We start from the raw sequence: 65,212 nt of genomic DNA on the forward strand, positions 1-65,212 counted from the left end.
CAATAGCTAGAGGAACTAACATCATATGACTTTTTTTTTTTTTTTTTTTTTTGGCTTTTGGGCCACACCCGGTGGTGCTCAGGGGTTACTCCTGGCTGTCTGCTCAGAAATAGCTCCTGGTAGGCACGGGGGACCATATGGGACACCGGGATTTGAACCAACCACCTTTGGTCCTGGATCGGCTGCTTGCAAGGCAAACGCCACTGTGCTATCTCTCCGGGCCCCATCATATGACTTTTTAAGATAACATGTGCATGTGGGAATAAACCTGCAAAGAAGGAGAGATTTCTGGTATGTATTTTTGCTGTGGCTGGTAAAATATGATCTAGCATGTGATAAGACTGATAGGCATATGGAAAAACTGCCTCTTTCAGATAAGATAAAGGGCTCCAGACTTTATTTTCATGGAGATATCTATATTTAAGTTAAAAATTTTGTTTTCATTTTGCAATATTCAAGCACAGAGCCAGGAGTAAGCCTTAAGCATAGGTGAGTATGACCCAAAATGACCCAAAGACAAAATAAATAAATATAAGCGAATTCTCTCACAATATTTTAAATGATCATACAGGAATATTGAAAATTCTAACATAAATTTTTTTTTGTTTTTAATGTGGTAAAATACATGCTTACTCTGAATAATATTTCTTCATTCCATTTTGGATTCAAAGTCTGAAAGATAATAAATATAGTTTAAAGTTGGTACACTTTATAATAAAAAAACAAAGCATATAAATGTTTTTAAATATTGCTAAATCTAACCTTTTTAATGGTTTTCGTTTGCACACCTGTCAAAACTCCATTCATTGGATCATACAATGTCACTCTCACATAAGGATCACTGTTAAAATAAAATAAATTGAATAAATTTAATTGTTCCTTATCTTAAACTCAGACTACTCAAACTAAAAAAAAAAATCACAGAATTATTCTTAACAGTTTCTACAGCAATTTCCAATACTTAAAGTAAGAGTTCCTTTGGCAGAGTAAACACCTATAATAATTTGTGTGTCTTGTTTAAAATCTATACCATGTTAGTAAAATAAACAAGAATCAGAAATAAAGCCTTTTAATCATAATTTAATGATTTCTGATGAGTTCTTTGCTTTTCATTGTAATCTTTTTTCCCTTAGAATCAAGATGACCAACACAAGGATATTCAAGATTAGTTTTGTAATACTTCATAATGGTCCAAGTTATCTCATAGATATATAAATGCTTTTAAAATAAAAGCAAAGTCCTTTCAGTTCAAATTATGTGCCATGTAACCCTCTACAAAAAGTTAGGAAAGAGAAAAATCTTGTGATGTTTAGGACTACAAAGCAGAATAATTTTCCATGGCTTAGTTTACATCTTTTCCAAGAACAGTGAGTCTATGGAGCTGCCAGGTGAAGACATGGAAGCACCACGTTCTTATCCACTATCATTCACCACCTTTTTTTCTTTTTTTCAATTTCCACTTTTAAAGCCTTACAATCTCTTCCATATCTTCCCTTCACACACATTCTTTTTGAAAACTGTCTCTTTAAGACACCAATTTTACTAAAACTATCGATACTTCCTAGGCCCTTATTTTGTCAAACCTCTTTATATTGGGCATGATGAGTTTCTATCTGCCAGATGATAATATTCTGAAATGACCAGATCCTTTGATTCTCTCAACATTTCCCTTTACAATCTTATGCATGGCTAACTTTAACAAAATAACACGTTCTCTGAAATGAAGATATAAAATATGTATACCAAGCTTGATCTGACCACCAAGCTAGAAACTTCCATCTGGAGAGCAGACAATGTCTGTTCAAGTTTTTAACTGAACTTTTTTAAGCCACACCCAGTGGTGTTCAGACTACTCTCTCTACACTCAGATATTCTCCTGGTAGAGTCAGGGACCATGTAGAGTGCTGGAAATTGAACTGGGTCAGCTGTGGGCAAAGTAAGTACACTGCACACTGTACTATCTCTCTATCTCTCTTTTTTTCACACCCAACAGAGCTCTGCACTCAGGGATTTACTCTTGGCCATCGCATCATACAGGTGTTCCAGGGATGGAATATAGGTTATATGCAAGGCAAGACCCTACCTGCTGTACTATCTCTCGATCCCTAACGAACCTTCTTTTAAAACCATGCTATTATTATTGAGCTGTGGATTAAAGAACTTTGTCATATATTTTTAAAATATTGTCTCCTAATCTGACTTGCATTCCTCTTTGTTAACTGTGTTTCAAAGAACTCATTTGGGGCCAGTGAGGTGGCGCTAGAGGTAAGGTGTCTGCCTTGCAAGCGCTAGCCAAGGAAAGATCACGACCGCAGTTCAGTCCCCTGGCGTCCAATATGGTCCCCCCACGCCAGGGGTAATTTCTGAGTGCTTAGACAGGAGTAACCCCTGAGCATCAAACGAGTGTGGCCCGAAAAACCAAAAAAAAAAAAAAATCAAAGAACTCATTTGATAAAATATATTTCAATATACTTTTCGTTCTGTTTGTTTGTTTTAGGGGGGCACACCTGGTGACGCTCAGGGGTTACTCCTGGCTATGTGCTCAAAAATCGCTCCTGGCTTGGGGACCATCTGGGATGCTGGGCATTGAACCCAGGTCCATCCTGGGTCAGGCAAATGCCCTACCGCTGTCCTATCGCTCTGCCCCCCATCATTCTTTTATTTTTTTAACCATACCTGGCAGTGCACAGGGCTTACTTCTGTTTCTGTTCTCAGAAATCTCCTCTGGCAGGTCTCAGGGTACTTCATGGGGTATAGGGAATTGAACTTAGGTTGGCCACATGCAAAGCAAATGCCCTACATGCTCTGGCCTTTCTACATGTTTTTCTGTTATAATTCATACTTCTGAGTGCCATTCAAACTTTTGTGTAACCTAACAACCAAACTTTTCTCCACTGTATTTTTCTAACAGTTTTGTCATTTTCGCACCTTTCTTTTTTATGCGAATATAGCTTTTGTTCCATCTAGATAACCAATTATTCCATTACTATATACTGAAAAGACTATCTTACTTTAACATTTTTGTAGAAAGCAATTGATTGTGTGTATTTCTATATTTTTATTACATTGAATAATTTAATCTAGTTATCCCAATGTCACTGTCTAAGTTACAAGTTTCATAAAAATACTAAAATTAGTTAACATAAGTTCTAATTTTGTTCTTTTTGAATTGTTTAGGCTATTCAATGTACTCAATACTCAATAAGTATTGAGTAAAATACTCAATAAAAATTCTGCAATTAGTTTATCAATAGCTTAAAAACAGCTCCTGGGGTGGCCAGAGAGATAGCATGGAGGTAAGGCATTTGCCTTGCATGCAGAAGGTCAGTTTTTCAAATCCCGGCATCCTATCTAATCCCCTGAGCCTGCCAAGAGCGATTTCTGTGCATAGAGCCAGGAGTAACCCCTGAGTGCTGCCGGGTGTGACCCAAAAAACCAAAAAAAAAAAAAAAAAAAAAAACTAGCTCCTGAGATTCTCACTAGGATTTTAATAAATATAATCAAACCAAAGAGAAGTATCATGTTAACATATGAAATATTCTAATCTACCAACATGGCACATTTATTCACTGATTTAGAGTTTCTATTTCCCTCAGAAATGTTTTATATAGTTTTAGCAAATTGTTTCAAAATTTTATTTTAAACTTCCAATTTTGTTGTTACTGTTATTTACAATACTGTTATTGGTAGTTTCATGAATACATCATTCCAACATCACACCCCCACCAATCAGTGTTCACCTCAATGTCTTCATCAGACAATTTTTAAGTTTGTGTTCCATTGGTCTTTTCCCCCAAGATCTTTTCTTCCTTTTTTCAAAGGAAAGGTTTAAAGGAAGGAGGAAGTTGGGGAAAGTCTTTATTTTGGTTCTCCAAGATTTTATCCTACTTAGTCATTTTTGGGTACAGTCCACTCTTTCCTCAAAAGAGTGCTTAAAGCTGAAAAGATTTCTCTCCCCATCAATGAAGGATGAGCTCTTTAAAATAAAGAGTATGAGATGTCCAAGTGGCTACAATGGGCCTGTAGTAGAAGCTGTAAAGCAGATGGGAATAAAAATAAGAGTGGGTAGTGGTCAAAACCCCTGCCAAAGGTTGGTGGGAAACAGGTAGTAGCAGGAGTGAGCCACATGAAGTGGCAAGTGGTATGTAGGCATGAGTACCATAGGAAAAGTAGAAGCTGCCCTCAGCAGATACTTGAGCAGAGTGTTTTCTCTTGTGACCTGAATGTCTTAAAGGGATCTTGCAATTATGACACCTACCAGTTCTAGTAGTAGACAAAGAGGAACTCAGAAGTGACACCAGTCTATTCATAGGGAAATTACCTTTTTGCTACTCCATTACCTCATGTTTTCAACTTAACAAAGGAACTCTAATTACATGCCTGTTAGACAACTTAATATACTCTAACAATTCCCCAAGGTGCTCTTTTTTTATTTTTCAATTTTTGTCTCACCATCCAATTAGAAAATAATTTCTATTACACTATCTTTAAGTTCAATTTATTTTTTCTTTTTACATTTACTTTATTTTACATTTACATTTATTTATTCAAGCATTTACATCTCAGATATTGAGTATTTTTAGTTCAGGAATTTTCTTTTTTTTCCTTACAACTTCTGCTTGCTTTAACTATCATGTGATCTGTATCACATTGTGGTTAGAGAAGAACATGGGTGTGGTGGCTTTTTTTTTTTAATAATATCTTTATTTAAGCACCATGACTGTATTTAAGCACAAACATGATTGTAGTTGGGATTCAATCATAAAAGAACACCCTCCCTTTATGGTTTTTATTTGATTCCTAGATCTCCAGGGAAAGTTTTTGATTTATAGTGAGCAGATCTTCTTTGTTGAGACTTTGTTCCATTTTCATATCCTTAGTAGATCATATAATTTTTTACTATATTCTAGACATTATAAGTGTTAAGTAATGGAAACTAGTTTCCTATTCTTTCCAGGATAATACTTTAAATTTAATTTTGAGGAAATAACCGCATTTACTTATCTTATTAAGTATCTTTATTAATTTTAATTTTTATTACACAATTTTTTTACTTACTTTCTTTTTTTTTTTTACTTACTTTCATAATCAAAGCCACTCTTTTACTGCAGAGATACTATACCGATCCCTCCACAAGTTTCAAGATCACCATCACCCTATGATTCTGCCCCATTTCCACACTTTCCTAGCCTCCTAAATGACCAGTTATATTGGAAACTTGAATTTCTCAATGATGAGGATTTTGCTTACTAGATTGGTTAATGTATCTTATTATTTTGTTTTGACGAAGCCCACAAACTCTTTTCTTGAGCAGCAATAGAAATGACATGTTGACTGACCACTTTTGCTGTTAGCTGAATTGATACAAATCTGCTCTGTGTCTATGTTCTGCAGAGCAGGAAGAGGTGTCAGTTTTAGGAATCATCTCACTAGTACGTTCCCTCACCACCTTCCCACTATTGCTAGGCTTTCCTCGTTTCCCAGATAATAATTAAAATTTCCTCAGGTTTCTATCTAGCCTCAGACTAATTCATGAAATCAAAAACTGGAACAGTAACAGCACAGCAGGTAAGAAGTTTGCCTTGTATGCAGACGACCAGGGTTCGATCTCCAGCATCCCCTATGGTCTTCCAAGCATGTCAGGGGTAATTTCTGAGTGCAGAGCCAAGAGAAACTACTAAGCACTGCTGTGTGTAGTCCCAAAACAAAAAAACAACAACAAAAACAATTCATGGGAACAGCCAATATGGTGCTTGCCTTGTATCTAGTCTATAGATTTAATCATCAGTATCCCATTTGGTTACTCCTACCCACCAGGAGTGATTCCTGAGTACTGAATAATCCCTAAGCACTGCTGGTTGTAACTACAGAACAAAAGCAAAAAAAAATATTTTTTTATTTCAAACACTAACCCCCACTGCAGTTTTCTGCTCTGTTACTCCTCATGAATACTTTTAATTATGACTCTGAGGTGTGTCATTGTCTAATCTCACAAACTTAATTGGAACTATAATTAATTGTAAATGTTATTCTATGTTGTACAACTTGTTAATAACATTTCATTTGCCATCCAGTCAAAGTTCAAGGGGAAAAATATAAGTAAAAATCTTTAAAGGATAGCTCAATTAAATTCACTTACCTAGAACCCAAGATATCCTTCTTGGCAAGTCCTATGCCAGCTATAATTTTCACCCGTACAATTCGAGAATTCTCCTAAAATAAAAAAAAAATTACCTTTTATTTTCATATATTTTCTCTCTAAGACATAAACTTTAAAATATATTTGTATATCTCATAAAGTAATTTATAAAGATAGTCTTACTACTGAACAACTAGAGGGTAAGAGATGAAATCAAAGAGGAAATCAAAACATTCCTGGAAACAAATGCAGAAATCTATTTTCAAAAATTCCAAGGGCAAAAGCTATAGCACAGTGAGTACATTTGCCTTGCATGTGGCTGACCTGGGATCAATCTCTGGCATCCCATATGGTTACCCAAGTCTACCAGGAATAATTTCTGATTATAGAGCCAAGAGAAATCCCTGAACATAACCAGGTGTGGCTTTCAAACAAAATCAAACAAAAATCAATTCCACTAAAAGATATATGAGAGGGGCCAGAGCCAGAACATGTACATCAGGTACGGTTTTGCCTTGTATGTAGCCAACCAAGTTTGACGCCCCCACACTTGACATGGTCTCAAGGCCCACCAACAGTGATACCTAAGCATAAAGCCAGGTGTGGTCCAAAATAACATTTTTAAAGATATATGAGAAAATTAAAATATTATTTGTAGAAGACTTGATTATCTACAAAGAAAAAAATTAGCTTAAAATTATTCCAATGCTGGGGCCGGAGAGATAGCAAAGAGGTAGTGTGTTTGCCTTGTATGCAGAAGGATGGTGGCTCAAATCCCCGGCATCCCATATGGTCCCCCAAGTCTAGCAGGAGTGATTTCTGAGCATAGAGCCAGGAGTAACCCCTGAGCGCTGCGGGGTGCGACCCCCCAAAACAAACAAACAAACAAAAAATTTATTCCAATGCTCAAAAGGTTGGCTCATGAAAAGTCTGGTTAGCTTGGGAGGCTCGGGTTCAATCCAAGTTTGATTCCCCAAAAAGTATCACAACTCCTGAGCACCAAGCTTGGAGTAGGCCACAGTGAGCACTTACTGTATGCAGCTCAAAACCCTTTCCCCATCAATTACATTGAGTAAGAATTTATCATTACCACACCACATCTGTAAAAGGAAGATTAAAAACCACACGATCATATCAATTGATGCAGAGAAAGCATCTGACAAAATCCAACACCTTTCATGATGAAAATGCTCAGCAGGTGTGAAAGGAATCTTTCACAAATAGTAACAGTCATCTATAAAAATCCCACAGCCAACATTATTCTTAAGGGAAAAAAAAAAACAAAAAAAACAAACAAACAAAAAAAAAAACAACTGAGGCCAGGCACTAGGCAAGGATGTCCACTGTTTCCACTCTTATTCAACATAGTCCTAGCAATAGTAATCAGACAAGAGAAAGAAATCAAAGAAATTCAAATCTGGCTCACTCATAGTACCCTTTATTCCAGTGAAAGGTGACTCCCTCAACTCTCTCCCCATCTTTCTTACCATATGAGATTACTCCATATTTTTTTGTTCACATACTTTATTACTCCCATTTCTCTGTAGCATTTAAAAACAGTCATGTAAGACAATGGTTACTGTCCCTCTCTCACTTTGAGATACAAATTCAGGAAATGTGCTGCACATAATTTTAACCTCCTATCATACCTTACACATAGTAAGTGTTCAGCAAATACTGTGATATGACCGCTTAAGTATGAAAACACAGAGACTAGTGTACAGCAAGTATATACCAGTAATCAATGGTGACTAGGATTATATTTAGGTGGATTCTTTATCTCCAAAAAAACACATTTTTCCATAAAGCACCTTAATAGAGTCTGACAGCCTTGTTTGTTCAAGTTCTTCTCTTCAGTGCCCCAATACATCTCTTATGGGCAGGAGACAGGCAACTGGTTCAGACTGAGATAATGATGTTGTACTACAGGTCTATTAACTCCTCCAGACGTTTAGGAAAGTCTTATATAACCCTCTATTCATTTGTTTGTACTGTGTTTTTCCAGGTATTTATTTCTAGACCCCTTTCTCATTCATTTAAACTCTGACAGGATCAGCAAGTAGCCAAAAGCTACAAGAAGCAGAGGTCAGTTACATTGATGACACAGAATTCTTAGCAATTCAAATCAGTTACTTTAGAAGACTGTAGCAGCAAATACACCTGGCACAGGGAACTCCTGCTCTGACAGACATTAAGTAACCATGCCAGACAGCTAAGTAAGCACCATAAAACCACTTGAGTCAAATTCCATTTTTCTTATTTCTGTTCTTCCAGAGTGATTAATTCACAACAAACCTTTAGGTTCCAAGATTCTATTTCCATGTGATGAATGGATTAATAGGTTAATTGTATAAATAAATTAGACTCCTTTTGGGTGGCACTGGGTGATATGGAGCCACACCAATTAATGCACAGAGCTAATTCTTAGCTCTGCACTCAGGGATCACTCCTGACTCTACTCAGAAGACCATAAGGGATGCCAGGGATACAACCCTGGTCACAGCATGCAAGCCAACTCCTCTATCTGCTCTACTATCTCTCCAATCCAACAACCTCTAGTCTCTTGTCTCCTCTTCAGATCCTGGTACACAGGTGTTCATAGTAAGCTCATGAGGCAGAGGTTGGTGGGGGGGAAACAGGTAATTTCACTGGGGTGCCTGGCAAACAGGTTCAGCAGCACTAGGCAGTATGAAGATAGACGTGACTATAGAAATGCATCCAAAGCACGGTTACTGGCATGGAGACATAGAATGTTGCAAAGAGATTCAACATTAGCACTCCCATGGACACCTAAGGATACAGAGAGCTAGAAATGAGGTACAGAAGTTGAAGGCACAGATGCCCACATAACTGAGAAATGAGTGACCAAAAAACATAAATGTATATATATAAAAGCCAATATATATGTATATACATACATATATATAATGGGGCTAATAAAAGCCATAATATCTCTGTTAAAATGGTCTGTGTGCCACAAAGGATACTAAAATATTAAATTAGATTACAGAGATATGGGGCTGGAGAGATAGCATGGAGGTAAGGCATTTGCCTTTCATGCAGAAGGTCGGTGGTTCGAATCCTGGCATTCCCTGAGCCTGCCAATAGCGATTTCTGAGCATAGAGCCAGGAGTAACCCCTGAGCGCTACTGGGTGTGACCCCCCAAAAAAAAAAAACAAAAAAAAAACAAAAAAAGAAATTACAGAGATAGGTTATGAACTTTTTAAAAACAGGTGTTCAGTATGTGAATGGGATGGTAGTACTGAATGATGACTTCCTAGCTTCAAAGACATTATGGCTGTTGTATAGTGTTCTTGTAAGAAAATACTATAGTATTTGGAGGCAAAGGGAAATTACAGCTTGCCCTCAGATGATCCAGGAAAAGACTAGTGGTGATAGCAAGAAATAAAGAATTATGGAGCAATTGTGGTAAAACATGAACATGAGTCATCAGTTGGAAAGTCTACTTGAGGGGTAGAGTTCCTGTATTGTACTTCAAACCATTCTAATAGTCTAAAATAGTTCATTTAGAAATTATTTAAAATTGCTGAATGAGTAGGAATTAGAAAGCTTGAATAGGCTAATCATAAGTAAGAAAATCAAAAAGTAAACAACAATCTCCCCAAGAATAAGGGGACCAGAAATAAGGTACAGCAGATAGGGTTCAATCCTCAGCATCTCATACGCTCCACTGAGCACAGCCAGGATTAATTTCTGAGTGCAGAGCCAGGAGTAACCCTGATCATTGCTGGATGTGGTCCCAAAACAAAGTAAAAGAGTCTCCCCAAGAATGACAGTCCTCATCTGTATGGGTTCCCTGATGGGATCTATAAAACCTTCAGAGAACATTTACTGTCTTTGTTCCTAAAGCTCTTACCAAACACTGAAGACATAGGAATTCTTCAAAACACCTTCTATGAAGCTTACACTAATAACCAAAACAAACACACATTTTCAGAAAAGAAAATTTCAATCTAATCTACCTGAGAGACATCAATCCAAAAATCCTTAACAAAATCTTAGTACTGAATACAAAAGCATATCAAAAAAACATAAACCTCAATCAAATGGGCTTTATCCCAAGGATGCAAGGATTGTTCAACATACACAAATCAGTTAACAAAATACACATTAAGATCCAACATCCAGGAACAGGAGTGATAGCACAGAGGGTAGGGTGACCCAGGCTCAATCCTCAGCATCCCATATGGTCTCCAAGCTTGCCAGGAAGGAGTGATTTCTGAGCACTGCTGGGTGTGGGCCAAGAACAAAAACAAAAATCCAACATTTATTCATGATAAATTAAAAAACCTAATCAAAATAGAGATGGGTGAAACTTTTCTCAAGATAATGTTCATCTCTAACAACTCACAGTATCATTTTTTTTGAGGGGAGCACACCGTTGACATTCAGGGGTTACTCCTGGCTATGTGCTCAGAAATTGCTCCTGGATTGGGGGGAAGTAAATATCATTTTTGGGGGGGTCACACCTGGAAGCGCCCAGGGGTCACTCCTGGCTCTACACTCAGAAATCGCTCCTGGTAGGCTCTGGGGACCATATAGGATGGGATACCGGGATTCGAACCACTGTCCTGCATGCAAGGCAAACCCTTTACCTCCATGCTATCTCTCTAGTCCCATAAGTATCATTCTTAATGATGAAAAACTGAAACCATTTCCTCTGAGATAAGGCAAGGATGTTCACTGTTCCCACTTTTATTTCTCGCTATCGCAATCAGGCAAGAAAAAATCAAAAGGATCTAAACTGGAAAAGATGTAAAATTACCACTATTGCATGTGACATGATAATATACATAGGAGACACTAAGCACTCCACAAAATAGCCCATATTAGCTGCTGGCTTACTAAGAGAAGGAACTCTGCCTAAGCACCCAGGTGAGGCCATGTCCAGGCCATGGGTCCCAAGCAAGTAGGGAGCCAGCATAGCTCTGCAGCTGCTGGCTGAAAGAGGAATTCTACTTATACACAAAGGAGCAGGCAGCCACTTATGCAGATGCAAGATAATCTCTCACCCACATAAACTCCCTGATACCTGACCAGCAGTGGGAAAGAAGCACTTTGATACTACAAAAGGAAGCAAGGTAAAGCAGGGCAAAACCTCACCATACCTGGTGAAGATGGCAATTGTGCAAATCCAATCAGCACTATTCTGATATAACCTCTCAGAAATAGAGTTCAGGTGGAAATACTTATTCAACAAGCTCAAAGAAACAATGGAATGTACCGCCAATAACACAGAATACATGAGAGCAGAAATGATAAAGAAATGTCACAAGTGAAAAATTTGGTAAGCAAATTCATTGGAAGGCCTTACTGGCTGAGTAATAGTTACTAAGTGAGCTTGAAGATAAACTGCAGAAAACCTCCAAGCAAGCGCAGAAGATGGAAAAACAAACAAACAAACAAACAAACAAAAAACACTTCAAAAGAAATGAACAGACAACTTTGGGATAAATTCAACAGAAACAACATTACAATCATTAGGGTCTCAGAGAGCTAGAAAGAAGCAACAGTCAAAGACATGATTGCTGAGGTGTTACCAAAGGTAAAGAGCATGTACACACCCGTCCTGGATGTCCAAAGAATACAAGCTAAAAGAGACCCACAGAAAAATATCCCAAGGCACATCTTAGTCACAATGGTGAAAACCATAGAGATAGAATACTAAAAGCAGAAAGCTCAAAAAAGTAAATTATATAAGGAGCATCCTTACAATTTACAGCAGATTTATCACAAGCAACACTCAAGACCTGAAGGCAGTGGTGGGGTATAGTGAAAAAAAGTCAACAAAATGAATGCCTCACCAAAAATACTTCTCCCAGCCAGACACTCGCTTAAAAATCATATGACCGTATCAATAGATGCATAGAAAACATTTGACAAAGTCCAGCACCTATTCATGATAAAAACATTCAATGAGATAGGAACTGAAGGAATTTTCTTCAATCCAGTCAAAGCCATTTACCACAAGCCCATGGCAAATTATTCTCAAATGGGGAAACACTAAAAGCTTTTCCTCTAACAGGGGTCTCAAACTCAATTTACTTGGGGGCCACAGGAGGCAAAGTCGGGCTGATCCTTAAATGCAAAGTCAATAGTAAGCCTTGAACTTTGGGGGGTGTGACTCAAACAACTAAAACAAAACAAAACAAAAAAAGATTCCTCTAGGGCAGGGCCACAGAATGTTGTATGGAGGGCCGTTTATGGCCTGCGGGCCGCGAGTTTGAGACCCCTGCTTAAAAGATCTGGCACAATGCAAGGTTGCCCATTCTCACCACTTCTATTCCATATAGTTCTGAAGTACTTGCCATAGGAATTGGCAAGAAAAAGATATCAAGGGCATCCACAAGAAAAGGAAGAAATCAAACTCTCACAGTTTGTGGATGCTATGATACTATATTTAAAAAATCATAAAGATTCTAAACAAAAGCTTTTTTTTTGGGGGGGTGTCACACCCGGCAGCACTCAGGGGTTACTTCTGGCTCCATGCTCAGAAATCACTCCTGGCAGGCTTGGGGGACAATATGGGATGCTGGGATTCGAACCAATGACATTTTACATGAAAGGCAAACGCCTTACTTCCATGCTATCTCTCCGGCCCCAAAAGCTTCTACAAATAATACATTTTTATAGTAAAGTGGCAGGCTACAAAATCAATACACAAAAATCCATGGCTTTTCTAGATACATGTAATTAAAACAGATATTAACAAGCAATCTCATTCACAATTTTGCCTCTGAAAAATCAAGTACTTTAAAATCAACTAAAGAGGCAAAAGACCTAAACAAAGAAAATGACAAAACAATACTTCAAGAAATAAAAAAAAACAGATGACAGTCAGGAGGACCAGGTATTGATAGGAAGCTTGCCATAAATAATTCATTGCAGTTAGGGTAGAGAAGATGGCACTTATGACAACAACAATGAGAGTTGGAACTTACACTCTGGACAAGCAATGACTGGGTGCTGAAAGGAGATAAAATGATATGCACGGGGTTCCTTCATTAACAGTAGTGCAAACCACAATGTCTAAAAAGAAAAAAGAAAGAGAGAGAAAAGTAAAATGTCTGCCCCAATGGCAGGCATGGAGGAATGTGGGAGGAAAACTGGGAACATCGGTTGTGGGAAATGGGAATTGGTGAAGGGGTGTACATTGTGTGACAGAAACACAATCATCAACAACTTTGTAACCACTATGTTTAAATAAAGTATTTAGTTTATTTATTTATTTATTAGTATTTAATTTATTTTAAAAAGAAATAAAAGAAAACTTAAGGAAATGAAAACACATCCCCTGCTCATAGATTGGGAGGATTAATATAATTAAAATGGCAATACTCTCCAAAGCATTGTACAGATTCAATGCAATCCTTCTAAGGATACCCATGCTATATTTCAATGAAATAGGTCAAAAACTTCTGAAATTCATATGGAATAACAAAGTTCCATAAATATCTAAAGAGATCCTTGGAGGAAACACCACTGTCCAAGCAAATGGAAGAAGAAATAAACAAATGGGACTACATTAAAAAAGAGAAGCTTCTGCACTTCAACGGAAACATTGACTAGAATACAAAGGCTATCCACATAATGGGATAAACTATTTAATAAACTATTTACTCATCTGATAAAGGCTTAATGTCTAAGATATATAAGTTACTGGAAGAACTTAACAAGGAAAAAATATTTAACCCCATCCAAAAATAGGGAGAAGAAATGAACAGACATTTCTTCAAAGAAATACAGATGGCTAAAAGACATAAAAAATATTCCACATCACTAATCATCAGGAGGATGCAAATCAAAACAACAATGAGGTACCATCACAAACCACAGAGACTGGTACACATCACAAAGGACAAAAACAACTAGTGTTACATGCACAGATGCGAGAAAAAATAACCCTAATTCACTACTATGGGAATGCCAGCTAGTCCAGCCCTTCTGGAAAACAATATTTCTCAAAAATCTGGAAAGTAAACTTTCTTATGATCCAGCAATACCACTCCTAGGGATATACCCTAGAAACACAAAAACACAAACTAGTGGCCGGAGCTATAGCACAATGGTAAGGCATTTGAGTTGCACGCAGCTAACACAGGACAATCCCAGTTCAAATCCCTGCATCCCATTTGGTCCCCTGAGCCTGTCAAGAGGGATTTCTGAGTGCAAAGCCAAGAGTAACCCGAGTGCCGCCGGATGTGGCCCAAAAAACAAATAAACAAAGAAAGAAAAAAGTTTTCCACACCATTAATCATCAGGGATACACAAGTCTAAACAACAATGAGTTATTATCTCATTCCATGAAGACAGGCACATACCAAAAAGAATAAGAACAACAAGTGCTGGCACTGATGACGGGGGAAAAAGGAATTTTCATTCACTGTGGTAGGAATATTGACCGGCCCAGCCTTTTTGTAAACAGAAACTGAGTTCCCATGACACAGCAACAACACTTCTGAAAAAATGCAGGAAAAGTATCTGCATAAGAGGCAGGAGTGATAGCACAGTGGTAGGGCATTTGTCTTACATGCTGCTGACCCAGGACAGACCTGGGTTCGATCCCTGGAGTCCCACATGGTCCCCTGAGCCAGGAATGATTTCTGAGTGCACAGCCAGGAGTCATCCCTGAGTGTCACCAGGTGTGGCCCAAAAGTCAAAAAACAAACAAACAAACAAAAAATATCTGTATAACATGTTCATCACAACACTATTCACAACAGCCAGAATGTGAAAACAAAGCAAGCTCAAGAACAGATGAGTTGATAAATAAACAGTGGTATATCTACACAATGAAATGCTACCCAGCTTTTAGGATAATTTTAGAATAATTTGCTTATTTATTAAAGTTGTATATATGTGGATGGGTATGGAGAGTATTAGGCTGCATGAAATGAGTCAGAGGGAGAGGAATAGAAACAGAATGATTCCATTCATATATGGGATATAATAAAGAAGATAATATGGTAATAAAACCCAAAGATGAGGTACAGGAGAGTTAGTCCATTCTAAAAAGCTTGACTCAAAGAGCAGGGGAATGCAGTTAGGACAGAGAAGAGACCTCTGTGACAATGACAGCTGGAAATGATCTAGACAAGAATGGGTGTTGAAGGGAGATAATGTGATACTTCTTGAGTAACAATATTGCAAATGAAAGTCTAAAAGGAATGGGTGAAAGAAGAGAAAGAGAGAGAGATAGAAGAGAGAGAGAAGAAAGGCAAGCAGGGGAAATATGGGAGGGGGGGACACATTGGTGACAGAAAATGTGCACCAATGAAGGGTCACTATTGTATACTGTATGACTGAAACTCAGTCATAAACAACTTTGTCACTATATATCATGGTGATTCAGTTAAAAAACTTATTTTTTAAACAGAAAAAGCTCCTAAGAACAATTAACCAATACAGCAAAGTAGCTGGCTACAAAGTCAATATACAAAAAAAAATCACTTGCATTCTTATATACCAAAAAATAATCATAGTAATCAGAAGAAACAGATAAAGGAGTCTACATTTAAACTAGTATCCAGTGTGCGAGCAATAGCACTGTAGGTAGGACGTTTGCCTTGCATATGGGTTCTATCCCATATGGTCTTCCAGGAATCGCCAGGAATGACCCCTGAGTGCAGAGACAGGGGTAACCCCTTAGCACTCTCAAGGGTTGCCCCTTGAAAACAACAACAACAAAAATAGTATACCAAAATATCAAGACATCAAGACTTAACAAAAGATATGTGACAACTTTAAATCACTTAAGAAAGATTACTTATGAAGAAGACCTTAGGGGCCGGAGAGATAGTGTGGAGGTAGGACGTTTGCCTTGCATGCAGAAGGGTGATGGTTTGAATCCCGTTATCCCATATGGTCCCCCAAGCCTACCAGGAGCAATTTCTGAGCGTAGAGCCAGGAGTAACCCCTGAGCACTGCTGGGTGTAACAAAAAACAAAACAAAACAAATAAATAAATAAGAAGACCTTCGAAAATGGTAAAATAATCCATGCTCACTGACTGGAAGAATCAATATAGCTAAATTGACCACCCTATCTGAGCTATTATAGAAATTCAATTCAATCCCCATCTAAATTCAGATGACATTCTTCATAAACCAAAAAAATGTCAATAAAGTTAGTAGGGAATCACAAGAAACCACAAAGTCGTGCTGAAAATTAAGAAATATGGAGATATCTCATGAGATATTGGAACTGTATTACAAAATGATCAAAAGTGCCTGGTATTGGAATAAAACTAAAGTTTCTCTGATCAATTGTTTAGAATTGAATTCCCAAGTTAAAAAACCCATATATATGGACAGTCAGGGTTTTTTTTTTATAAAGGAGCTAAGAACATGAAATGGAGTAAAGATAGCTTCATCGACAAATTGTGTTGGGAAAATCAGATAGCTCCATGTAAGAAATTAAAACTTAATCTCCATCTCACATCTTACACATATTCAAAGTGATTCAAAGTGGACGTAGAGATCTGAACAAAAACTATAAAGTATACTGAAGAAAATATAGGAAGAACTCTACAAGATTTGGATCTCAAAGGTGTTGTTTTAAATTAATATGCATGGTCTAAAGTTCTAGTGTCTGGGGGAGAGGCCTTTCTCAGCGTGGCGCGTCTAGGCCCTTCGGCCATCGAGTTTGAAGATGCAGGATAATGGCGGAGAAATAATTTCACAGGTAGTCGGTTAAAGTTTCTTTGGAGTCAGCTTGCTTTATTCCAACAACCTATTTGTAAGGTACATTTCCTCACATAGCTTCTATGCTAAGCCTTTTCCAAGCAGCCACTTCTCTGCTTCTTCTCTAGCTCTCTCTGCCTGACTCCCTTTCAGCTGCTCTTACTGCTTCCTTGCAGCCTCTCTCTTTTCTCTAATTCCCTTTCTTAGCCCCTCTCGTTCCCCAGGCAGACTCATCTACCCACCCGTTCCAGATGTGGGTGGTTCTGATCATTCAGGTGGGATAAAAAAGAAGTTGGAAGAGGGGATACCCACATTCTCCACCTTTTTTGTATTATTACACCAAGCACTATTAATAAGTCTAGAACATCCAAGTTTCTTCTCATAAGCTTCTCTAAACAAAATCACATGAATATTTCTGCAGATAAACAGTTTGCTACATAAGATACACAATAAAACATCATAGCAATTGGGAAACATTCACTAGGATAGCTGAGAACTTTCAAAACTCTAACATGTGGGGCAGGAGCAGTAGCGCAGCGGTAGGGCATTTCCCTTGTGCACAGCTGACCTAGGATGGACCGTGGTTGGTTGGATTCCTTGGCGTCCCATATGGTACCCCAAGCCAGGAGCAATTTCTGAGCACAGAGCCAGGAGTAATCCCTGAGTGTCACTGCATGTAGCCCAAAAACAAAACAAAAACAAAAAACAAAACTCTAAAGTGAAAAAGTGTTCACATCACTTATCATTATGGAAATTCAAATCCGACAACAATGAGACACCTCTCTTACATCCATAAGAAAGGCACATATTAAAAATAGTAGGAACGGGCCCGGAGAGATAGCACAGCGGCGTTTGCCTTGCAAGCAGCTGATCCAGGACCAAAGGTGGTTGGTTCGAATCCCGGTGTCCCATATGGTCCCCCGTGCCTGCCAGGAGCTATTTCTGAGCAGACAGCCAGGAGTAACCCCTGAGCACTGCCGGGTGTGGCCCAAACAAAAAAACAAAACAAAAAAAAATAGTAGGAACAATCTGTGCTGGGAAGGCTGTGGTGAAAAAAAAACTCTCATCTACTAACTGATGGGAATGTTGTCTCATTCAATCCCTGTGGAAAATGGTATGAAGAGTTCTCAGTAAACAGAATTGAACTGCTCTATGACCCAGCAATTCCACTTTTGGGTATCTATCCTTAGCACTTAAAAACATTCATTCAAAAGAATGTATGCATAGCATTATTCACTCCTGCACTTAGTACAATAGCTAAGATGTAGAATCAATCTAAATGTCCAATGACAGATGAATAGATTTTGAAGAAGTGATACCTATACACAATGGAATACTAAGCTGCAAAGAACAATGAAATCATGCAATCTGCTGCAGCCTGAATGGAACTGGGAGATCATGTTGAGTGAAGTAAGATAGAAGAATGACAAGCACAGGATAATTTCATCTGTTTGTGGTATGTAGAATCACAGAATAAGGACATGTAATGTAGTAAAGGGATACCTAGATCACCCTTGACTCCAGAATCTAGGGAGGACAAAGAAGAAATGTAGTAAAGGGATACCTAGATCACCCTTGACTCCAGAATCTAGGGAGGACAAAGAAGAAAAGAAATCAAGGCAGGAAAGAAGAAGACGAGGAAGGGGAGTAATGGAGGAACAAGGGTTGAGATTTCAATTATACTGGAGATGCGAGAGAACGATACATCTATAAATCCAAAGCACACATTCATTAACACTAAAAACTTGAGATCTAAGCTGCAACCACCAAACTTTGATATGTGTCCACCCGGGTTGCAGGCAGGCAGGGAGTGAGGGAGTGGGGTTGGTAGTTGGTGGATGATGAATGAAGGATGGGAGCACTGCTAATAGGAGTTGACACTGGTGATGGTGTTGGTGTTAAAATATATGCTTAAAACTCAACTATCGGGGCCGGGCGGTGGCACTAGAGGTAAGGTGCCTGCCTTGCCTGCACTAGCCTTGGACGAACCACGGTTCGATCCCCCGGTGTCCCATATGGTCCCCCAAGCCAGGAGCAACTTCTGAGCACATAGCCAGGAGTAACCCCTGAGCATTACCGGGTGTGGCCCAAAACAAAAAAAACAAAAACAAAAACAAAAAAAACCCTCAACTATCAGTAACTTTGTAAACTATGGTTCTTTAGTAAATAAAACAAAATATTTTAAAGACTAGCTTGGGGACAGTGAGAGTAAAGTGGGTAGGGTGCTTGCCTTGCATGCAGATGACCCAAATTAAATCTTTGGCACTATGTAAGTTTATTCAAACTGCACCAAAGCAAGTCCCAAACACAGCCCAATTTCTGTAAGTGGGACTTATACTCCCAAACTGGCAATAAAATCACTCAAGGAATTTTAAGAAGATGTGAATACAGGGAATTAATTAGTGATTGCAAAGTCATCAGGAAAGCCTGTAGGTAGTACACAAAAGCACCCACAATTGGCCCACCCAACAGCTGCTAATCTGTTATAGACACATAAGCAAGTAACTGGGAAACGACTAAGTCTGTCCACTTCAGTACACAGAAACCTGTACTCCATGAAGCTGCCACCACTACGCCTGCAACTTCCCATCAATACCCACAAAATTAGTGAACATTTCAGAGAAAACTACATGATTACTCTCCTCATGACTACTGTCAACTGAATGATCGAACCAAAGAAAAATTTAATTTTTACTTTCACATCTCAAGTAAGTGCTACTCATACGGACACAACCTATTTTACAGCCAGCGTGCTCAGTACAAGTAGGTTTGAGGAACACGTTTTCTTTCTAGCCTCTGTACCATCGGAAGAATGGGAACCTAAGATTGGTGACGATGCTGAATGTATGTCACTGTATCTACCCCACTCTCATCAAAGATGAGTGGGACTTACCCTCAACTGTCAATTTTAAGGAACTACCAGGAAAAAAATTGGTATAAATTACATAATGTGGCTTCCTTGCTTCATCAGGTTTTTAATAGAACACTCCAGCACATGGACCCAAGATCATATGTGTAAAAGTTAAAACTCACTCAACAGAAAGAACCACTGAGATACAAAAATGTTTTTAAGAACAGGGACCATGGAGCCAGAGTGATAGCACAGCGGTAGGACGTTTGCCATGCATACGGTTAATCCAGGATGGATCAGGGTTAGATCCCGGTGTCCCAAATGGTCCCCAAAGCAAGGACTAACCCCTGATCATCACTGGGTGTAATACAAAAAATGAAGAACGGGACCAAAGCAGGATGTTCAGGGGACCATGCGGTGCAGCCCAGAGCTCCCTCATGCAAAGCACATGTTCCAGATGTAAGAACCACCTCCCAGGTCTATAATCCAAAACCTGAAAACACTCCTACAGTGTGACTGTGGCTTTTCATTATATGTAAGTTAAAGTTTGCTAATTATCTCCTATCTAACAGTTTCTTCACTTTTCTCCTTCTTTCTGTTTCAAATGTAAAACCAAAATCATCTCTTTTTACTGGGAAAAAAATAAATAAATAAGACCTTACCCTTAATCAACAGCAGAGGGCTGCCTATTCCCAAAGCAACCAAATGACATTGTGACAATGCTCTTGCTCTACCCCACAGGCAGGAATAAGAATGTAAGTCCCTTTCATGTATGTTAGGGACAAGAAAGAAAGGGCAGTCTAGTGATGGCAACCATACCAGACTGCTTCTCAGTAGACCTCACAGAATGGTCAAGCACTTTCTGCTCTCCATATCCAAAGTGTTAGCACACCACAGGGCAGAACCACGAATAATGGCATGCTGAATGACTACCCCAGTTACAAAGGAAGAAGTGGACTCTAAGTCTCCTATGCCCTATCTTTCGCACCTTTTTCAATGAGTCTAAAAGGAACACAGGAAGCAGGAAGAGATTTGGATCATGACCCAAAAAAGCAGATTGACCATCATCTTCAGAAAACTTCTCAGTACAAGCAGACAGTTCAGCATCCTCATCTAGGACCAGACCTCTCCTCACCTTGTCCAAGAGCCAGTATATTACCAGTGTCCAAAAGATAAAATAAAAATAGTCAAGTCTCAGGCCTCTGCCACAGATGCTCACTAACAACCACTATGGCCATTGGTTTTATTTTATTTTTTTTTATTTTATTTTTTTGGTGGTTTTTTGGGCCACACCCATTTGATGCTCAGGGGTTACTTCTGTCTAAGCGCTCAGAAATCACCTCTGGCTTCAGGAGACCATATGGGACACTGGGGGATCGAACCACGGTCCTTCCTTGGCTAGCGCTTGCAAGGCAGACACCTTACCTCTAGCGTCACCTCGCCGGCCCCCATTGATTTTATTTTAGCTCATAAGAGCTAACTGCAAATACAGATACAGGCCCAAGATACAATCTGGTGACATTTTCTCTATGATTTTCTGGCTCAGCGGGAAGAAGGGAGATGAGGAACCTGGACTAGCAAAACCTACCCCTAAGAAGTAGTAACAACAAGAGAGGAAGAAAGTTCAAAGCCAGCCTAGTTGGCGGCCAACTTGGATTTATCTTCATGGGACAGCAAGCAATTAATTGCCTGACTGAAGAGGTTATTCTCAGACAGGACAGATCATTCTATCCCTCAGATCTGTTCATTACAGAAAGCTACCTGAGCTCCTGAGGGCCAGGTCCCCAATGGTAATTCTCTATCAGTCAGGTCATAGGGTCAGCTCAAGGATGCGAAACTACTAAGCCTTGAAAGGATGGCAACTCCGCCCCAGCCAGTGCTGGGAGAGTCTTAATGTGAGAAAAATGCAACCTAGTCTAGGTCTTCTAAGCACTCCCAGTCTTGGGATACAATCTTTTAGCTGTAATATACTGGCTTGTTTCTGAGACACCACCAATCTGTCACCGTTTGTCCCCAACACTTTGCTTTCCTTTCATCATAAGAACTAAGCATTTAAATTCTTATTGCATCACACAACCATTCTCAACTGACACTCAGATAACCAATATCCCTGCATCAACAAACTGCCCATTGCTTATAAACACACACCCTTTCAGAGACACAGTACAGCAGTTAGGGTGCTTGCCTTACATGCAGTCAATCCAGGCTTGATCTCCCGCATCACAGATTGTCCCCAAAGTCCACCAGGAGTATGCTCTGAGCATCCACGGGTATGGCCCCCAAAAGTAAACTGAAGGAAGGGAAGGAAGGAAGGAAGTTTTGTAGACAACAAGTTACTGAAAAGACACATCACCGCAACACTAGAAAATACTAGCAGCCTAACCCTAGTTGACGGGTTTAAATTCGATTTACTAATGAAAACTGGTCCTAAAATAGCCTAATCTCAAGAATGCTTTGTTTTTTTATAGAGATATTATCTCCTTTCAACCACCCCCAACAAACCATCACATACTATTAGACTAAGTTTTTTCTGTCTCTTTGATTTTTTGGGGTTTTAGGTTGGTTTGGTTTTGATTTTGGTTTTAGTTTTTGGGTCACACCCAGTTCTGCTCAGGGCTTATTGCTATAGGTGGACTCTTGAGTGTTGAGCCTTGAGTGGCAGCAAGCAAAATAAGTGCCTTAACAACCTGTAGACTCATTTGCGGAGGCACACCTGGAGGTATTCAAGGAGCACTTATGCCAGGTGAAGCTAGGGGACATATACAGAGATATGTATACACACGTATATATCTGTATATATCTGTACAGATGTAAAATGTAGTGAATGGAACCTGGTGCAGCCAGCCTTGTGCAAGGCGAGCATCTCACCCCACTGCGCCCTCTCCAACCCTACACCACGCCTGCCTGTTCATCTCCCATCCAGCTCCCTTTTAAGCCAGTCCACAAAAAAAACTTCACACAGGATTTCTTCCCAAAAGGGCAGCGCTAGTCTCCTGCTAGATCTAACAGACACACACACAAGAACCTTCTCACACCACAGGAGAGGATTGAATTTTCAAAGGGAACTCTAGGAAGTAGTTGAGATCAGCGAGCAGCACGTCAGCCAGGATACGACTTTTTCAAAGTGAACAGCTCTGAGAAGTCCAAAAGTTCAAGCTTTTGTAAAAACAAAACAAACAAAAAACAACAACTACCAAGAGCTGCAATGAAACAGCAGGAACAGCCCCCCCAACTTCCCACTTGTGGTTGCTTTCCCTTTCCTGGGATGGAGGGACCCAGAAAAAGGAAAAGGAACTTGAGGGGCAGAACTTGAGCAACATCCAAGCGCTTCAGACAAGACACTTCAGGTGGAGGTTTCGGGTCCAGATTCAGGCGTGAAATCTTAGGGGGACAAACCTGTGAATGCAAACTTGGGGGGGACCCACCGCCGCACCCCATTAAGCTTGCACACATGGAAGTGGACAGGAAGAGGCCGAATGCGCGAGGGCCCCGCGGACTGGGCCACCACCAGCCACTTCCTGAGGTTCAGTAAGGCTCAGAGCACCCCCTGGGGGGTCCCCTAAAGTTGCACCCCCAGACCCTCCCCGCCCTGCATTCCCCCCCTCCCACTTCATGCGTCTCTGGGGAACCACCTCAGGGGGCTGACACTGAGCTGAGCTAGGGGAGGCCCGCGCCCCGCAGTCCCCACCCCAGTCCCCGCGCGCACCTCGTCCTCCGGGAGCCCGAAGACCTCCAGGGCGCTCGCGGCCATGGCGACCCCGCACGGTCTCCCCGCAGGCCGGACGCGCTCGCCCCCGCCCCGAGTGTGGGAACTGCAGCGCCCGGGCAGGAGGCAGGAGGCAGGACCAGGACCCAGGACCCAGCCCGGGCGGGAGTGGGCGGGCGGGCGGGAGGGAGGAAGGAGGAGGCGGCGCTCCCCAGCGGACCGCGCCGCAGTGCCAGTTCCGACCGCTAGGGGCGCCCGCCACGAAGCGCTAAGGGAAAAGCGCCCAGGCAGGCGCTCGTGCCCGGGGCGGGAGCGCGCTCTCGGACGCGAGCGGCGGGAGCGCGGGGCGCGCGCGCGCCGGAGGGCTTGGTTGACAGCGGGGTGTAGGGCGCATGCGTGGTGCGTCTCCAGGAGGAGGGATTTTTTTTTTTTTTTTTGGGTGGGGGGTAGCTTTGGAGCTTTGAGCCCAGATGGTTAGAGAGGGTCGGGCTCTTACCTAAAAAAGTCTGGGTATAGAGGCTGGAGAGATAGCATGGAGGTAAGGTGTTTGCCTTGCATGCAGAAGGACGGTGGTTCGAATCCCAGCATCCCATATGGTCCCCCGTGCCTGCCAGGGGTGATTTCTGAGCACAGAGCCAGGAGTAACCCCTGAGTGCTGCCGGGTGTGACCCCAAAACAAAAAACAAACAAACAAAAAAGTCTGGGTATAGTATTTAGCGCAGCTGCTATTTCCAAAGCTTCTTTTATTCCCTACTCCAGGCCTAGGGTGAGGGATCCTGATTGTAGGAGAGCATGATTGTCTGATTAAGAAGTTGGGGGCCACGGAGAGATAGCACAACGGTAGGGCGTTTACCTAGCATGCAGTTGATCCAGGATGGACGGTGGTTCGAATCCCAGCATCCCCATATAGTCCCCCTTGCCTGCCAGGAGGGATTGCTGAGCACAGAGCCAGGAGTAACCCCTGAGTGGCACCAGGTGTGACGACCCCCCCCCCCTAAAAAAAAAAAAAAAGAGATACCAGGTATAGGGTGACAGCAAATGGGAATATTTGCAGCTTTGGCATCAGCTGATACCTAGAATATGAACTACCCCCCCTCCCCGTAATTTGGAAGCACTGTACATCATAAACTATTTCCTGGCATTTTAAAACATGTCATCTTTCAAGCCTACCAGGAACCATCAGTTCAATAAAAGTCAATACGTTTGTCACCTGATATGCTGTACCACCTGGAAATAGGAAGGAGAGGAAATAGAGAGTGGAGATAATTTGGTCCACAATGTGCCTCCTTAGCGTGCTCAGAACCAAGATGCCTTGTGCTCCTGGATACCCAGTGTCTCTTGGCAGCTCTGGGATTAAAATAAAAACACCAGAATAGGTAGAGCTTTTGAAGCTGCATAGCAGCCAGTTGTGTAGAAGCAACACAACTGAAAAGATAATGCAAGCACTAGACCATGGAGAGTGCGATTATACTCAGCACCAACTCTGATATTGCATGTAGCTACCAAAGCATCAGTAGAGGGAAGGGAAAGAAACAGGGATGAACAAAGATCTCCTGTTTATAGAATTGTAATGATTATTTTATAATCATGTCTGATGGGTTTTATAGTTCCATGATCACAAGAGCCACACTCAAGAAAAATTTTCCCATAAAATAAAAAAATGGGGAAAGATTTTAGTGCTTATAAGCACTAATATTCAGAGCTAATTATTTTCCTACAGTAGCAGAAATTTGTTGAAGTCCAGACTCAAAATCTAATTGAATTTTTTTAACTTAAAATTGTTTTATTTCATGGTCTGGACAGAATCTATCAAGGGACCAGTGAGGAAGTTCCTAGCCTAAGCTTGAGCCTAGAATTGGTACAAAAACAAAGATCCCTAATTCCAGATGTCTAACTTTGACAACTGTGACTGAGCAGAAATTCTGGAACCATGCTGAAAGACTATACCTTAGGCTCTGTCCTAGGATCTGAACAAAAACCAAGATCACTAATTACAGAAGATTGATCACAACAGTTATGAAACAGAACTTTTAGAACCATAAAGAAAAACCTCTCCTAGCCTTCACCCTATGACCTACGCAAATAACAAAAGCTCCAGCTACAGAGGTGGGATGTCATCACCCACATCTGAGTGGAAAGTTTCCCAGAATGATAAAAAGACCTTGGGGTGTTGTAAATGAGTGAGTATGGAGCCTGAAGTTGTTCCCATGGCAGTATGCTTCAAGGGCGGAAAACCCTGTATCTCTTAGGCCAAGGGAATTCCTGTTCTAATTTCCCCAATATTTACTGTGCCTACGAAGAGGAGAAGGAGGAGAAGGAGGAGCAGGAGGAGGAGAACAACAATAACAACAACTCATTTAAGAAGTTGCTGGTTTGGGGCCCGGAGAGATAGCAGAGCGGCGTTTGCCTTGCAAGCAGCCGATCCAGGACCAAAGGTGGTTGGTTCGAATCCCGGTGTCCCATATGGTCCCCCGTGCCTGCCAGGAGCTGTTTCTGAGCAGAGAGCCAGGAGTAACCCCTGAGCACTGCCGGGTGTGGCCCAAAAAAAAAAAAAAAAAAAAGAAGAAGTTGCTGGTTTGGGACCAGAGTGGTGGTGCCAGCAGTAGGGTGTCTGCCTTGCAAGCGCTAACCTAGGAGGGACCGCGGTTCGATCCCCTTGTGTCCCATGTAGTCTCCAAGCCAGGAGTGATTTCTGAGTGCATAGCCAGGAGTGACCCCTGAGCATCACCAGGTGTGGCCCAAAAACAAACAAACAAACAAATATATTAGTACATAGATATTATTACGGGACCGGAGAGATAGCATGGAGGTAAGGTGTTTGCCTTTCATGCAGAAGGTCATTGGTTTGAATCCCGGCATCCCATATGGTCCCCCCCCTGCCCCCCCCCCCAGCCTGCCAGGTGCGATTTCTGAGCAAAATCGTGGAGCCAGGAGTAACTACTGAGCGCTGCTGGGTGTGACCCAAAAACCAAAAAAAAAAAAAAAAAAAAAGTTGCTGGTCTATTTTTGTTTTCTTTTGTCTGTTTTTGTTTGTGTTTGTTTTGTTTTGCCATAGCTGATGGTTTTGGTTTTTGGTTTATTCTTTTTTTATTTTTTTTTGTATTTTTGTTACTCCCTTATTGTTTTTTGTTATTGTTTTATTTTGTTACCTTTTTCGTCTTTTTCCCTTCCTTCTTCTAAATGGTATCTATAACACCTAGACGAACTCCTCCTAGTTTTTCTCTTTTTTGATTGCCTTCCCCCTCCCACCATGATTCCAAGACCAGAAAGTCATATGTTCATTTGGTGGAAATAAAAAATGATCAGACTTGAATACCAAATTCAAAGTCAATGACAACAGAATCGACACCCAATCTACAACAAGCTGTACAAGTGGGGAACAGTTCCACTAGCATTACAGGGGGTAAAGGAGGGAGATGTGGGATGCATGCTGGGAACAGAAATGGAGGGAGGACAACACTGGTGGTGGGAATACCTCTCATTCATTGTCACTATGTGCCTTAAATATTACTGTGAAAGATTTGTAATTCACTCTTACCACAATAAAAATCTAAAAAAAATAACAAAGATGAAATGATCTATAACATGTACCATTATAGTGTTTCCAATATAAGTAAAGGAAAATGTAGTATGCTTCCTTCATTTTTGTTTTATTTTAACTTGCTCTTATTGATTAAAATACTGTGATTTAAAAAAATGGTTTTATTTGGAAATTCTGGGAAAGAGAAGGAAAAGAGCCTCCAGTAACATCCTAGAGTTAAAATATGAAAGTATGCATCTCAAAAAAAGAGATTTAGACAGCATGTGCTCGGGCACCATGTAACCAGGCAACACTTGGGGACACATGGGCCCAGAGAGCATATGGGCCTCAAAATCTAGCAATTTTCTTTGCAAAAAAACAGAAGAAACTGTTAAACATGCTGAAAAGTGAGAATAAGACTATATCCACTCTATTTCTTTGATATATAGGATTTTTTGTACTTTAAATATGTGTGTCAGATCTTTTTAATTCATCGCATGTATGAAAATTCCATCGATAGTACAAAATTTAATATCTGTACTGGGAGGCAATTAAGTAAAAGTGAGTTAAAATTTCTAGAGTTGTTAAGCACTATTGATGTAACTAAAATTGAAAACCACAGCAGTATTTTTGTTTTATACTTTATAGTATACTTTTTTATTATATATTATCATATTATAATATGTTACATATTATTATATTATACCCTTTTTGTGTGATTCACAAAATAATCTGAAGATATTCAGTATTCCCTTTTATTTTGGAAAAAAATACTTTTCCGTAATCTCTGATCCATGTTTTTATAAATAATTTTAATTAGGGCATTCATACCAGTTCATATACAAGCATAGTTACAAACAGGTATAGAAAGTTTTCATTACTTCTACTGAAAATTAAGTAATAGATTGAAAGTTGTCATACAATATCAAACTGGTAATGAAATCAACCAGAAATTTCAGGAGTTAAATCAAGTAAAACATCAGCAGAAAATTCCAAAACAAGAGACAAGTTCAGAATACCTAAAAAGGTGGAGTGCATGCACCAACCAGGCCCTGGGCAATTGCCAGTAGTTTTCCCAAATCAGGCAAGACAGTTGGATGGTTGCTGAGCCCTGTGCCATACCTTAATCCCTGTGAAATCAAGAGCTGGTCCTAATTGTGTTTAGAAGTGACCCCTGATGGTGCTTGGCAACCATCATGTGTGTGCTAACAGCTCAACACATATGTATGCCATATGTGTGCTAGCAACTCAAACAAGGGTTGTATGCATGCAAGTCAATTGCCTTTTTTCCTATACTATTTTTCTGGCCCCTACTTTGATTTGTTCTTTTTTTAATATTACATGCTTATTTGGAAATATCTTTTCCTTATTTGATTTCGATATTTCAAATATATGCAGCATGTCATTTAGATGAATTACCATAGTGTCTCTGAAATTTAATGGTAGTTTCAAATTTAGATCAGATTAAAATTATACTATTTTTCCCAAATTGTATTATAGTCAAAGCCAAAAACATTTTGGGCTGTGGCAAAAGTACAGTGGATAGAGCACTTGCCTTATATGCAGCTGACCCAGGTTCAATCCCAGGCATCTCATATGTTCCTCCCACCCTGCCAGTTATAACTCCTGAGTACAGAACCAGGAGTAATCTCTAGGTACTGCTGTTTTTAATTTATAAAATCAGTTTTCTTACTTGTAATCAGCAAAATATTTTACTGTATTCATGTTTTAGTCATGGTAGGCTGTATTTTTTCTAAAATTTTATTCATTTCTTAAAGATTATCAAAGTCGGGACCGGAGAGTAGCATGGAGGTAAAGCGTTTGCCTTGCATGCAGAAAGTCATTGGCTCGAATCCCGGCATCCCATATGGTCCCAAGAGGGTCCCATCAGAGGTTTTAGCAGGCAAGAAAACTCACACTGCAAGCTTCACCCACAAGTCAGTAGCTCCACCAAGTCGAACCACAAGCCTAGGTGGCAGCTCACAGTTAAGGTCTCCTGACTAGTATTTATTGAGATCAAAAAAACCAAGCCCCACCCCCAAGGGGAGGAGGAAAAAGTCAAATGAAAGGCGATGGGGAAACAAGACCAATGGAAAAACAATTAAGATACAAATGAGACTAATTCAAAGGCCTCTATTTACATCACAGAAGGCTCTGTGCACCACCTCACATGCCCCTGCTTGTTAGTTTTATAGGAATTCAGTTAAAGTTTCTCTCAAGACTGGTCTGGTGGTAAATAGCATTAAATATTGCTTAAATTTATAGTAATTCATTACAATTCTAATTATTATATTCATTACTATTATTAATTCATCACATTATAGAATTCATTTCTCCTTCAACTTTTTTTTGTGTGTGTGAGCACAAGGTTTATTGATTCTATTGACAACAGGGTCATAGGAAAATTCCCAGAAATGGTATAGGGATTGTGGTCTGTATTCCATGGCAGTGTGAGATGGACATAGAGGTCAGAAGAGGTGACACTGAGGAGAAGGAATATATTTTTTCAAATCCAGCTCAGAAGGCTCTTCTGGGACAGTTAGCCACAATGAGGATACTGGAGCAGGAGCAGAGGTGGTCCAGGAAGGTGTCATTAAGTTCAAGTCCTTCAACTTTTATCAAAGTTCTTGGGTGAATACCAAGTGAGTACAGAGCCAGGAGTAACCCATGAACATCATTGGCCTAAAAACCAAACCAAAGAAATAATTGGGCAAGAGAAATAGTGCAGCAAGGTACTTGCCTTGTATGCAACTGACCTAGACTCGATCCCTGGGACTCTATATTATACCCTAAGCCCTGAGCACAACCAGGTGTAGCCCCAAAACAAAAAAAGTTATTATTTAAAATCTACATGTAAAGAATTAATTAATTTTAAATTAATTCTTAAATTTAAATTAATTATAAAGAATTAATTTAAATAATAAAATTAGATAATTAAAATATTGCTTATATGTAGCAACCACTCACCTGAGACAGAGAGAAAGAGAGAAAGAGGGGTAGAAACCAAGTGTCCTGGAGTCAAAGAGATGGGGGGGGTTAGGTAGGGGAGAGAGAAAAATTCACCAGTCAGAGGTGGGGAGGGGAGGCCTGGGTTTGAGAGAGAAAGAGAGATAGATACAAAGCAGGCAGATATCTCTGATGCTTTATCTCCCAGACCCCACAAACTGGCAGGCCCTGCTCTGATTACTATCCTGAACCCTCCAATGGTCCAAGTTTTTCTTTTTATACCCAGTATGACAAGATGGCATGTCTAAGAGGAATGTCCAGGTGGTGTGTCCAGGTTCAACTGTCATTACAGTAGGGCTATCTAAGGGGCATGTCAAAGTCCAATTGCCATTACAGTAACAATTATATAGTGCTATATAAATGTAAAATTTGAGTAAAATAAAAATAAAATAAAATAAAAATTAGATATAATTTGGTATATAGGGAAAAGATAAAACATTCAATCAAATTTACTCAATATGATTAGTTATTCATATGGAAAGAAAGTAATTTTAGAATTACTAAGAATCAGGGGACTTTTCAAAATAGCAAGTTTTATATTTAAACAAGGCACCAAAATTTAAAGTTCATGATGACTCCAAGTAAGAGCTGACATAGTCAAGTGTGAACCCTAAGCCAAAATAAATGAAAAATGTAAAAATAAGGCACAGAACCAGGTGGTCACAGGTGGTAACCTTGCCCACCATCATCATGGATAAACACATCATGGTTCAGATATCAACTCTCTTTTTCTTCATCAGGAGGTCCTGTTGGTCTGCCTTCACTCTCTTAGCTTCTCCATTTCTACTCATCATTCCACAGCCTCATGACTTTACTGTGGAGTTGCAGGCATGTGGCTCAGGTCAGCAGAAAAAGGCCTCTAACCATCGATCCATCTATCCAGCCCTATCCAGCACTCAATAATTAGAATATTATTCAACATTTACTTTTTATAGTTTCTTCACCCACATTTCCTTCCCAAGGGCCATCCAGTCACACTTATCTCTTTATTCTATTTCTATTTCTAGAACCTCACTTGTAGGACTAAAAACATACCTTCTTATTGTGAAATACTGAGTCAAGCCTTTGCAATATGCTCTGTCCATATCTCAGCAGCATAAAACAACTGGTCACTCCAAGAGTCCAGAAACCTACAATCCAGCCTCTGGTATCCCAAGTCTGATCTTCTCCACAGGTACCACAGAGGTACTAGGGTTTTGTCCAGACCTCTAGTATCAAGTGAATATGACTGGCAAGCAACTATTGCAATAAAGCGAGGAAGAGGGATCTTCTGGATGCAGTGTCAATGCAAATACACTATCATCTATTAAGTGAGATACATTATATCTAAATCAAGTATATTCCTTAATTTAAAATATTTAAATAACATTTGAATCAGTATTCAAATCTTCAGCCTTATTCTGGTGCTTAATTTTAATTGTTTTTATAGATTTATTTAAACAAGGTGGATACAGGGTTGTTCATAATACAGTTATTGTTGTTTTTCTTTCTTTCTTTTTTTTTTTTTGGTTTTTGGGCCACACCCGGCGGTGCTCAGGGGGCTACTCCTGGCTGTCTGCTCAGAAATAGCTCTTGGCAGGCACGGGGGGACCATATGGGACACCGGGATTTGAACCAACCACCTTTGTTGTTTTTCAAAGATACAAAGTTATTCATGATTGACTTTCAGTCATGCAGTGTACAACTGCACCAGTGCATATTTGCCACCACTAGTGTCCCTAGTTAGTCTCTTGCCCACCCTTGCCCTCTTCTCCTATCCCCCCTGTCTGCCTATGAGGCACACAGTTTTCTTCTCTCTCTCTCTCTCTCTCTCTCTCTCTCTCTCTCTCTCTCTCTCTCTCTCTCTCTCTCTCTCTCTCACACACACACACACACACACACACACACACACAAACTCACACACTCACTTCCCCTTTATGGTTTGCATTATTGCTATTGAGGTGTATCATTCCTATAACTTTATCTCCTTTCAGCACTCCTGACCATATGGATGAGTGTATAGTACAAAATGTCCAGTTAAACCTCTGGGTAATCTCAGTTTTAAGATGTAGAATCTAATTAAAACCCCAGAGTACAGCAGGTTGGGCACTTGCATGTGGAAGGGCATGTGGTCAATTTGGGTTCAATCCCCAGCATTCAGTATGGTCCTGAACCTGCCAGGAGTAAACACTGAACATACCTAGGTGTGCCCTCTCATAAAACAAATCAAAACAAAACAAAAGGATGAAAAGAAGGAAAAGGCAGGAATCAGACAGATAGTAAAGTGTTAAGATGCTTGCCTTGCATACATTTGACCCTGCTTAGAATAGCCTCTAAGCACTTCCATGTGTGACCCCCCAAAAAGTCAAAATAAAATATAAGAAAAAACAGACTATCCTAAAGACTGATTTACAAAGAAAAAAATCTAGTTAGCAAGAGTATGAGTTATTCTACATCATTCATCATCGAGAACTGCAAACAATGGCATAACTCTGCTCCACAGAAAGAATATTTTTTAAATGATCGATGTTGCAAAGTGTTGCCAAGCATGTGGAGCAAATGGAACTGTAAACTATTGGCTGGGATATAAATTTTCACAGTCTCTTTGAAAAGTTAGCAATATATAAAAACCCAAACATATTTACTTTATCACTGGACAATTCTACTCATAAGGAATAAATATATTTTTGAGCCAAAAAATGTGAAAAACCATTAATTTGTAGTTTTGTTTACAATCTTCAAATTGGATGCAATTCAAATGCCATCAATAATATAGTATTTACATTTAGGTAAGCCAGAGGGAAAACAGCTAAAATAAACAAGTGGATCTATATAAAATTAAATATGTTTTAACAGCAAACAAAATCTAAATTAAAACAATCTAATTTAATTAAATTAGATTAAATTAAATTAAGTCTAAATTAAAACAAACAAAATCAAATCATATTTATCATAAATATTACAGCAGACAAGGGTAGGGCACTTGCCTGCATGCAGCCTACCCAGGTTATATCCACAGCATCCTATGATTCCTGAGTTCTCCAAGAGAAATTTCTGAGCAATTCCTGAGCGTTGCAAGATATGGCTCAAGAAACCAAGTGAAAAAAAAAAAAGGAAAAAAGTGTGGGCTAAAATAAAAAAGATACTTCACTGAACAGGATAAAATACTTGCACACAATATATCATATAAAGAGCTAATATCCAAGATATATAAAACATATGCAGACCTCAACAAAAAAATAAAAACCCTATTAAAAATTGGGGAGAGGAGATGAACAGACATTTCTCTCAAGAGAAGATACAGTTAAGTACAAATATAAAAAAGTGGTTATTAGAAAAACACATTTCGGGCCCGGAGAGATAGCACAGCGGCGTTTGCCTTGCGAGCAGCCGATCCAGGACCAAAGGTGGTTGGTTCGAATCCTGGTGTCCTATAGGGTCCCCCGTGCCAGGAGCTATTTCTAAGCAGACAGCCAAGAGTCACCCCTGAGCACCGCCGGGTGTGGCCCAAAAACAAACAAACAAAAAAAACCAAAAAAAACAAAAACACCTTTGCCTTGCATGCGAATGACCTGGGATGGACCCAGGTTTGATTCCTGACATCCCATGGTCCTTGGAGCTTGCCAGAGTGATTTTTGAGCACAGAGCCAGGAGTAACCCCCGCCACAGGTTGTGGCTCCAAAACAAAACAAAAAAAAACCAAAAACCAAAAACTAACCAACTAACCAACCAAACAAACAAACAAAAACAAAAGACTGGCAACAATCAGTTGAATGTAATATTGTGAAAAAGGAATTCTCATTCACTGTTGATGTGAACATCATCAGAGTCAGCCTCTATGGAAAGCAGTTTGGATATTTCTCAAAAAAAGGAAGACCAGAATTTCCATATGACCTAGTGATGCTACTTCTTGGTTTTACCACTCGTACAACCACAAAAACACTAATTTGGAAAGATGTATGCGTACTTATGTTCATTGTAGTGCTTAGTACAGTAGCCAGAATATGGAAAAAATGTGAATGTCCAATTATACATGAAAGAATAAAGAAGCTATGGTATATGTATAAAGGAAATACTAAACAGCTATACAAACTATGCAATTCACTGCATTGTGAATGGAACTGGAGAGTATCGTATTAAACAAAGTCAGTCAGAAGGACAAATACTGGATGATCTTATTCATCAGCAGAATACAGTGAGACAAAATAAGAGAAAGGATAATATTGAACAACAACAAACCCTTGACCTTTGGTTACAATGTTGATTACTAAATCTTGGGTGGAGGGGAGAGAATAATGACTGGACTGGAGTTGACCAAGGGACAGTGGGGAAGGTCATGGGCACTTTGATGTTGATGGAATGCATCTCTGTATAAAATACCATATACTTTGGCACTAATGTAACCCAAAACTTTAATCTAACCCAAATTTTTATTATAAAATATTAAAAAATATAATATTTAAATTGCAAAAATACTGCATAACTGGCAACTTACTGCTATAAGTAGAACAGGAGTACATCTCACAGACATAATCTTGAGCAATAGGAGCCTGTTTGTGTGCCTGAACCTAAGTACGGCAGTTAGGAAGCTTGCCTTGATTTCTAGCATTGCATATGGTCCCCTGAGCACCACTAGGCATAAGCTCTGAGAACCACCAGATATCCCCCCTCCCCAAAAGCAGAAAAGTTAAATATTAAAGTACACTATATGTTGTCTTAATATAAATTAAAGAGTTCTAGAATTGGTATGGGGATGGTGAGAACTTTCTGGGCTCTACCCAGCTCCCATAGCCCCTATGGCCTGGCTGGTCTGAAAGTTGCAGTGTGAGGGCAGAGAGATGCACAAAGCAGTCAGATGAAGTTTCAGGAGTCAGCCAGCTATATTTCACAGTCCCTACCGCTATGCACACCTCCTCACATGGCCTCTTATACTGCTTTTTCCTAGCAGCTACTTCTCTACTCCCTCTGACTCTCTTGGTCTCTGTCTCACTTTCAGCTGCTTTTTCCAGGCTTCCTAACTGACTTGCAGGTTGACTAACTCCCTTTGGTAATGCTATTGCTGCTGCTTCTCTGATGATGCTCAAGTGATAATGCTGAATCTGATGCTGAATTGGTGACAAAAACAGAAAGGACAAGGAGCTGAAGATAGATAGCACAGCTATTAGAGTGCACGCCTGGCATGCTGTTAACCAGAATTTGATTCCCAGAGCAGCATTTGAAAGCCCTCCAATTCCCCCCAATAAGACATGACTAAAGTCTGCCAACAGTTTGACTTTTAAATATTTGGTCCCCTGAAAGGTATCTATTCTTTCCCTCTTAAATTCCCCTCTCCCCCGCCCCCCCCGCCGGGCATTTGCTTTGCCTTTCCTTCCCAAACATTGCTTATTCCTTCATATTACTCACAAAAAAATATTTTTTGGGGGGGGGGCCCACACCCGGCGGTGCTCAGGGGTTACTCCTGGCTGTCTGCTCAGAAATAGCTCCTGGCAGGCACGGGGGACCATATGGGACACCGGGATTCGAACCAACCACCTTTGGTCCTGGATCGGCTGCCTGCAAGGAAAACGCCGCTGTGCTATCTTTCCGGGCCCACAAAAGATATTTTTTGACGAAAGCAGGAGAATGAAAGATTTGGGCTGTACATGCCTGTAATCTGGCCCCTCACGGTCCAGTTCCTGAGCAACTTTGACAGTAGCTCTGGTAGCTCTCAGTGCCACTAGCCCCAGGTCTGACAGGTCATATTTATCTACAGTCAGGCTGAGTATCACAAGGAGCCACCCAAGCCCTCTGAAAAAAATTTCTAGGGAATACCAGGGGACACAGAGCAACAGTTGTGAGTTTTTGAAAATGCGTTGCTTGCATTCATTCATTATATAGAGTGAGAACATACTTTAAGTTAAAATTTGGGGCCGGAGCGGTAGTGCAGCGGCAGGGCTTTTTCCTTGCACGCAGCTGACCCAGGATGGACTGCAGTTCTATCCCAGGCATCCCATATGGTCCCCCCATGCCAGGAGTGATTTCTGAGCGCATAGCCAGGAGTAACCCCTGAGAGTCACCGGGTGTGGTCAAAAAGCAAAAAAAAAAAAAAAAAAGTTAAAATTTGGTTTTGGTGGCTGATACAGTGAAAGTGAAAGGTGGGACATCACTCTGTCCCCATCTCCCCCACCTCTCTCTCCTCTCTCCCCCACCTCTCTCTCTCCTCTCTCTCTCTTCTCTCTCTCTCTCTCTCTCTCTCTCTCTCTCTCTCTCTCTCTTGTTTTTGTTTTTGTTTTTGGGCCACACCCGGTGACGCTCAGGGGTTACTCCTGGCTATGCGCTCAGAAGTCGCTCCTGGCTTGGGAGACCATATGGGAAACCGGGGAAATCAAACCGCGGTCCATCCAAGGCTAGCACAGGCAAGGCAGGCACCTTACCTCTAGCGCCACCGCCTGGTCTCTCTCTCTCTCTCTCTCTCTCTCTCTCTCTCTCTCTCTCTCTCTCCTCTCTCTCCTCTCTCTCCTCTCTCTCTCCTCTCTCTCTCCTCTCTCTCTCCTCTCTCTCCTCTCTCCTCTCTCCTCTCTTCTCTCTCTCTCTCTCTCTCTCTCTCTCTCTCTCTCTCTCTCTCTCTCTCTCTCTCTCTCTCTCTCTCTCTCTCTCTCTCCACACACACACACCCAGTATTCATTAGACCACTGTTTCCCCCAGATTCCCACATAGAGCTCAACAGAGTTAATGTGCAGGCCTCACAAGCTTAAGGCCCTGGAAATTGATGCCCTAAACTCCAAGCCCAAGCCTACAGCACTCCCTTCTCATCCATTCAAGATCCCGCCCTTCCTCCAAGCTCCTCCTTCCCCATCAGGAAGGGTTTTATTGCCTTTCTGTGTAACAGGAAATCACCATGACCTCATGTCCCATAGCCTATGGTTTATATTAGGATTCTAAACTTAGATCTCCAGGCTATCTGGATCTATCTGGAGGGGGAAAGAAATGGTGCTAGGCGTTCACAAGGAAACAAAACAGAGCCAAGCCCTGTTTCAGCTCATGTGCTGACCCATGTCATGGGTCAAGAACCTGGCTGAGTGCTCCTGAGCTCTTTCCTGCCTCCCCCTTCTCTGTTGTGCAGTCTCCTCTCCAACTTGTTTGCAGCTCCCCTTGGCTGATAAGGGATCAGCCATGGGGCTCTAGGAACTGCAAGGATGAGTGAGGGGGTGGGGAATGTGGCACTCAGCTTTCAGTGTCCCCTGCCTGAACCTCCTGCTCAGGCAGAGTCAGAGAGATAGCACAGTGGTAGGGCATTTGCCATGCATGCAGCCAATCCAGGACTGACAGTGGTTCGAGTCCCAGTATCCCATATGTTTCATTGTGCCTGCCAGGAGAGATTTCTGAGCACTAAGCCAGGAGTAACTCCTGAGCGCCACCAGGTGTGACCCAAAAACCAAACAAAAAAAACTTCAAATCATAATATATGAATGCTTTTTATGAAGTCAAAGTCATAATAAGATTTTGGGGTATTTTTGTTGTAGGGTGTCAATTAACAACTTGTTTCACCCTCAACAAAGCTGGCTTCTGGTCTCTTCTTGCTTTCTTTACAAGTCAAAGACCAAAGACTCACCTAGGCAGGATTAGTTCTAGATAGGCCCTTTGCCAACCCCCGCCTGAGGGGTGGTTTGGTTCTTAATAAAAACTACTCTTTTGGTGGGCAGCTCTCTCTCTTGCTCTATAAATTTGAAAGCTCCCTGACCACATGTTTCACCTTCTCAAACTTGGCCTGGTTTATTTCCTTCAGTAGCCCCATTTTCCCAGCGTTGGATTATGATGTGTGGTGCCCAGAGCAGGGGGCTCCAAAGCAATGTTCAGAAGTCCTGAGGACACTGTAGCCCAGTTAACTGGGCCAAGGGCTCATTGCCAGAATCTAAGGGTGCATCATTGCTTGCCCAGCATACAAAGCAGGAGCCCCTAGCCTACTGCTATCTTCCTTGAACCATTGACTTTTTTTTTATTTTAGCCACTCTCCTTCCAAACAAACACACACACACACACACACACACACACACACACACACACACATTCTCATGGCTCCCATTCCACGCCAATCAATCTGATCATTCCATTGAATGCTCATGCTCTATGTTCCCAAGGATCTTCTGAACAGCCAATGAAGGAGCAACAGTGCCATGCTAAAGTGTGGGAATCAGTGTGCAGGAATCCTACAGTTAGGCATTCTTGTGGCTGTGGATGAGGCTGAGGAGGGAGACCCAGCCCCACTCGACCTGGAGAAGGGAACATGGTGTCAAGGTTGGATAATGGACTGAAGGAGATTGGGCTCCCCAATCACTGACTGAATTTGCTATAATATTTCTACTACAGCCTTTACAGTGATTTTGCACTCCATGTCATTGCAAGTCTTAGCTCTGCCAAGACCATGGTAGTAGCTGTGATGTTCTCCATCAGGTGTTTCTGTCTCCAGTGGAGTCTCTTAAGTAGCATCCTCAGCCTCAGCCCACAGAAATGTTGTTAAAGCAATGCAGCCAGGCACCAATTTCACTTTCTCTTTTGCTTCTCTCGGTTGTTTTTGTTTGTTTGTTTGCATTTCCATTTACCTTTTGACTTTTATTTACTATTTATATTCTGCTTTGAAATAAAAATTCCAGGGGCCGGAGAGATAGCATGGAGGTAAGGCATTTGCCTTGCATGCAGAAGGTCGGTGGTTTGAATCCCTGGATCCCATTTGGTCCCCCACGCCTGCCAGGAGCGATTTCTGAGCATAGAGCCAGGAGTAACCCCTGAGTGCTGCCGGGTGTGAGCCAAACCCCCCCCCCCAAAAATTCCAGATCTTTGTTTTATGCCCATCAGGACATTCAAAGTTATCAGCACCATCACATAATTCATCACTTGCGATGAAGCGTTATGCCAAATGGGTGTGCTGGAAATTTGGAAGAGAAGATGAGCTCTCCACCTAGCGGTAAAATGAAAATATAGCATGCATCTTTTGCCTTAGGCTTTCTAGGATGTAGGTGATACCTGGAGGGATAGAGGGAGGGGGGAGGGAGGCAGGGGGAAGAAAGGGAGGAAGGGAGGGGGGATAAAGGAAGGGAGGGTGGAGGGAAGAGAGAGAGGGAGAAAGGGGCAGGTAGGGAGATAGGGGAGGGTGGGTGGGAGGGAAACTGGGGATATTGGTGGCAGAAAATGTGCACTGCACAGCAAATCAAAGTATCTAAATGGATAAAAGGGGGGAGAGTGAGAATGAGTGAGAGAGACAGAGAGAGAGAGAGAGAGAGAGAGAGAGAGAAAAAGAGAGAGAGAGAAAGAGAGAGAGAGTATGCCCCAGAGACAGGAAAGGGAAAGGGTAAGGGAGGGCGAGAGAGAAACTGAGGACATTGGCTGTAGGAAATGTGCACTGGTGAAGGTTGTACATTGTATGACTAACTCAATTATAAACAACTTTATCTGTAAAAAAAAAAAACTGTATTATGAACAACCTTGTAACCACGGTGTTTAAATAAAACAAAAGAAATCCCTCCTATCAGAACTTTATGTACATTTTCAATATTCCACATTACCATATCCACCAGCTTCACTGGCTACTCCCCTACTTGACACATTTCTTCTCTGTATCCAAAACCAGGTTCCTACTGCTTTTGCTACCCTTTCACCTTAGCTCTATTTCAAAATCTTGGGGTTCTGTTACAACATCCCACTCATAGGCACGACCTGATGGTTTCAACAATCTACTGCTATGTAATAAATCACTCTAGTATGCAATGCCCCAAAGTAGCACCCTTCATCTTACTAGTTTCTCTCTTGCTTACTATTCTCAACTTATGCTGCATTCCCTCCTATTCTGTGGTGGAGAGATTTCTTCCTTGCATCAATTTTTGATTTTCCTTTTCTCTACCTGATCCCTCCATCTCCTCTTTATTCAGGAAATCACTCTATCTCCTGCCTATTTCTTATCTTTTATACTCTCAATGTCAGTAAACATGTCACAACTCCCACCATCCTGCTCAAGCTATTATAACAATTTGGGTCCTTTCCTTCCTGCCTTCTGAAATGATCTTCTACATTTTTTAAATCTTGTTTATTTTTTTCTCCCTCTACAAAAGTCAAAGAGTAGGGTGTTTTGTCTATTTTGTTTACTGTTTTTATTCTTTCTAAATACACTGTTACTTTATCCAGCTCTCTAATTAGGCCCAGTATGTAGTAAATACTTGATGTTTCTGAAAATATGATGAATAAGCAAATGAACAAATAAAAGAATTTATCTAGTGCCAAGAAATGTGGATTTATATCAATTTATATATAAATACATTTTCATGAAACTAAGTCAAAGTTTAAATTAATAGTAGAGGTGGATGCATATCTTGCATGTAAGAGACTCTCAATTCTATCTCTGGCACCACATTGACTGCTGAGCATCCCTAGGTATGGTTTTGATCCCTAGCACCATGATATTCAAGCAGAACTGCACTGAATTAATCCTGAAATGGTCCCTGGATTCTGCACACTGCTGAAAGGTCCCTATTAAAAAATATCTCAAATAACTGTTGGATACTAATAACTAGGCAGGAATCCTGAAAAGTGAAAACCAGACTTAATATTGATTATACTTTTTTTTGGTCTTTGGGACACCCTGGTGGTGCTCAGGGGTTACTCCTGGTTCTGTGCTAAGAAATCATTCCTGGGAGGGCTTGGGGACCATATGAGATACCGGGGTCTAATCCAGGTCAGCTATATGTAAGGAAAACACTCAACCCATTGTGCTATCTCTCCAGACCCCAATATTGATTATACTTTGATGAAATACATACAAGTAATTATATATTTTTGTTAAGCCTCAAAATAATCTGGAGAATGTGGGAACATGGGTGGAAGTATAGGAGAAATGAAATTTGGAACTGATGTATATTTAAGACAGGACAAGGGTTTATGAGGTTTTATTACATTATTTTCTGAACTTATGCACTAGTTTGAAACTTCCATGGTAAAAAGCATTACACATAATTATGAAAGGAATGAAGAACATTAGGAAGATTGTACAAATGTTTCAAGGTGATGAACTTGTCACAATTCCTGCTTTCCCTGAATATTTCAGAGATTTCTATATGGTACAAGAAAGACTTTCTAAAGATCCTCTAGAAGCATCATTGGCTAGAAGCATCAAAAGCATCAGTGAAATGACTAAGGTTTATTTCATTATTATACTTAACATGAAATAGGCCTCATTTTAAGATATTACTAAAATTGTGCATGAAGAATTCTGTAGCACTAATAATACTTTCTTCACTGATTTCCTTTCAGGTTTTTGGTTGTTGTTGTTGTTTTGTTTTGTTTTGTTTGTTTTTGGGTCACACTCAGCAGCACTCAGGGGTTACACCTGGCTCTACGCTCAATCACTCCTGGCAGGCTCGGGGGACCATATGGGATGCTGGGATTCGAACCACCTTCCTTCTTCATGCAAGGCAAATACCCTACCTCCATGCTATCGCTCCGGCTCCTGATTTCCTTTCAGGTTTTTTTTTTTTTTTTTGTGGTTTTTGGGTCACACCTGGCAGCGCGCAGGGGTTACTCCTGGCTCCATGCTCAGAAATTGTTCCTGGCAGGCACGGGGGACCATATGGGACGCCGGGATTCAAACAGATGACCTTCTGCATGAAAGGCAAACACCTTACCTCTATGCTATTGTTCCGGCCCCTGATTTCCTTTCAGTTTTAAAGACATACTCACCTGCTTATAATTCTGTCTGCTAATCATTGAGAAGGCAGAAGTTGGAAAGTGTAGAAATGCTGGCATTTTGCCCTGACATGGAGCCCAAGGCAGGAATCTGAGGCAACACATTTATGGGTTCTCATCTTGGATCAGGAAGAAGCCAGGGTGATTTGATATTTGCTTCCACAGATGCCATCCTCTGAGCTGATGGCTCTGATGTCAGTCTAGGGAGTTACTCATCTGCTAGCAGAATTCAATTACTAAGAACATTCCATTGTTATATGTTTTCTATGAGTCTTTATTTGAGGAAATATAAATTTGGCTTTGTCCCCAGTACCAAGGAGCCTAAAGACTGGACTCAGGATCAAGAGCAGTCTAAAAGCATTATTTGATCTTTTCCACCAGGAACTAAAGAAAATCAGTATTAGGTTGAATGCTGCCATTTTCTGAGTATGCATTACAGGCTACAAATGTAAAAAGTCATCCAAAAGTAAAGTTTCTTTGTGAATGAGTCATGAATCCATGGCCTGATCTTTAGGCCAAGCAGGGAGCTGCTCTAGTTGTCCCTTCTAAATAATTCCAAATTTACAGATAGGAAAATCCATTTAGGGAGACTATTATTTTGGGTGTCTTTGCTTCTGAGATAGGAAAGAGAGACCAAATATTAATTTGTTTCCATGGAAGTTCCTTTGCTCAGAGATTCTTATTCATAGCTCAGACCCTTTCCCCCAAGCTTTACATACACTATGCAGTTACACAAGTCATTAGAGAAAGAGCAAGACACAGAAGTGAAGGTGTGTGAGAACCTTGAGAGAAGCTCAAGTGAGTAAGAGGAGCATGGTGGTGTAGGGTATAAGGCACTGCCAGTTACAGCATCAAAGACTTGTGGGTTGACCAGTCTAGCCTAATCTTGAATATCTCCTGCTTTTGCACTGGGAAAAATGACAGGCCCCAGGGCTAAGTGGCTGCAGTTACTGGTCTGGATATATTACTTTCTATCACCTTCTAACCTATATTAACACACACACAAATAAGAAGGGAGGTTACCTAACTTACCTGAGATATCAGGTTAGAAAAGTCCAGGAATCAGTCAGAACTCGGATAAAATCTCATAGGATTGGACTAGGGAGAGAGCTTGAAGAACTGGAGCTTACGCCCTAACATACAGAAGCCCTGAATTTGGTTTCCAGTCCTGGTGGCCTCCATCTCTGTGGGGGATGCTGGACCACCAGGCAGGTGTTACAGAAAGTAGCTCTGGGGCCACTTGAGCATTTCTTGGAGATACTTCCCTCCATCTGCACCCATCACCCACCCCCAAAGACTCTACACATTATTTTATTTTTTATTTTATTTAATTTATTTATTTTTATTTTTTTGTTTTTTTTGGGCCATACCTGGCAGTGCTCAGGGGTTACTCCTGGCTGTCTGCTCAGAAATAGCTCCTGGCAGGCACGGGGGACCATATGGGACACCGGGATTCGAACCAACCACCTTTGGTTCTGGATCGGCTGCTTGCAAGGCAAACGCCACTGTGCTATCTCTCTGGGCCCTACACATTATTTTAAATTTAACTTACTTCATTTAAAGAGTATATATCACAGAGTTGATATGGTTGATAATACATTTGTTTCCAGGTAAGTGGGACAAAAATTATTTTAAAAAGAAAAGAAAGAAAAAAGGAAGAAGGAAAAAAAGGGTACAGCAACAAACACATTTGTGAAAATTATTGTATCTCCAATGAGGTCATTAAGTCATTGTCAAAAGATTTAGTAAGGTCTTGTTGCTAGTTGACCAATTTTTACATCATTTGTTTCTGAATATTAGATGGTTTCAAATACACATTAATGTTTAAATCCTCATCTTCCTAAAGAAATGACAGTATTAAACAAAAGTAGAGTTGTCGAGGCCAGAGCGATAGCGCAGTTGTAGGGCGTTTGCATTGCATGTGGCTGACCCAGGATGAACTTTGGTTCAATCCCCGGTGTCCCACATGGTCACCCAAGCCAGGAGTGACTAATATAAATAAAAATAGAGTTGTCATGCAGCTGAGTAGTTCAGGAATTCCAAGCATTAATTGCTTATACTGCAACTTTTGTGGGCCATGTTTTCAACTGCCAGGTCTTTTGGAAGTATGAGAAGGAGTAGAGCAGGGGTCTCAAACTCAATTTACCTGGGGGCCGCAGGAGGCAAAGTTGGGGTGAGGCAGGGCCACATAAGGGATTTCACAAAAAAAAAAAGTCCTCAAATGTCATTATTAACAGTTTTAATTATTTCTTCTGAACATGAATAGAACATTGAGTGAAGATCATGAACAGTTCTTCTGAACATGGCATCTTTTGCCTATTCCTTGTTGCCAGAGAATTGACAGCACTTCTTCTCACAAATCTAAACCACATTTGGCTTTAGAGAGGAAGCAGTTGAGACCCTCAGTATGTCTTGAAGATGATCATCATTAAGTCTAGACCTGTACTTTGACTTCTTGAAGTTCATTGTGGAAAATAACTTTTCACACAAATATGTGCTCCCAAAAAGGCACATGGTGCGCTTGAACATTCGGGAAAGCTCAGGGAAGTTGGGGGCAATTCTTTCAAAAATTGCCCATGCATGTCTGCTTTTCCACTAATTTCCCTGAACTTGGCTTTGAGATCAGAGTTTCATTGCAGGTCAATGAGCTCCATTTGAAGCACAGGAGGGGCATCTTGCACATCAAAGGAAAAGGGGTCCACAAAAATTTGGAAAATGGCTCTGTGCTTTTTGAAGTCTGCAAATCTGTGATCAAATTCCTCCTCTAGCTTAAAAATAGCATCAACATATTTCTCACCCCTGAATGGTATGCCTGCATCCACAAGTTCCTTGCATGCTGGGAAATGGCAAAGGTTTGTCTGAGAGAGCTGGGATTTCCATAACACAAGTTTTGAGGAGAATGCTCTCATGTTGTCATAGGTAGCACTGATTAGCTGCCCCGGGTCTTGTAACATCTTGTTTAGTACATTCAGCTTATGTGTGATGTCAACAAGAAAAGCTAAGTCCATGAGCCATTTGTGATCACTCAACTCAGAAACAGCATTCCCATCCTTCTCCATGAAGGCTTTCACTTCTTCTCTCAACAAAAAATCTTTTCAGGACATTTTCCCTGCTGAGCCAATGTACCTCAGTGAAATAGTGCACATCTCCATATTCTGACTCCATTTCCTCTAAAAAAGCATAAAACCTCCTGTGCTTTAAGCCCCTGGATCTGATTTGGTTGATGCATTTCACAACAACAGACATCACATTGTCACATGGCAGGCATTTACTGCAAAGGGCCTGCTGATGGATAATGCAGTGAAGAGCAATGGCCTTCTCTATACTCTCCTCTTCAAGTTTTTTTTTTTGAACAAGTGCCACCAGTCCATATTTCCTCCCTGTCATCGATGGCGCTCCACCGGTTATTTTTCCAACAAACCTCTTCCATGGCAAACCTGCATTTTCAATGGCATCACACAGATGCCGAAATATCTCATTAGCGGTGGTCTGGCCATGCATTGGAATGATTGTGAGCAGCTCTTCTGTCCATTCAAAATTACAATCAACACTACGGACATAAATTGTGAGCTGCGCAGTGTCTGTTATATCTGTGTCCTTGTCAAGAGCAACTGAGTATGTATCAAACCATTTGGCTTTCTCACACAGTTGATGATAAATGTCACTTGACATGTCAGAAATGCGCTCTCCCACAGTTGGCAGAAAGGCTGATTTTGCTAAACTGACCTTTCTTTTCTGGACAGATAATACTTTCAGCCTGTAACATGCATTTTTTAACAAACTCTCCTTCTATGAATGGTTTCCCTGCCTTAGCAATCATCTCACTAACCATGTAACTAGCTTCGACTGATGCAACATTCTCTTTGGTTGCTTTCTTGAAGAAATCTTGTTGCCTCATTAGACATGCTTTAAGACTGGCAATCCGCTTGGCTCTCTCATTTCCTTAATATTTTGCACATTCCTCAGCATGTTTAGTTGAATAATGGCATTTCAAGTTGTATTCCTTGTGCACTGCAACTTTCTCTGAGCAAATAAGATATATGGGGATGCCCCTGTGCTCAACAAAGAAATACTGTGTCTCCCACTTTTCCTGAAATTGTCTGTGCTCGTCATCAATCTTTCTCTTCACTGCAGGCTTTGATGAAGTCATGATGAAGGTATGACAAAATCTAATTCTGTAATAAACTTCTCTCCCTTCTCTCCCTTAGGCCTCTGATAATGCAAGGGACAGCGGGCAGGAGCAGCGGAAATGATGTCTGTGCTAGGCGCAAAGTATTTGTGATTATTTGCTTACTGAATATTCGCAATAAAAATCGCATTAGTAAAAAAAAAATTGCAAAAAATCGCATTAAACATTTGCATACCCCGAACGAAAGTGCTCGGGGTATGCGAATGTTTAATGCAATTTTTTTCTTACTAATGCGATTTTTATTGCGATTATTTGGTACGTGAATAATCGTGAATACTGCAATATTTGAAGGCCGGCCGTGGGCCACAAAATGTTGTACGGAGGGCCGCGAGTTTGAGACCCCTGGAGTAGAGGGTGTCCTCACTCATTCCAAAGAAGTACTGCTGATGTCATTTCAAATACTGGCATACCTGGAGTTTTGATCAGATTGATGTCTCCAAAGAGAGCTGTAGAGGAGTGGTGAAGCAGCAATTGTGGGTGTAACAGGCATGTCTTTGGCAGGCAGGGATTAGCCTGCCCTCTCCTCCCAAGATTTCCAGTTTTCAGCTGTGTGGCTATTGTATCCTAATTTTCCATGGCTTTGTTTACATCTCTTTCAAGAACAGATGGAATCTACGAAGCTGATTGGGTGCAGACATGGAGACTGTTAACTAGACTTTTTGAAAACAAACCCAGGGAATATGTGTAGCTTGTCTCTGAAGATCTGGAACTTCCTATGGAAGGGCTGTACATCATTAAGAGGTGAAATGGAGCTAGGGCAATAGTGCACTTGCTTTGCACACAGTTGACTTGGATTCAATCCTCAGCATCTCATATGATCCCCAAGAACTACCAGGAATGACTCTTGAGTGCAGAGCCAGCAGTAACTCCTGAGCACTGCTGGGTGTGGAAAAAGATAATAAACAAAATAAAAAGAAAGATCGGAACGATAGCACAGTGGTAGGGTATTTGCCTTGCATGCTGCAGACCCAGGACCTGGATTTGATCCCTGGCATTCCATATGGTCCCCCAAGCCTGCCAAGAGTGATTTCTGAGTGCAGAGCCAGGAGTAACCCATAAGTGTTGCTGAGTGTGGCCCCAAAATAAACAAAAAATAAATTAAAAGAAAAGAGGGGAGGAGTAGCACTTGGGAAAGAGCCTACAAAGCCTACAAAGCCACAAAGCGTGGAAAGCCCTAAATTTGATATGAGAAGCCCTGAATTTGATCCTCCACACCGCATGGCTTTTTGAGCACTGCCAGGTAAAGCTTTGGTGGCCCTCCAACATTGCTGGGCCTGGGTAGTTTCATGCCACCAGGATGAACACTGAAGCAGTTAGGCCAAGTATTGACATGGGGAGTCTCTGGAACCCAGCACTGCTATGAATGTAGCAGTATTGTAATTATGAATGTAACTACATTCATAGCATTTTGGAATAAATTAAATGCAGGTTCCTACCTTCCTTTCAATTTGTCCCTTGCTTATTAGCACCCTGTTCCCTTCTGAGGGCAAAACCCACCTCTCTTACTTAGGTTGGCCTCAACTAGACTAGAGAGGATTTACAAATGCAGGCCTGTCAAGACTTCATTAAAAAATAACTAGGGTCTGGAGCAAAAGTACAGCTGGTAGGGCACTTACCTTGCATGCAGCAAACCCAGGTTGAATCTCTGGCATCCTATATGGTCCCAGGAGTAATCCCACAGCACTGCCAGATGAGGTCCAAAAATCTAATAACAGGAATAATCATTACCAGTTGTATCCCTAAAAGAAAAAAACAGAGAGGGGTGGGAGAGATAGCCTGGAGGTAGGGAGTTTGCTTTATGTCCAGAAGGATGGTGGTTCAAATCCTGGCGTCCCATATGGTCCCCTGAGCCTGCCAGGAGCGATTTCTGAGCATAGAGCCAGGAGTAACCCCTGAGAGCTGCTGGGTGTGACCCCCCCAAACCCCCCCCAAAAAAGCCAAAAACAAAGAGAGGTTTATTAAGATTATAGTAGACTCTACTTACCAAAAGAAAAATTAGTATGATTCAATATCTTACGATATTCAATTGGATTTCAAGATTTATAGACTCACACAATTAAATAAATATTAGCCTAATTGATGATTCATTTAACGCAAATATTTGGCATCTGATGAGAAAGACCATAAGGCTATTGTCAAATCAGTTACATTTCTGTTACCAGAAGTAAGGGTGACCATCTGCTATGGTTGGCAAATAAATGAACATATTTCAAAATGAAAACACATCCCAGTCTCTCACTACAGATCTCAAAGCAAGCAAATTGGTGGTAGTCAACTTGAATATAATATCTTCACCTAAATATAACCTCCTTGTTTTTAAATAGTAAAATATATTAGATAATAATGTTATGCTCATTCGCTATTATGAAGAGTGTTTTCTTTTTTCTTTTAGGTTTTTGAACCACATTGGCTGTGACTGAGGCTTCTTTCTGGTTTTGTGCTTTGGTGTACTTCCAGTAGTGTTTGGGGGACTCTTTGTAGTGTTGGGGAAAAAATAAATCAGTTGCATGCATGGCAAGGCCTTATCCACTGTGCTATCACTCCAGCCTAAAAATGATTCTTTAACTTGACTCTGTTTCTAGAGAAATTTCATGTGAGAATCAACATCAAACAAGGCTGATTTAACTCAGCAAACAGGGCTGACAAGTCAGGGGAGGTCTTTAAGGAACATTCCATACATGATATACTAATCTCACTGAAGAATGAATGTCCTATTGCATTGATAGAGTTTGTAAATGTCTTCAGATAATAGTTGGGTGTGGTTTGTAGGTCTCAATTTTTCAACAGAACATGATTATATTTCAATACACAACATCTGAACAAAAGTCAAACAGCACAGTGAAAGAATGACAGAAAACCACAGTATTTCATTAGCAGTGCAATGACAAATAGTAAGCATCATTAGTCATAAAGGAACATTTAGAAATCAGTAACAGACTGATGTTCTAAGGGAAATGGAAAAATATAAAAAAATGATACAACACAAATGTCTAGTAAGAATTAAGGATAAATGAAGATGAGTAAACAGTTACAGAAAAGTACTTTTGGTAACATCACATTGTCAAAGACTTAATGACTCATTGTTAAATAAAAAGGATTGCAAAGAACAGCAAAAGTAAGACTTGAGAGTGTCAAAGGAAGAACAGGTGGTTCTATCTATCCAAGCACAGTTATAAGATAAAACTCACAGAGTTATATGAGAATAAAAGAGGCATTATATTGCTTTTTTGTCTGACTTTGATTCCCATCTTGTGGACTAATACAAGATTTTTTGTTTTTTGTTTTTTGTTCTTTGTTTTTTTTTTTTTTTTTTTGGGTCACACCCGGAGGTGCTCAGGGGTTACTCCTGGCTGTCTACTCAGAAATAGCTCCTGGCAGGCACGGGGGACCATATGGGACACCGAAATTCGAACCAACCACCTTTGGTCCTGAATCGGCTGCTAGCAAGGCAAACGCCGCTGTGCTATCTCTCCGGGCCCACACTAATACAAGATTTTACTTTAGGGACAACATGTCAGTTCTCTCCAACTCTTGGGACATGAAGGAGCTTGTTTACAGGATTGTGATTACCATGCAAGGAAACTTTTAAATAAAAAAAAAAAAAACAAGTGTAGGTAAAGTGAAAAGATATAAATTCATACTCAAAAGATTTCATCTTTGTCTTTTAGCCTCCTTTCATGTGGGGGAGTAGGACATGGTTCCTTAAATCTTATCAGAGGCAACCTCCAACCAATGTGATGGCTATAGCGCCCCTCAGCACCCACTGAGTGTGACAAAAAAAAAAAAAGAGCCACATAGTAAAATGGTAAAAATTAGGTCAGGAAAAATGAAGTCATGAAATTTTCCTAGACATGGATGGACATGAAAACTATTAAGCTATTATGCTGAGTGAAATAAGTCAGATGGAAAGAGATACACTTGGAATAGTCTCATTCATCTATGAGTTTTAAGAAAAAAAAAAAGACATTATTGTAATAATACCCAGAGACAATAGAGATGAGAGCTGGAAGGACAAGCCCATGATATGAAGCTTACCACAAAGAGTGGTGAGTTCAGTTAGAGAAATAACTACACTGACAACTATCATGACAATGGTAGTGAGAGAGATAGAATGCTTGTCTCAAAAACAGGCAAGGGGTCGGGGAGGAAGGAGATAGTGGCCATTGATGATGGGAATGTTGCACTGGTGAAGGGGGGGGTGTTCTTTTTTTTATAACTGTAACCCAACTACAAACATGTTTGTAATCATGGTGCTTAAATAAAGATATTAATTTTAGAAAATGGCAAAGATTAATTTATATCTTATGAAATGGTGGGTTGTGCATTCCATAATCCTCAGAGAGTGGGGGGGATTCTCATGCCCGCTGTCTAGGTAGGACAAGAGATGCAGTCCAGCAACAAATCCAATGCAGGAAATACACACAGAGTTGGGAATGTATAACAGGCCAGAAACTCACACTGCAAGCCGTTCACTCACAAGCTAGTCACTCGACCACATGAAATCATGAGCCTAGATAGCAGGTCCTCCTCTAGGCCTCCTGAATAGTCTTTTTTGGAATAAACAAGGCCCACCCCCAAAGAAGGGAAAAAAACCAGATGAGGATGTAATGGGGAAACACCTTTTTAACAAGAAAACCAAAGGAACCAATTGAGAGACATCAAATAAAAGGCAATACGAGGACCAATCTAAACAATATCTTAAATTTTATCAAATCACAATTACTTGAACTAAACAAAGTTGGCTGGTTACAACAGGAATAAAATCCAACACTGTGTCATGTAAGAGCCATTTGAACTCTGAAGATAAACACAAGTTCACATTAAAGTTTTGAAAATAACCATTTAGGCAAATGTTTACCTAGAAAAGTCAGACCAGCTATACTTCTAATAATAGATATCAAGGGAAGAAGACGTAATATAGGAGATAAGGTGTCTGCCTACTTTACATGTAATGACCCTATTTTAATCCTAGACTCCATTTGCTCTCCTGAGCACTTTCAGAAGTGAACCCCCAATATAGAATCAAGAGTAAGCCCTGAGAACTTTTGAAAAGAAGCAAAACAGAACAAGACAACAAAGAATCCACCACCCAAACCCTTTGGTTTTAAGCTAAAAAGGTAATAAGAGATGGGAACAAATAATATCTAATGATTCAGAAATGAATATAATAAGATTGACATTTGTACTGAATGAAGGGGCCTCAAATATGTAAAACAGCTATTAAAAGATCAGAAGAGACACATGGACACCAAAAATACTAGTTAGTAAGTGAGGGGAGGTTTAAGTAAAGGGCAAGGCATTTGCCTTGCTTAAGGCCAACCCAGGTTTGATTCCCAGCATCCTATGTGGTCTCCTGATCTTTCCAGGAATAATTTCTTTCTTTTTTTGGGGGGGTGGGCACATGTGGTGACACTCAGGGATTACTCCTGGCTATGTGCTCAGAAATCACTCCTGGCTTGGGGGACCATTTGGGATGACGGGGGATCGAACAACTGTGGTTGATCCTATGTCAGCTGCATGCAAGGCAAATGGCCTACTGCTGTGCCACCACTCCTGCTTCATTGCTAGGAATAATTTCTGAGCAGAGAGCCAGGAGTATCCCTGAACACTGCTGGGTATAATAATAATAATAATAATACATTTTAATATCTACTCTAATTAATTGGCAGCTCAACCAGAAATAAAACAATAATCTTAAATTAGGAGGTCCAGTGGGTTTTTTTTTTGGGGGGGGTCACACCCGGCAGTGCTCAGGGATTATTCCTGGCTCCATGCTCAGAAATTACTCCTGGCAGGCACGGGGGACCATATGGGACGCCAGGATTCAAACTGATGACCTTCTGCATGAAAGGCAAACACCTTACCTCCATGCTATCTCTCCAGCCCCTCCAGTGGGTTTAATATTCAAAGTCCTAGACCCTAAAGAAGACAATACACATTCTCAAATAAAAATAGACTATTTGTAAGCATACCATGACCTGGCAGAATAAAAAGAATTGTCAATAAAATTATACAGCGGCCAGAGCAGTGGTGTAGAGCGATAAGATGTCTGCCTTGCCCACGCTAGCCTAGGACACACCACGGTTTAATTCCCCCACATCCCATATGGTCCCCCAAGCCAGGAACGATTTCTGAGCGCATAGCCAGGAGTAACCCCTGAGCGTCACCAGGTGTGGCCCAAAACACACACAAAATTAAGTTATACAAATTGAAATCATATCAACTATCTTTTCAAAATACAAATAAATACAATAGATATACAATACAATAAATGCAAAATAAAATAAGCTAAAATTTATAAAAACTCTAGTATATGGAGAATAAATATAAATCTGTGGAGAATAAATATACTACAGAATACCTGTTGGATACTGAAGAAACATTGTGTAAACAAAAAATTACCTGGAAACAAACAAAATGTTTGTTTCATAGAGGATCCCCAAACAAACAAGCATGTTATATTGAAAAAGCATTACCAAGTGAAATTTATAGCAATATAGGCTCACATTAGTAACAAGAAAAAACTAAAATAAACTTTATAACTGTACACCTAATAAACCATAAAATAAATAACAAAGTTCAAAATCAGTGGAGGGAAGAAAATTTTAAAGTTAGTTATCCTTTTAAGTGACATAAGCTAGAAAAAGGAAAAACCATAGGATGAACTTACTTTTATGTGGTGTATATAATAAGTGGACGAAGAAATTAATATTTTCAAAGCCTAGATCATCCTTGGTCACAGCATATAGAGGAGGAAAGACGATGAGAGAAATCAAGGTGGGAGTGATGGAGAAGAGACAGACAGGAAGCAAAGGGGAATGGGGGTCAAGGGGATATAAATAGATATACTAAAACCCAACTATGAACTCTGTAAATCATGGTGTTTTATTTATTTATTTTTTTAAAAACATAGTGTCCCCCAAACTCAAAGCTAGGAAGCTGCACTAAGTACTTGTGCTATTGTGTGGTCACATTTCTGCATCTCATCATATTTCACAGGGAATATATGCTGACATTTTAACTCTAGTAACTTATTCATATAATACATAAAAAAACACCTTTAGGGTGCAAAAGTTAAAAGTCAAATTGAGAAAGCAAAGCTTTAGTAAACCAAGACTCAATCATTACAAAAAAGCTATATAAAACACAAGACAGCTAATAAAACACAAGAGAATATGAGAGCAGAATGGAGAAAACTATAAACAGAAACAACAGAACTAAAGAATTTGGTAGGTGAAATGAAAAACTCACTGCAAGGCTTCACCATCAGAGAGTAAGAGTAACTGATGACAAAATCATTCCACTTCAGAAAACCTCCAGATAACAGCAGAAGATGGGATAAATACTCAAAATAAATGAACAGCAAACAAGAGAACTCTGGGCTGAATCCAGAAAAATAATCCAGAAATCATTGGGTTCCTAGAGGGACAGGAGGGCAACCAAGATGAAGAAGCAACAATTAAGTACATCATTGTGGATAAGTTCCCAGAGCTGGAGAACACATGAGCCCAGATCCAAAAAGCATACTAGCTAAAAGAAATCCAAACAAAAACAAAGAATTATAAAAAGTAAGAAAAAATAAATAAAACCTTAATAGAAAAGAACCAGTAATGATTTAAAAAAAAATAGACAAAGCTTTTGATGGGCTTAGAAGAAAAGGCTTAGAGGAAAAGCCTTGAAAAACGATCAGTTGCTAAGAAGAGAGCTCAAAGGACTGGCAAACATGCCCCGCATCACTAGGCCTTGGATTATAGTCCTGATACTATCTGCCCCCTGCATGGTATGACCCTGGTAGTTCCCAGAATACTGCCTTGCCTCTGCACTGCCTCACTAAGTCCGATAAGAACTGATCTTGGAATACTTGAACACCATTGAAAAGACTCCCTCAGAACAGATTCTGAAATAAAAGGAAGACATTACAACAAATACCATAAAATAATAAAAATATAAAATATAACTTTAAACAACTAAGTTGGAGAACCTAGAAAAAATGGATAAATTTGTTGAATCTTAGATCCTCTTAAGACTAAATCAGAAAAGTATGAAAAACTAACGATCAAAGAGAAGCAATAGTGTCCTCCCAAATAAGAGACTAGGAACAGTTGTTTCATTAAGGAGTTTTGCCAAACCTTTAAAGGTGAGTTAATAAGTTAATAAACCTCCTTTAATAATCTCCTCCCAAAAGTTGAAGAGTAGAATTTCTTCCAAGCATATTTTTTGAAGCCAACATTTTATGATCCTGATCCTAAAAGCTGACAAGAATCTAATTAAAAAAGAAAACTAGACACCAATATCACTGAAGGACATAGATGCAAAAATATTAAACACAGTTGTAGTGAATTAAATTAATAAAACATTAAAGGGTTATATTAGATGTGGAATTAAAGATTAAAACGATCCCATGATCAAATGGCATTTACTTCAAGAATGTAAAGACTTAAGCAAACAATTAAAATTATTCACTATATCAACAAAGATTAAAACTATATAAGTTTGAAGGGGTAGAGCACACGTGTTGCAGTTGTGCAAGACCCTGAGTTAAATCTCTAGCAAAATATTGTCTATTGAGCACTGTTGGAAGGCCTCCCTAAGCCACAAAACCCATATCAATAGATGCATATTTGGATTAACTTAAGCATCTAATTATGATCAAAATTTCCAACAGAATGGGGATAGCAGGGACACAGAGGCCAAACATGGCAAAGTGGTGAAAGTCTGAAACCCTTTAGGAAAGACAAGAATATCCATTCTTAGCACTATTAGTCAATATAATTTTGGCAGGCCTAGACATAACAGTAAGGTCAGAAAGGAAAAAGAGGGACCAGAGTGGTGGTGCAAGTGCACACACTAGCCTAGGACAGACTGTGATTCGATTCCCCCAGCATCCCATATGGTCCCTTAAGCCAGGAGCTATCTTTGAGTGCATAGTCAGGAGTAAATCCTGAATGTCAACAGGTGTAGCCAAAAAAAAACCAAAAAGAAAGGAAAAAAGAGAGGCCAGATAAATAGTACAGCAGGTAAGGAGCTTGCCTTACATGCAGATGACCTGTGTTCTATCCCTGGCACACCATACAGTACCCCCCAAATCTGCAAGGAATGATCCTTGAGCCCAGAGTGAGGTGTAAGCCCTAAGCATCATCAAGTATGACCCACTCCAAAAGAAACAAAAAAGAGAACTATATTGGAAAAGCAGGTATCGAAAAGTCACTATTTGCAGATGATATGATAATTAATACACATAGAAATATTCTAAAAGTGACAAAAATGGATTAGAAATAAGGGCTAGAGTAATAGTACATGCTTGACTTAAATATGATTGACCATGCATGATTCAATCCCTTGCACTCTATAATGTCCCTTAAGCCCTGCTAGGAGTGATCCCTGAACACCGAGCCAGGAGTAAGCACTAAACACCACTGAGTGTAGCCCCCAGACAAACTAACAAAAGTATAAGAAAGAATAACAGAATATAGAAAAGTGTAAGGCTGCAGAAAAATCAACATGCAAAAATATGCTGAAAGAAAAGGAAAATAATCATTTACAATTGATTCAAAAATAGTGAGGGGCTGGAAAGATAGTAAATGGGTAGGGCACTTGTTTTGCAAGTAGCTGACCTAGATTTCAACCCTGGCATATGATATGATTCCCCAAGCACTACAAGGAGTAATTCTGAGTGCAGAGCCAGACTTATTCCCTGAGCATCACTGGGTGTGCCCCCCAAAAAAACCCAATAAAATAAAGCAAAAGGAATTAAATTTCATAGAATAAATAAGTCACTGCTTGGAAAAATAGAGGAAATAAGAAAAAGGCAAGGAAATAAGGAAAAGGCAAGACAATCCATGCTTATAGTTTGTAAAAAAAAAATATTGTTAAAATGACCAATAAAATGTTCATTTTCAATACAATCTCTAACAAAATTTCAATGGCATTCTTCATGAGAACAGAATAGTTATTGACATTTGTACAAGAAATAGCCAAGAATAGCCAAAGCATCCAAAACAAAGAAGAAAGGAGGTATCCAACTTTAAAGTACATTACATATATATAGTAATTAGAAAAAATGTGAGATTTAAATCAAAATAGGGACCAGAGAGGTAGTACATGGGCTAAGTGTCTTGCACATGGTGACATGGGTTTGGTCCCATACTTTATGTGGTCCTAGGAGTGATTCCTAAGCATGGCCAGATGTGACACAAAAAAACCTGAAGGAAAAAAAAAGAGTTGAAATCAAAGTAAGCATACAAATCAATATACTATAATTTAAAGCCCAGAATGAACCCCTCACACATATGGTCAGTTAATTTCCCACAGAAGAGCCACGTATATAAAATTCGGAAAAATTCTACATGCTGTCACTCTTTCTGCCATCTCTACTCCCTGTCAGTACCCTGTCAGTTCCAGAGGACCAGGAACTAAAAGCACAAGGTGAGGGGAAAAAAGCCCCTTCAATAAACGGTGTTGGAAAACCACATGCAAAAAAAAATTGTACCACTTTCTCATAGCATGCTTCAAAGTTAAAAGGGTCAGAATGATAGTACAGTTGATAGAGCATTTGTACTGCACATTCTCAATGCCCACCACCACATACGGTCTTCTTGAGCTATGCCAGGAATGCTCCCTGAGCACAAAGCGGATTAAACATGGATTAAAGACTTGGATATTATGTCTTTACTGAAGCCATAAGATACATCAAAGAAAACATAATGTGGCTTTAGTTTTTTATCAGGGGACCTGACTTTAAAAGCAAAGGGAAGAGTCAAGAACAAATAATAACAAACCCCACATGGGATTAGACACCACAAGTTTCTGTGCTAAATGAGAGAAATATCAGAATTTCTGCTAAATAAGAGAAAATACACACACACCATACATCTTACAAACACAAAACCCAAGATATATAAAACTAAACAAAAAATCAACTGCTTCATTAAAAGTACAAGAGGTAAACTAATATTTCTCCCAAGAATACATCTAAAAAACAGTAAGTGCATTGTCATTCCTTACTAGGGAGATGCACATTGAAACTACCTTAGATGTAAAGGAACAAGAAGTGTTGAAGGGATGTAGAGAAAATGAAATTCTTGTTTTCTCTGGGTGGGAATGTACTTTGGGGCAACATGTTGGAAAGCACTAGGGAGTTTCCTCAAGAAGCTAAAGCTAGGAGCCGGAGTGATGGCACAGAGCATAAAGGCATCTGCCTTGTGTGTCCCTAGGATGGACCTGGGTTCCATTCCCCGGCATCCCATATGGTCCCCAAGCCAAGAGCAATTTCTGAGTGCATATCCAGGAGTAACTCATGAGCATCATCGAGTGTGGCCCCCAAACAAAACAAAACAGAAAAAGAAGCTAAAGCTAGAGCTACCTTATGATCTGGCAGTAGTACAATTGGGCATGAGAATGTCAACACAAATAGTTATATTATTTTCAGTGCTAACTGCAGTGCTGTTTATGACAGAAAAAGTATAGAAGTCACTAATATGCCAGCCTATTATGGATAAAGAAGGTGACTTTCATGCTTTAGAAAACTATTAACCAGTTTTTAAAATAAAATGAAATTCTGTTACTTACAACAAAGCAGAAGGGGCTTGAGAAAATTATGTAAAGAGAAAAAAGTGAGAAAGAAAAAGACAAGTACTGGGTGATTACAGTATAAGTATGCAGTGTAAGGGTATAAATTTGATGAGCTAACTAAAAGTGGGAAAAAACAGTGGAGATTTATAATAGAACTAAGGTTATCTGGGGAAAAGAGGGTGGGAGGAAGGAAGACAAGGTAGGTGGCTGTAAAATTTTAAAATGCTAACATTTTATCTACAGTGTTATCACACCTAACAATTCCTTGAGTCAACTAATAACCATTTCATATCCAAATTTCCTTGATTTTTCTCAAAAATGTTTTTTAAAGTTTGTTTGTTTAATCATGTTTTCAGACTTGACCCTCTTCCAAATTCATTTCCTCCTGTGTCCCACAGGTGGCCTCTATAGTCTTGTGCTGTGACACCTTTGAAATATTCTGAGAGTTCACGGAGAGATAGCACAGTGGTGTTTGCCTTGCAAGCAGTCAATCCAGGACCTAAGGTGGTTGGTGTCCCATATGGTCCCCTGTTCCTGCCAGGAGCTATTCCTGAGCAGACAGCCAGGAGTAACCCCTGAGCACCACTGGGTGTGGCCCAAAAACCAAAAAAAAAAAAAAAAAAAAAAGATTATGAAATATTCTGAGAGTTCTAAGGATACCTACAACATCATGGCTGAGAGACTGCTCTAGTTAAGGCTTACATATGGCATGTGGCTTCTATGGCCCATATCTACTTCCATCTGTAGCACTCATCCCTTCATTTATTTTGTTTTTATGTCATTGGCTGAGGAAACTTGTTTGTCCCTGAAATACTCCCAATTTTAAATTGATTGTATTACTTCCCTATAGTGCTAACATGATCCTCTGTATCAGTGTTTGTCAGACTGAGACCATGCAGCTTCCTGTAAGCTACCTGAATATTCCAAGAGTGTCACAAGTGAAAATTGAAGAAATATGAGGGGCATGGTATGGGGTTAGGGGGCTAACCAGCAGTTCGGGTAACTGCAGGAAGCATACAAAGTCAGAAGGGAGCCACTGTCGTAAAAAGTTGAGAAACACTGGCTCTCTATTTTGTATTTTTCGCAAATAGAAATTACCCAATGTTTATTTGCCACACACAGATTAATAATAATCTAAGCTTCTTCAGGGGCTTAGATGGTGACAGTCTGACCCTCCTATTATAAGGAGACCTATGAATCCATAACCATTTGTTTTACCCACTAATTATCTTTTTCTGAATATTGTACTTTAGGAGAGCTGGAAGGTGATTTTTTTTTAACTTTATCATTCTTTTGCCAAGTAGGCTATTTGGTTAGCCTAAATGCAGTTGATACAAGGAAAATAAATGTTCTCATTATAACTGTTCAATATACTATTTTAATTAGTAATAATATATTATCATATTATAGCATTATAATACAATATTATATAATACTAATATAATATATATTTTATAACATTATTATCTATAAGACTAATAATTACAATATAATAGGAATTTAAAATAACCTTTCAAAACTGTATGAGATACAAAGATCTACATAAAATCAGTACTTTAATAAGTTATTGTAGCAAATTACCTTGTAAACAACAATTAGGTAAAGAAAGCAGAATTTTGCCAGCTAACAGAAATGTGTTTTATTTCTTTTTGGCAGAGAGTGGGGAGCACACTTGAGTGGTGATTGGCAGCTACTCCTGCATCTGTATTTGGGGATCACTCACAGAGGTGCTAGGGGGCCACGTGGTGCTAGTGACTGAGCCTTGGTTGTCTGTATGCAAAGTATGTGCTCAACTCATTGAACTATCTCTTTTGGATGGTCCTTATTTTGTTTTGTTTGTTTGTTTTGGTTTTGTCTTGGTACCACACACTGGCTAATACTCAGGGCTTATTCCTGGCTATGCGAAGAATCCCTCCTGGTGTGCTTAAGAGGGGGGAAATCATATGAGATGCCTGGAATTGGACCCAGGTCAGCCACATGCCAGGCAAGAGCCCTACTTGCTGTACCATTACTCTGGCATCCGCCTTATTCTCTTTTTATGGTTCTTATTTCCTTTTCTTTATATTTTCTCTCAAGTGTGCAACCCTAACCCTATAGTTCTAGTCTATTTTTAAATATAAACTTTAAGTTAGAATGTTTTTCCTTTTAATCTATTGCCTTTAATTCCCTTTGAAATACTTTGTTAAAGAAATTGGTTTGATTTGTATTGTTGCCCAGATTTTGGATTTTGTTGATTATTTCCCAAGACACTGGGATCATGACCTATGTACTTTTGGTAAACTGGTAATAACTTATTAATTTTCTCTTTATTTCAGAGCCAGGACTATTTTGAGGGCTGCTTTCTATTGTGAGATTTACAAAGACTGTTTGCCTTCTTTTAGATTATTAGTAGCCATTTGATACACAAATCAATTCAACTTACTGAGTTTAGTAAAATGGTATTCCAACTTTTCCATTCACTGTTAATGGAATATTTATGTATAGAACAGCTCCCCTCATCTATAATTTGGTTATCTAGAGGTACAAATAACATAGGAAGAATATTTTCCCTTACACAGTTTTTAAAATTAACTACTTATTATCCTCAAAAGGCTAGCAATGAGTTTTTACAATTATTTAAGATTCACGAATTTTAACATAAAGCATTTTAATGCACCTAAGTTATTGTACATATTGGGCTTAAATTGTCTTTATTTTTTCAAGTTGGCTCCTGAGGTCTTTTGACATTAATGCAACAGTCTTTGACAGCTTCCTTGTTATTGAGTGGCAAAAGATTTCTTAGTTGTTTTATTTAATCACCATGGTTACAATTTTGTTCATTGATGGGTTTCAGTCATACAATGTACACCATCCTCCACCACTGCATTCTTCCCGTCACCAAATCTCTCCCACCCTCCACCACCCAATTTTGCTCTAGGCTAGGCAATTTGCTTCTCTTTCTCTCTCTCCTCTCTATCTCTCTCTTTTGATTCAGTGATTTGCACTGTTGTTGGATCTGTGCCTTGCCTATTAGTTTCTCTACTTTCAATGCTGAGTTCTTGTCTAGAGCAACCAGTTCCAACTATCATTGTCCTAATAGACCCTTCTTGACTGGGGCCACATCTGGCAGTGCTCAGGACTTACTCCTGGCTTTGTACTTAGTGAACATTCCTAGTGGGTTTAGGAGACCATATATGGTGCTAGATATTCAAAATGACATCAGTTAAGTGCCTTACTTCCTGTACTGTCTTTCTAGCTCTACTAATATCTAGTCATTAACATTTATTTTATTGAGACTACAGTTTTTCAAATTTTATATCCAATACACACCAAATCCTCTCCTCAAAACAAGCAAACAAACAAAAACCAAACCATCACCACCAAAAAACATGAGGGGCTGGAGAAATATTATGCAAGTAGTTGATCTAGATATAATCCTGGCACTTCATATGGTTCCCTGAGCTCTTTGAGGAGTAATCCCTGAGTGCAGAGCCAGGAATAAAACCTGATTAAACCAAAACAAACAAAACAAAAAAAGCTAAAGAAACTGAGGGTTGGAAGTCATTGGCAATGTTTTAAGTAATTAGGAAGAGAAAGCAAAACAAGAAAAGTAAATGATGGACTGTCAAAGGAAAAGAGTGGGAAAGATTTATTCTAGGTATTTCAGGCAGAAAACTTAATATTGGGAATTATATTCTGCCTTCAGAAATGACTTCCAGAACATGATGTCAGAGTTGCCTGCCCCACAGTGAATTGAGTTCATAGCTGGAAGCTGCTGTTGCCATCAGAGCCAACCCTGGGCTAATCTCCATATTCATAGAACTGGTGAATTTTTGCCCTAGACATGAATCCTTGATACCAAAAAAAAAAAAGAGCAAAAAACAAAAAACCCCACAAAAAAACTCAACTCAATGAACTCCAGAACACTGCTGTCAAAAAACCTTTGTCACAGCCTATCTACATGCATTCACTGAAAGGTGCTTAGTGAGATACTTTCTGCTTCATTTTTGTTTTTGTTTTGGGGCCATACCTGCTAGTGCTCAGGGCTTACTCCTGAGTTCAGAGATCACTACTGATGATGCTCAGTGGACCATATGGGATCCTGGGGATGCACTCAGGTTGGCTACATGCAAGGCAACATCCTATTCACTGTGCTATTGATCTGGTTCCATTTGCTTCGTTTTCATTTTTCATATCATTCCAGAATACAATGGAATGACTATAATTCATTTTTAAATAAATTTATTTAAAGAAAATGTATCACATAGTTGACATAACTGATCATAATACATTTGTTTCAAGATGACCAAAAGCAGTTATTAAAAAATTAGAAAATTGAAAGAAAAATTAAAGAAAATGTAAGAGAAAGGAAAGAAGAAAAAAAGTTCAGTAACAAGTATATTTGTGAAAGTTATTGTATGACCAATGAACTCAGTAAAGCAATAGCAGAAGGTTTAGTACACTCTTCTTTTTCTCTTTTTAAGGATAAGAGTTAAAGAAATATAGTAAAAAAAGGTGTGAGAGGGGCCCGGAGAGATAGCACAGCAGCGTTTGCCTTGCAAGCAGCCGATCCAGGACCAAAGGTGGTTGGTTTGAATCCCGGTGTCCCATATGGTCCCCCGTGCCTGCCAGGAGCTATTTCTGAGCAGACAGCCAGGAGTAACCCCTGAGCACCGCTGGATGTGGCCCAAAAAGCAAAAAAAAAAAAAAAAAAAAAAAAAAAAAAGGTGTGAGAGTGGCAATTGTTGTTTGCATAGGCTCAGCAAAATATGGGGGAAATAGAAAGAAAAGGCCTTGGCCTAAATACAAGGAGACCTTACCCCTGAAGTATTCTGGCATAAGACCAACTCTGGGCTCCAGGCATATTAGGTTGTCCTACCCCTCTGTGGTCCCAGTAAAAATTTTTTACACAATTGGTTGTTGGTGTCAGGTTTCTGTAGTGAGAGGTCCTGGTTTCTGTGCATATCCTATATCGAAGTCAGGATGATGAGGAGTGTCCTCTAGTTTCACCTCACCATTAGAGGGCAATGGGCTGTAATTCTTGCACACAACCCGAAATGGGAGGAAGTCTAGAAAGTAGTTTTTGGCTTTCAGTCTCGGCATACTGAAAGGTGGTTGGAACACAAATCAGGCCAGCCAAACTACAGGACTTGTCATGTCAAACTTTTTTTTTTTGATGTTTTGGGGACACACCTGGTGGTGCTCAGAGGTTATTCTTGGATCTAAACTCAATTACTCCTGGCAGGCTAAGGGGACCACTGGGATGCAGTGATTCACACCCAGGTTGGCTGTGCACAAGGCAAACATCCTACCTGGTGGAAGAAAAGTAACAAATCTGGGCACAGAGCAAAGATCCTGCCACTGCCTTTAAATCAGCCATCAGCTACCACTATGTAATAGTTGTCAGGCAGTTTTAGTCCACCATTGTTTCACTCCCAACATTAAAAGAACCCAGAACCACAAGAGAATTCTTTATGGTCAAATTTCTGAGTTCTGCATTTCTCTCACAGAGAATGCATCTGCCTGCAGAGATAATGATCCCCTGAAAGCAAACATTTCCCTTGGCACAAGTATGTTAACATAGTACCACATGCTTCCTTTTAGAACAGATACTACTTCGCTCATGTGCTTTTCTACTTCAACATTCCTTCTGCTGCCAACTTTTATAAAATGGGGACCACTTTGGGATGGAGGAAACAGCCAATTCCAGGTCTCTTTCTCTGTGTGTATCAGGACTGGCTTTCATCTTCAATCTGAAAATAAGGATAATATTCTCCTGTTATGAAGTGGTGACTGGTTTCTGTTATTTTCAAATGGACAGCTTCTTCATACAAGATGCTAGCAAAAATAACCAATGGTCCAAGACCCAGAAAAACAGGACTAGAATGTACCAGATGGTTATCATTACTAATAATGAAATCACTTGTCCCAGGTCACAGTTATACTTAGCAGAACTAAGATTTTTAACCATGTCTAACACCAATCACAAGAATGCTATTATTGCCTTTTAATATAATCTAGCAATTATCTCTAGTTGTTGAAGCAACACAAATCCACCTAAATTTGTCCCTTTTTTCTCTTGCATAGTTATGAAACAGTCATCAAATGCTGTGCTAAAATCAGGGCATTTATTTTTAGAGTTTCTGCTTTACCAATTTTAAGGGAAAATAAAGAGGTGTAGTAAATAGCTTTTGTAGGGACTCCAGGATGATTGAGTGAGCCCTATGCTAGTCTAACATTCTCCACTCCTACTTAGAACTGACTGATGACTGTGTTTAGCCTATGAATTTACATGGTGAATTCTGGAAGTTCAAGGAAATGATAACTTATATCAAAAAGAAATGTCTCTCATGCAAAACATTAGAGGAAAGCAGTTAGGAGTAGCAGGGCAACTTACCTCATAGTCACCAGTGTTGCAAGTGGTTTTACCTAAAGGCCAAGGGAGTGATTCCTGCCATCATATCTGATTTCTGGCATGAATATTGCAGAGAAATTTGCACTCTTCAGCCTTCCATGACTTCTCTTTGGTAGGTGGTTCCACTTAATCACAGATGGCTTTCTTACAAAATGTATTTTCTGCAGATGTTTAGAATTGTATTAGGGATAAACAAGTCTCTGCTAGTGACCTCAATGCACCCTGCAATCCCAGCCTCCTCATTCTGTTGTAAAATTCCAAAGGGCAGGTAAGAATTTCGTAAGTGGCTCAAAAATAAATGCCTTGGTACACTTTTAAGAAATGTGTTCAAAGGCTTTGAGTAAAACATTTGGTACTTCAATATTATTTCTTTTCCAATGCATTGGGGTATGAACTATTATCATGGGTAGAGATAGGAGAAGAATCTCAAGTAGTTTGGAGTTAACTTATAAAATAATGTGTAATTTGGGGCCAGAGAGATAGCATGGAGGTAAGGCATTTGCCTTTCATGCAGAAGGACGGTGGTTCGAATCCTGGCATCCCATATGGTCCCCTGTGCCTGCTGGGGGCGATTTCTGAGCCTGGAGCCAGGAGTAGCCTCTGAGTGCTGCCGGGTGTGGACCCCCCCCCAAATAATGTGTAATTCATGGAGCTGGAGCGATGGCGCAGCAACAGGGCATTTGCCTTGCATGCAGCTGACCCAGGACAGACTGTGGTTCGACCCCTTAGTGTCCCATATAGTTCCTCAAGCCTGGAGTGATTTCTGAGCACAAATTCAGGAGTAACCCCTGAGTGTCACCAGGTGTGCCCCCCCCCAAATAATGTGTAGTTTCAAAGCAATGACAACAAAAAAAGCTAAATTAGGAATATTGAAGATTAAAGAGAAATAAAGGGGCCGGAGAGATAGCTTGGAGGTAAGGCATTTGCCTTGCATGCGAAAGGACAGTGGTTTGCATCCCGGCATTCCATATGGTCCCCCGAGCCTGCCAGGAGCGATTTCTGAGCATAGAGCCAGGAGTAATCCCTGAGCACTGCCGGGTGAGACCCCAAAACCAAAAAAAAAAAAAAAAAAAAGAGAAATAAAATGTAGCCACTATGCAGTTCACCAGTAGCACACTTGCTCTACATGTGTGAGGCCTTGGATGCAATACCCAGCATTACAAAGACAGAAGTAATATCCTAACAAAAATAATGCAGGAGGAGCAGACCAGGCAAGTGAAGTTTCATCCCCTACCATCCTAGATGGGTCAGAATAACAGCTAGAGCAAATTGATCAATCAACTTTGTATGTGTGCATGTATGTATGTGTGCTTGTGTTCTTTATCTTTGTAGTCAATCCTTATGTCTGGTGTACTTAAAAAAAAAAGCCACCTATAACCCTCTACACTTCCCTTCTTGGGCACTGCCAATATCCTGGAAACCTGAGAGTTTCCCCTGTGCTTCCC

The 65,212-nt window shown here is 40.0% G+C and overlaps 1 long non-coding RNA gene across 1 annotated transcript; it reads right to left on the reverse strand.

Annotated features, from left to right (window-relative positions):
* Positions 1-641: 641 nt before the first annotated feature.
* On the reverse strand, positions 642-23,445 carry LOC126009342 (uncharacterized). The gene is made up of 3 exons (XR_007495897.1): positions 23,400-23,445; positions 6,140-6,213; positions 642-672 (listed from the first exon to the last, which is right to left on the reverse strand). It is a non-coding gene; the product is annotated as an uncharacterized LOC126009342 (long non-coding RNA).
* Between the last annotated feature and the right edge of the window lie 41,767 nt (positions 23,446-65,212).

Source organism: Suncus etruscus, chromosome 5 (assembly GCF_024139225.1).
Source record: "Suncus etruscus isolate mSunEtr1 chromosome 5, mSunEtr1.pri.cur, whole genome shotgun sequence".
NCBI classification, from domain to species: domain Eukaryota; kingdom Metazoa; phylum Chordata; class Mammalia; order Eulipotyphla; family Soricidae; genus Suncus; species Suncus etruscus.